The sequence below is a fragment of the Lygodium microphyllum genome, chromosome 8 (genome assembly GCF_053477565.2).
Source record: "Lygodium microphyllum isolate KBCC chromosome 8, Lygodium_microphyllum_v1.1.10, whole genome shotgun sequence".
In the NCBI taxonomy this organism is placed as follows: Eukaryota; Viridiplantae; Streptophyta; class Polypodiopsida; order Schizaeales; family Lygodiaceae; genus Lygodium; species Lygodium microphyllum.
Genome location: NC_141142.1, coordinates 101,511,984 through 101,572,931, shown reverse-complemented (window position 1 = coordinate 101,572,931; position 60,948 = coordinate 101,511,984). Strand labels below are relative to the sequence as shown.

General features: G+C 40.8%; 2 protein-coding genes across 2 annotated transcripts; both read right to left on the bottom strand.

Annotated features, from left to right (window-relative positions):
- Positions 1-453: 453 nt before the first annotated feature.
- LOC148032670 (uncharacterized) lies at positions 454-17,493 on the bottom strand. The gene is made up of 3 exons (XM_087684148.1): positions 17,302-17,493; positions 1,837-1,911; positions 454-1,145 (listed from the first exon to the last, which is right to left on the bottom strand). The coding sequence occupies exons 2-3, from the start codon at positions 1,856-1,858 to the stop codon at positions 946-948; spliced, it is 222 nt and encodes a 73-aa protein (XP_087540274.1). The 5' UTR covers positions 1,859-1,911; positions 17,302-17,493; the 3' UTR covers positions 454-945.
- A 39,237-nt stretch (positions 17,494-56,730) lies between these two features.
- LOC148032669 (carbonic anhydrase 2-like) lies at positions 56,731-59,233 on the bottom strand. Its single transcript, XM_087683288.1, has 8 exons — positions 58,899-59,233; positions 58,460-58,540; positions 58,065-58,113; positions 57,831-57,947; positions 57,642-57,695; positions 57,469-57,557; positions 57,279-57,384; positions 56,731-57,147 (listed from the first exon to the last, which is right to left on the bottom strand). Exons 1-8 carry the CDS (start codon positions 59,072-59,074, stop codon positions 56,977-56,979), a joined length of 843 nt encoding a protein of 280 aa, XP_087539414.1. The 5' UTR covers positions 59,075-59,233; the 3' UTR covers positions 56,731-56,976.
- Positions 59,234-60,948: the final 1,715 nt, after the last annotated feature.

The window sequence follows — 60,948 nt, the reverse complement described above, 5'->3', positions numbered from 1 at the left end:
ACACTTGATATGCAGATCTCGTGAATACTATGGGATACAAGGCCACTGACATTTCCTCGCCATTGTGGAATTTTGTACCTTGTGTTGGGTTATGATATTTTCTGACCAAAGATGGATGGGGATCTACCTTCTGAAGTGAAGATGAGGTATTAAGTGTATTGGCAACCATTTGAGAGTAACAATAGGTGATAAGAAAATCTCTATTGCAAAATCCAAACATGTATGGCATGACATTACATGTGCAAGGACACTGTCTCCATACAACTTTGCTAACCAGCTTTATGATTAGGAGCATTGAAACCTTGGTTAACTACTTGAAACAAAAATATTTAACCTGATTATGAAGCCTCCAGGGATAAATGTGCCATGATAACCTAGCTAAAACAGAGCTAGCTGCCTATGTAGTGACACGAGAAGAATGAAAACAAAGCACAATGTAGTAACAAAGCACCAAAACACTTACATCACTGGGTTGGGTTGGAGATGCAAGCTTCAGAGACTGATAAATTTCCATGCACTCTTTGGGAAGCAAGGAGAACATTTATTAGAAGTACAGCAGTTTCTCACACCACATCTATGTAAGCATTTGCTCTGGTGGATGGTCATCCCTAAAACTGCAACTTAATTGATTCATCCTAATCTAGGGTAATAAGTCAAAAGGACAAAGCTTTAGCTCATCCATGCTCTCAGTTTGTTCATAGACTTCCCTAAACATTACAACTTTGAGGAACATATCCTAGTCCAGAGTTACAAGTCAAAAGAAACAAAGGTTCATCTCCGTTTTTCCAAAATTTCCTCTCCATTTGATAGTTGCACATACGGAACAGTGCATGAATGCCAAGTAAAGAATTATGCCAGGATTGAGCACATTAGTGGATAGAAAGAGGTGCAATGTATTGCAAAGTCGCCCAACAAGGATAATGACGGAAACCCTAGGACTGTTTCTCAATCACCATCTCTAATCTTTTTCAGCAGTCTTGTAGCTGTTCTCTTGATGGTTTTATTCAGTTTGTAACCCACAATAACTCCAATACCAAAGCTTATCAGAGCAATTTTCACGCATGCTGTCCCTGTAACATAATATCTTGCCATCGTATCTGCCAAATCAAGGACTGCAAGATCAGGGCTGCTGCTGGTTATGCAACCTATCAATAAGAGGACAAAAGATCAGAATTTTCTCCTGACATAAATACATATCTATACACTGACAACAGATTGGAAGATAAACTTCCAACGACACACAGATTGTGGTAATGTTGCTTGGGCATTGCAGATATGAGCAATGGTAGGTGCACAATGCAGCGTAAAGCATATTTTCAGCACTATGATGGAAATAAGTCGTGCAAACTGTTTATGGCCACCAAACTAAAAGGGTTCATCAATCATCAATGGAAAAACACCAGAATGTAATACACACTGAAAACCTCAATCCACCTCCATTGTACTTCTTCATCCTGGCACAATCAACATATGAACAGTACAAAGTTTGGTGCAATTTTCACATAATTCTGGCAGCAAGTCAAAGTTGCAGAACAATATGCCTTCTTGCATGAGTAGCAGCTGCATCTTGGTTTCCCAGAGGGGGAACCCAATGCTAGAAATTTTTTGAATGGAGATTTTGAATTTGGAGATGCCGATAGATGGAATTCCTTTTGACAAATAGGGATTCCAGATAGTGGCTGTGGCAGATGCCAGTGTGGGGCTTGAAGCCAGATGCATGTAGATTATGAGGAAGAAGAGTACGCCGACCTGAGCAGATGATGAACTGGCAGACCTCTGACTTACTACAAGATTAATGGAGCAGCAGTGGACAATATTAAACAAGTCATCACCGACGTTTGCGAATGGAGCAGTCCATTTAATGCGAGGTAGTGAGTGGTGGTATTTGTTTGAGAGACTGCCAGCAGCATGCTGCCAATGACAAAGTGATGTCAGAGGAGAGTGGAGGTGGGGGGGAAATTAGATTAACTAATAGTACTGATGAATCAGTTAGAACCTCTGCTGCTGCAAAACAAGAAACACACCTATCCTGGTAGACCAATCACAAGCAGAAGATTGACCAGATGTTAATGAAGTTGAAGCACAGTGGAATGCCTGTGATATGACAGAGGGATAACTTTCAGATAAAGCAAGTGATGGGTGGCTCTAATAACATTGTAGAATATAGATGTACTACTAGCTCACACCCTTGAAAGTGCACACCCAAACCTTTGATCCTTAAATGCAAAGAGGTGGAAGGGGTGTTCACATCCACAGCCACGTGCATACACACTTATGTCAGCGATGAATATTCACACGAAGCAGATTGAGGTGAATTATCCTTATAACAAGGAAAGACTCCATGCAGGGGAGATTGGCTTGGTCTATGTGCCTACACATGACAATAGATCAGACATATTCACAAAAGCTCTATGTAGCAAAGGTTATTGCGAGGCTTTCGGCGAGCACTCCTTGGGAAGGAGACAAGTGCACTCCATAGCCTTGCAAGGAAAAGAATCAAATACATCCAAGACATTCTCATCACAAGAGAAGAACAAAGCCAAAGAGATTCAAGCTTGAATCTCTTTGCCAAAAAACTCCATTAAGGAGATGGCTCAAAAGCTCACCACCATGGCGGACATAAAAACTAGATGGATGCTCCTATAAAGACACTCCAAGATCAAGTCAAAGCCCTTAAGCAAGAAGTGGACCCCACAACTGAAGTCCTCAACAAAGTCATATTGGAAGAAAGTAAGTTGCATCGCATAGAGAAACTAGCTGGAGACATAGAAGCCAAGATTGAAGCTACCAAGTAAGAATGAACAAGGTTGTCATTAAAGGGTCAATGCAAGTATCCAAGAGGAGAAACTAAGGCAAGCAAGAAGACTTCATGTAAGGGTGACTGGCATTAAGGAGAAGGAGAGCACCTTACCCAAAGAAGATGGAAAGCATCTATATGCAAAATGAGGATACCACAAAGAAAAGCCCCTCCAATTTTGAAACCAACCTTCCTCCTTGGAGAGGGTGGTAATAACTTGATTAATCAATAATTACAATGAGTATAGAAATCACATAAATTAAAATACACACTTTACCACTTTAATCTTGGATAATGGACAGCTTGTTGGCCCCAAAACTAGCGCCCCTCGTGGTATCTTTTATCTTTAATTGCAAATGGATGGAGTACAACTGTCATATATGATCAATAAGCCTTCAAACCAATTTGCCCCTTGGTTCGCTCATAGATTGGCCTTTACCTTGCTCCTTGAGAAACAAATTTAGCCCAAATTTCAAAACTCGCTAGCTAGTCTCTTGAATCTCCCTAAAATTCGTTAATTTCAGTTGTTGGAATTCAAGTACTAGGTCCTTAATTCTGAGCATGCTTAGCAAGGTGGCTATCAAACCCTAATTTCTACTGTAAATTAGGGTTTACAATAGAGATTAGTGTTGGCCAAGGGCGAAGTAATTGTGTGATTAATTGATAGACAATGAAAGATAATGAATGAATTAATCGATCCACAATAACTAAATCACAAAATTGGAGAAGATGTATTAATGAGCAAGAGAGAATACAACGCTCAAGGTGATCAAAATGAATAATGCCACACTCATGTGCTAATCACGAACAAAGTATCTTTTTATAATAAAATAAAATCCTAATGGCTTAACCATCATAGGAAACCCTAAAAGAAAACCTAACCCTAATGGCATTTAGTACCTAGGACACACTAGGGACAATAACTACATTTAATGATAGTATAAATGTCTAGAGAGCCTGGATCATGGATCAAAGTGCATCAACGTGTAGCTCGTGAGATGGCTATCATTAATCAAACTCTCTACCTCTAATGGCTGAAATTTGTTGAGCAAACTTGAGAAATGACTAAAGGATGAGAGAAAACGATGTAGAGAGAAAAATTTCGAAGTTTCATCGCAAAAATTCGAACAACTACTACCCTCTCCTAAAAAGTTTTGTAGTGATGAAGCCTGAAGGAGCTCAGAGTGAACGCGACAAATAACACACACAAAGATTAGAGAACAGTAGAAAGGAAAGTGAGCACGACACAATGGGTATTCGGTACAAAGACTAGTGTACCTCTTTAGGTTTTAGATAGATATATATGAAAGTACAAATGTGCTAAGGGTGTGTTCACACCCGTACACATATAAAAGGCACGATGGCCCTTTATTCCCAACAACCTCCCATCTAAAGGCAATGTGCCTTAAGAGGAGAAGAGAATCGGCTTAGTCTAGGTATATACAAAGGCATATTTGCTTGATCATGGCATTGCGCATCAAGCCACTTTTAGAATGACTCCTCAACAAAATGGAGTCGTTGAAATAAAAAATCATGCTCTTATGGAAATGACTCATTATATGTTGAAAAGCAAGGAGCTACCTCATAAATTTTGGCTAGAAGGCCTTCAATGTGGAAATCATGTGTTGAATCATGCACCCACTAAGGCATTGAAAACAATCACACCGTTTGAAGCTTGGCATGGCAAGAAACCCAATGTTGACAACTTTTGGGTTTTTGGCTGTATAGCCTACGGCAGAGCTTCATGGAAAGCTTGATAATAAGGCTCAAAATGTATTTTTATTAGCTATAGTTCGAAAAGCAAAGGCTATCGCATGTATGATCCACGCACGAAGAAAATGTTTGTCAATAGGGATGCCATATCTATTGCAAATGCAGCATTTTCACATGACCAGTTTCAAATGCTAGCTATACATGACATTGGTGATTTTTTTGAGGCCTTTTCTCACTTTCTTTAGACTCCATGCCTATTGTAAATGGTAGAATAGACCTATTACAGCAAGTTGTTGCTGCTACATATGCTCCCAAACAACAGGCCATTAATGAGGACTTGCCACATGTTGTGGAGGCAGCAGTTCAGCATGAAAGGGCTGCTACAAATGTAGTAAAAATGATCCTAAGATGGCTGTTACAAACTCTTCAAGAGAGTAAAATGGATGTTGTCATCTATACCAAAAGGATCTTGGGCTGTTGTCACCTGTCCTAGAGAGCCCCAAACTGCTATCACATGCTATAAGACTAAACCCTAGTGGCTACAAATCACATCAACAGCCTCTCCTTGCTCTCTAACAACCTCCTTTTCTCCCACAATGATTGGAATAGACTTCCACCAACCCCTAAAAACGTTTTTTCTACTTGCATAGGCAAGTTTTGCCAAGTGGCAACCTTCTAATCCATTTTTCAACATTATCCAACTTATTAAATTAATTTTTAAAATATTAATTCTAAAAATTAATTTAGTAATTATTCTAGTGCTCAAAAAATTAATTTCACCAACCAATAATTAAATTGGCTAGGCCAATTCGCCTTCTGAGTATCCTTGAGCAGTTATTAGCCCTTAGACCAACATTAATTAATTAATCAATGCCTAATCTCTAATATCACCACCAACATTAGTGGCCAACAAATTAATCTAAGTCAAAATCTGACATCATGTACCACCTAATACCTATTAGGCATAACCTATTATAATTTTTGCCTTTGATACCAACTGATATCTCGAGGTCCTACGTCCCATATTGTGAAATAATTGATTTGCACCCTCACATATACAAGTCACATTAACACATTTGATTAACTTTTAATCAAATGTATGAGAATGGCATATGAGAGTCATGTTCTCTTTGGTGTAGAAAGAAATTTGCAAGTCTACAAGAAAGAGTTGCTTGCTATAATTCATATGCTTTCGATATGGAAACACTATCTTTTAAGGGCTGATTTCATAATGCAGACGGCGGACCATTAGACATTGCATTACTTCTTAACTTAAACTAAGTTGTTTGAGAAGCACATGAGATGGATCCACTTCTTATCTATGTTTCACTTTCAATTTGTACACAGATAGAAAAAAGAATGTGGTGATTGATGCATTGTTATATAAGTCTCAGATTCGAGTGCCACTATGAATTGGATGCCATAAAGAATCAATACGTTGCTGATTTAAGTTTTACAAATGGATATGATTAGCTTTGCAATGGCCAAAGGTATAAATACTTAGTGCTTAGAGATAGTTTTCTGATGATGTATGGATGACTATGTGTCACAAAGCACTTGAGGCCTAAGTTTATTACAAAGAGTCATGCTCCTTCTTATACAGGGCATAGAGATATTGATACTACAATTAAAGCAGTGGAGCATTTCTTTTATTGACCTTTGAAACATGATGTTGAGCAGTTTATCAAGACATGTGTTGTATGTCAAAAAGTGAAGAATGATGGATAAAAGATACTGAGTTTATTACAATCCTTGCCTATTCTAGCTATACCTTGGTAGAGCATTGCTATGAACTTTATCTTTGAGCTTTCTAAGATACCTATAGGGAATGATGGGATATGATCCATTATTTGCAGATTCAATAAGCAAGCCCATTTCATTTAGGTGAGGAAGAAGATAAAGATTGATCATGTGGCATGTTTATTTTCCAACATATGTTTAAGTATCATGGCATGCCAAAGTCGAGCATTAGTGATCAAGATTCTTGGATAACCAATTTGTTTTGAAAGGGACTATTTGAAAATATGGATACTATGCTGAAATTTTATTTATCCTTCCATCCGCAAGCAAATGGTCTGTCAAAAGAGGTAAATTCTACAATCCTTGATCTCTTGAGATGCTATATATTTCAGCATACATCACAATGGGAGCAATATTTACCTTTGATAGAATCAGCATACAATAATGCAATGCACAGTTCCACTATCAAGCTCCATGTGAGGTTGTGGAAGATAGCAAGAAAATGCCCCATATTTTGCACACAAAGAATAAGATCTTTGGGACTGATCAATATGTAGAAAACATGAAAATAACCTAAGCAAAGGTCTCGAAAAGCAAAAGAAAGCAACTAATCACCATAGATGTGCTTTGTAGTTTATAGAGGGTAATTATGTATTGCTGTGTTTTGAAAAGGCAAGGTTAAAAAAGATAAAAGGTAGAGAGAAGTTGCATCCAAAGCTGAGTATGAGATACTATGGGCCCTTTCAGGTGTTGGAGAGAACCAGTAATGTTGTTCACACACTGAAATTGCCTCTACATTGGCAAATACACAATCCCTTTCATGTGAGCTTGTTGAGGCCTTTGCATGGTGATGTGTCTAAGGATATATCTCTTGGAATTCATCCAAAGGTTAAGGAGCTAGATGAGATTTTGGTACTTTAGTAGATTTTGACAAATAAAGAGAGAAAGATTAGAGATAAAAATTCCAAAAGATATTTGATGAAGTTTCAAAACTATTCATCAATGGATGTTAAGTGAATGGAAGAGGATAACTTAGTTGACCATCCTCAATTGTTGCAACTTTACCTCAAGGCTTTGCAGTTAGAGCCGAGAATCGGGCGCAATCAAGTTCAGCAAAGCAGGAGTCTAAAGCATTGCCTAATGCTCAAGGGAAAGGTAGCACTTTCACTCCTTCAATGATGAACCGCTCTTGTGTATAGTAGATCTCAGATGTATTCAATATGCATCTAGGATACTATGCTCACAATATGTTTGCCATGAGGTCACTATTTAATGTACTAGTCACTACAATTCGGTATGCAAATGGTATGGTTTTTTACCTTCAACTCTCAAACTATACATGCACATCAGTTTACATCAATATATAAATATGCATCAATTTGCATCAGTGTATGATTATCAAAGACCAATTATCATTTTGCTAGTTTTCAGTTAAATGATCATCAATTCTCAATGGTATTCAACTAGTTTTAAGCACATCAGCTTGTTTCATGAATGCCATTGAAAGTTCAACCATGGTTTATGCTCAATTTATACTTTGCCATGGTTGTTTGGCCAAAACATTTAAGATATACTGATACAAAATGCATTCAGTGAATTTTTTACAACAATTTTGAATTCTTTATGATTCTTATGTTATATTTATGCTGGCAAGAAATTTTTAGTGAGTATTTGACATTACCATAGTTAAGCAACAATGGCCAATGTTATTTTTATTATGATGCCTTTAGAAAAATTCCAATACAATACGTTTTGCTTTGGTACATTGCAAAGCAATCGAGAAACGATTGCAAGGATTTCAAGCAAGAGATTTGTCACAAGGATGTAAAATTTTAATGCTTTGCTTAGCATTTAATTGAAAGTTAATCAAATGTGCAAAGATGACTTACACATGTGAGGTACAAGCTAATTATTTCATCATGTGGGACCTAGGATAAAAGATGGCTTCGGGAAAGACAAAGAAAAACGATGAAAACCCTGAGCACGAGTGATTCTTCTCCCCCCAACCACGCCTAGATAAGTGCTGGCACCTCTCACCCGTATTCCTCTACCAGCCGTCCACTTTTCTTGAGTCCTACTATTCTTGGACTCTCTTACTCTCTAGGCTCCCCTTAACCCCGTTCGGGCGTCCAAGAGCCCGGACGGTCATTCTCGTGCATGTTCCCCTAGATTTACCTTAATGTCACATTAAATGTCACTTTAATGTCACATTCCATATTTATGACCTTAACGTGACATTAAATGTCACTTTTAATGTCACATTTCCTTCCCCTTAAGAATCGGTTTTGTCCTCGAAAACGATACTTGGAAGGTCTAACTGTAAATCGGGAAACCTTTTCTTTAAAGTACTTACTCGCTCCCATGTTGAGCTTTCTTCTGAACAATCTTTCCACTTAACCAAACATTCCTGATAAATAGTATTCCTTGTTCGTCTATTACGAACATTTAATATTTTTTCTGGTTCATGTGGATTAGATTATAGATTGGTCATTGAATAGCTCCTCAATCTCATCATTTAAGATTAGATTATCCAAATCACCCACCTTCTTCCTTAATTTACTTACATGAAAAACTGGATGTATTTTACTACCAGCAGGTAGTTGGAGCTTGTAAGCCAATTCTCTCACCCTTTTAAGTATTATGAAAGGACCACAATACCTTGGTGAAAGCTTAGGACATTGTCCCTTTTTCATAGTTTTAGTTTGTTCAGGCACCTTAAGATAGACCAATTCTCCTTCTTCAAAGGAGATGTCTCTTTGGTGAGGATCTGCATATGCTCTAGCGCAATTTTGAGCTTTTCTAATATTTTCTTGAGCAAATTTTAACATACTATTCATATCCTCCAAAAAATCTTTAGCTGCCTGAACCTTTTCCTTATGCAGTCCTACTGCAAAAGGAGCTCTTGGCTGAAACCCATACATTAACATAAATGGACTATATCCAGTGGAAGAGTGCTTGGCACTGTTATATGCAAACTCTGCTATCGGTAAATACTCTCCCCAATTAGTTTGCCTTTTACTTACATATGCCCTAAGCATATCTTCAAGAATTTGGTTAACCCTTTCAGTTTGCCCATCTGTTTGCGGATGATCCGCCGTACTCATGCTAAGTTTAGTATCCAATTTCCTAAATACCGCACGCCAAAAATGGCTATCAAATTTTCTATCCCGATCAGAAACTATATTTGCCGGAAGGCCATATAATCGGTATATGTTCTCTACGAACAATCTAGCCAATTCTGGTGTTTTAACATCAGTTGAAGTTGGAATGAACCTAGCCATTTTGGCTAACCTATCCACAATCACCCACACAGAGTCGTGCCCCCTCTGTGTTCTAGGTAAAGCAACATTAAAGTCCATGGAGATACTCTCCCATTTTCCCGAAGGAATTTCTAATGGATGGAGAAGTCCTCCCATTTTTAATCTTTCAGCTTTATTAACCTGGCATTTATTACATTTGACCACATAGTCAAGGATGTCCTTATTCATCCCAGGCCAATAGAACTGCCTTTTAATAAGACTATAAGTCTTATTAACTCCTGGATGTCCCGCACTAGGGGTATCATGACACTCAAAGAGTATCTGGCGACTTATTTCTGTATCTTTCGGGACACATACCCTACCCTTGTAGAGTAAATAACCATTATCAATGGTAAAATTCTTCCACTTGAATCCAGTATGAGCAACCCCTGATGCTCCATTTCCTTGTTGAACATCCTCAGATATTCCTTCCTCAGTAGAAGCACTTTCATTTGGATCCCCATTTTTTATTGCTTCCCATATGTTGGAATATGCCGGATCAACCTGGCATTTCCCTTTTAAAGATTCAAGCAAATTGGAAGTGAACTGAGTAAAACTCAATTCATTAATGATGGGCATTCTGCTGAGTGCATCAGCTACTATATTATATTTTCCTTTTCTATATCTTATCTCATAGTCGAACTCTTGGAGGAGTTTGGTCCATCTGGCTTTACGCCCGTGTAAATCCGGTTGATCATTAAGCCACTTAATGCTTTCATGATCCGATAAAATCAAAAGTTTGGCACCATACAAATAGTGCCTCCATTTCTTCATTGCATGTACTATTGCATACAGCTCCCTCTCATAAACAGAATAATTCTGATTTGCACAATCTAATTTCTTGCTTTCAAAAGCAACTGGTCGACCTTCTTGTAATAAGACCGCGCCTATCGCCTTATCACTGGCATCAGCTTCAACCACAAATGGTTTATTGGGATCCACTATTAATAATACTAGAGCTGTAGCAATAGCTACCTTAAGTTTTTGAAAACTTTCATTTTGATCTGTTCCCCAATTAAAACTTTTCCCTTTCCCTTTAAGTTGGTCTGTCATTGGAACAGCTATTTCGGCATAATCTCGAATGAATCTACGATAAAATCCAGATAAACCTAGGAAGATCTACAGCTCTTCCAGGTTCCTTGGAGGTGGCCATTCAATAATTGCCCTTACTTTTTCTAGATCCATGTTGATTCCCTCTTTCGAGATAATATGCCCCAAATATTTGACCTCTTGTGCAAAGAATTCACATTTAGTTTTCTTCGCATAAAGGGAATGTGTTCTTAATAGTTGGAATACTAATTGTAAGTGTTCCAAATGTTCTTCTCTTGATTTACTAAAGATCAAGATATCATCCAAGAAGACTACTACAAAATGTCCTAGATAGGGCCGTAAAACACTATTCATCAGCTTCATAAAGGTAGCTGGTGCATTAGTGAGGCCAAAAGGCATCACTAAAAAATCATAATGCCCGTATCTAGTACGAAATGCTGTCTTGGAAACATCTTGTGCCTCAATTCTTACTTGGTGATAACCTGATCTTAAATCTATCTTTGTGAAGAATTTTGCCCCTTGTAATTGATCAAAAAGATCTTCCATTCTGGGCATAGGAAATTTATTCTTCACCGTTATTTTATTAAGTGCTCTATAGTCAACACAAAGTCGCATAGAACCATCTTTTTTCTTTACCAATAAAATTGGTGAAGCCCAAGGTGAATTACTGGGTTGAATAAACCCTTTATCCAGGTAATCCTTAATTTGTCTTTCAACTTCTTGATGCTGTGTTTCACTTAACCTATACGGTGGTTTTGAAATAGGGTGTGTATCCTTATTTATATCAATTGGGTGATTTATATCACCCCTATCTGGTGGAAGACCACTTGGTAAATCAAAAGGAAACACATCTTTAAATTTATCTAACAAACTACTCAATTCATTATTAACATTCAACTCACAAACATAAGAAAATTGTTGCTTTATATTACAGAAAGTAAAAGTATTCTGTACAGGAAGAGACCATAGCATATATACCTCACAAACTTCCTTCTTTATTAGCTTCTGAACTTCAGTAGAACACAGCAAAGGATTATCAGATACTTCATGTTCACCTTGAATAACAAAAATCTTACCATCCCTTTCAAATTCCAGTGTATTATGGTGATAACTACGTTTTAAGGATGGTTCCAATCCCCATAGCCACTCCCTCCCTAGAGCAATATCAGCTCTTTCCATGTTCATTATTTGGAAATCAAGTTTATCTTTATATCCTTGAATCTCAATTTCCAAATTGGATACCATTGTATCCCATATTTTATTGTCTTGGCCTTGCATCATACGAACAACATATTGATCCCCACTGTTTTGTTGGGGAAGTTTCAATTTTTTGACGAGTGCATAATTTATAAAATTATGTGTGGCAGAGTCATCAATCATGACTCTAACCCTTTTTCCAGCTATCAATCCATGTACTCTAAGTAAATCATGTGGCCCAAAAGTAGGCTGCCACATAGAAGTTGACATACAATACTTATGTTGTACATCCATGTGCAAGACCTCTAAAGATTTGTACTTTTCATGGCCCTTTAATTCTAAGGTCTGCACTACATGGATTTGTTTTTCTTTTCCCTTGCCTTTGTCCTTATCCTTTCCTTTGTCTTCCCCCTTTTTCTTTTGAGGGCAATTCCAAGCAGCATGGTTAGGGGATAGGCAATTGAAACACAACTTTTCTTTTTGGCCTTATCAAAGTCATCAGGACTTAACTTTGGTCTCATATATGGTTTCTTTTCAAAAGGTTGTTTTTTACCCTTTAAAAATGGCATTTTCCTTTTAAATTTGCCCACAAATTTTGAGGTTTCCAATTCCTTAGACTTGGGCTCCGTATCAATGAGACTAGTGAGTGTACCTGGACGCATACTATCATCATGAATTAATGCAAATTTAATTGCCTCTTCCAGCGTCTTAGGTAAACTCCGTTTTACTTCCTTTTTACAGGCTTTATCTAGTCCCCTAATGAATCCTCTTGTTTTTTGGAATTCATCTATTCCTTCCAATTTGAGGATTATCTCACGATATTCCTCCAGATATGTCAGCAGGGGTCGTCCCTTTTGTCTGACATAATCCCAATCTTCCCAATTTCTTTCCATTTCATTTTCAGGAAGAAATTCTTTCAAAAAGACAGATTCAAATTGAGCCCGGGTTTCAGGTGTTTTATTTGCCTCCTTTAAAGTTCGCCACCACTTATATGCTTTGGGCCCCAAAGTTAAACTAGCCTCCAGTGCTTGGAGATGTGGTGGGGTATTTTTTAATTTATGTAAATCTTCCCATTTTTGGAGGAAATTAAAGATTGTGTCTTTATTCCTATCTTTTTCCTCCCCGTAAAATTAAGGTAGTTTCATATCCTTTAGAACTGGATTATCCCTCGATTTATAGTAAGATTGGGGTTCCTTAGGATCTCGCATAGTCACATCTAAATCTTTCGATGAAGATGGGACATCCGAGGTTTCTATCTTATTTTTATCTCTTTCCAACAATAAAGTTAATTGAGATTTTATTTCAATGAGTGTTTGAGTTAAAAATTCCATTTGAACCCCCTGAGCTTGCACACGAGCAGTAAGATCATCAAATTGCTCTCGTGTAGCAAAAAATTCTTCCCATTGTTCTTCTTGTATTTCTGGTTCATGGGGATCTACCATAGGTTGGTCCCCAGAACTAGAGCTTTCCATTACCCTTTCTCTCCCTTTTTCTGCCATTAATACACTGGAATTGGAAAGCAAATATAAGAAATTTGCATACAAAGTAAAGTACTTCCCTGATTTTAATAGCAGGCAGTGGTTGCTGGTTTGGAAAGAAATCCGAAGAGTAAGGAACAAATTTTATCGCCCGAACAAAGTCGGTCACGCAGAAAATGGAGCTTCTTTGCAGAACGACTAGTATTCAGCCCCCTTCTTTAATAATCACGCTGGTCATCAATGTCGCTTTCCTGAATTTGCTTCCTGCTGAACCTGTACTTGTGATATAAATACAGTCGAGGCTGAAAAGAAGAAGTCCGAACACGCAGTCGACTGATCAAACACGTATCAGAAAAGAACTTCAACTTCAGCCCGTGAAAAGGAGAAGAATGCGTGTTTTGTTGGTGTGTTCATGGAGGGCATTCACAAACAGGCGTAGCCAGGATTCGGTGGCCCACGATCAGCTTACGCGTTTTTTAAACAGGCGTAAAAAAAATGGCTGCCCTTTCGATACGTTTCGTGACCACAATTACACGTCACGTTAAGTTTTTCGTGACGTGTCACGTCACGTCTGACCAGTGGCTTACGGGTCCGTCGACTGTTGTCGACTAAATGAATAGCGGGCACTTGACGTTTGACCAACGACTTTACGGTCCGTCGACTGTCGACTGAACAGATTGCGGGCACTTGAGAATCCGTCACTGCCCTTTCGTTGAAGATCTCCAGGAATCTTCACGGCTCTGATACCAATGAAAGATGGCTTCAGGAAAAAGAAAAACGATGAAAACCCTGAGCACGAGTGATTCTTCTCTCCCCAACTACGCCTAGATAAGTGCTGGCACCTCTCACCCGTATTCCTCTGCCAGCCGTCCACTTTTCTTGAGTCCTACTATTCTTGGACTCTCTTACTCTCTAGGCTCCCCTTAACCCCGTTCGGGCGCCCAAGAGCCCGGACGGTCATTCTCGTGCATGTTCCCCTAGATTTACCTTAATGTCACATTAAATGTCACTTTAATGTCACATTCCATATTTATGACCTTAACGTGACATTAAATGTCACATTAATGTCACATAGGACCTCAAGATATCAGTTAGTGCCAAAGGCAAAAATTATAATAAGTTATGCCTGAGGAGTACTAGGTGGTACTTGATGTCAGATTTGGGCCTAGACTAATTTATGATAGCAAGAGGCACTTGGATTAGCAGAGGAGATTAGAGAATCTCAATTGTACTCCATCCGTTTGCAATTAAAGATAAAGAAACACCATAAGGGATGCAAGTTTTGGGGCCAACAAGCTATCCATTGTCCAAGATTTAAGTGGTAAAGTTTGCATTTCAGTTTATGTGATTTATTCACTTCTTGTAATTATTGTTAAATCAAGTCATTACCACCCTCTCTAAGAAGAAAGGCCAGTTACCTCTCATCTCACATGTATAATCTTTTACCATCTCCCCATGCCCCATTACAGTAGCCATAGATCATGATAAAAAACTACTGCTGAAACAAAGAAAATCTGATCAAACACGGCAAACACAGCTTGAAAAATCAATCGCCCAGCCTGCACAAAGAGGAAGAACTGAGAACATAGATGCTGGAAGGCAAAACATAGTTAGTAACAGCATCAAATGCACATTGTACAATAATAATAATGCAGAAAATGAAAACACAAGCAGCTGATGTCAAAATGCAGGCAGCAAGGGCTTGAAAACAGGCCACTTTGTGGTAGATAAGAGTCACATGGACAGCAGCAATTAGAAGGTAATCAGCACTACAGTAGTGTGAGAGCAGACCTGCAACAACAGAAAACAGCACCATGATCCCAAACATGGATGTATGATACCATGTCAAAGGTGTGTGCAACGATGGAAGCATATGAAACTGCTGTCATAGACTGCACAACACGAGAGAAGAGAGACTGCAAAGATAGAGAAGAGCACTTGAATGAAAGAACCTAGAAGAATGCTTGGGAAATGGAATCCATATACCAAGACATAAGATAGTCAAATACAGCAGTGAGTCACGGTTCACCAGCTGAGTGGGCACTAGCACCAACTCCCCCTCTCCAACAGAACCTACAAGTAACGAAGTATACTAACAATGTGTCTAAGGAGGAGGGAGCTTGGCAATAAATAGACCAAAATAGGCTAATAATCTGGATCACGTCATAAAAGAGGCTTTTATTGCTATTCATAATTTTAAAATAGGGCTGAACCCATGTAATTAGGCCCATACAGGGATTCCTTGGGATTCGGAGCTTATTGTCAATTGGTATCATGCCCAATTGATGGTAGCAAAACTATCTACTACATGTTTTCTTGGATTAGAGATGATACATTGGTTACATCAGCACTCTTGCATGGAGCGCCTATTGGGGATTGAGCCTCTTACCATAGGAGAGCTATAGCAGAGCAATCACTACTAGATGGAGGGGAGGTTTACAATGAATGGGAGAAAATGGAGAGACCTCTAGTGATAATGATCTCCCACATGATCAAGAGTAAGTCCTTAGTGCCCCATAAGATAGTCAAAGTAGAGACCAATCCACCACCTATTGTGGCTGAGGCCCTTTTCCAAACAATGATTTTTATGCACAAGCTTTGGAGTCCCCCCACAACAAAGATACCCTAGACTTGCTCTAGAATCATCTAGATAGCTAGCACTACATGGTGACACTAAGTGTTGGTATGCTTAGACAAGCACATCATTGTAGCCACATGGGCTACATATGTATCGTCTTCCACCTCTACAATACAACTTGGAATTCCCTTTCTTAGAGCTCACTTGAGAGCAACTTAACAAGATCATCAAGATGGACACTATTCAACTACATATAGCCAAGACTTGGTCGTTGTCTATCCAAAATTTGATACCGAAGATGGCTTTCTATCAAAAACATCTTCTACATGTATCTTCCAATGGTTTTGTGATCCAGTTGAGATACATGGACACACACTTGTCCTATGGAGTATGTTGTGCCATTGCCTAGCTCCGCACATGCTCATACCAATTATGGATAGAGACCGGTCACTATGGAGCATATTCCCTTTCCCAAGAGAGCTAGATTTGCCAGCTTGACCTAAAGATTGAGGAGTCCTATATATACAAGCACCCAATGTACTATGAGATCGATGTGCACTTCGATTATCTATTTCAAAAGGCATTTGAACCACTATCCAAGGTGATGGACTTGTCAGATCAACGTTGCCTTGCATTCTTCCTTTTGGAGTGCTAACAATCTCAAGGGAGGCATATTGGAGATTCATGATAACACACACCAAACTGACTTTTTCAAAGCTGTAGCTATACCTAATACTTCAAAGGACATCCCACACCAACTTGTGGTTCCACCACAGAGTCACCCTAGACAAAACCATCAAGAGCTACAAAGCACACCACCCATAGCTTGCCAATCCACGTCCCCATTGAAGGCACCATAGAAGGATACAAATGATATTGGCACATCATCGAGTGGCTCTACCTCAATGCTCAGCATTTCCATGTTGGATAGAGTCATGAGAGATAGCTCGATACCCATCTGACTTCCACATTATATTAGATCCCTAGTGCTTTTTAGTGTTCTCAATTATTTGTTATTTCCTAGCTAGATGTTTCTTTGAGATTACAGCTTCTTTATTTTACTAGGGAAATATGATAGGTCGTTGAACTTTAGATGTATCTATTTTTTGCCTCAGAGGGCGATTGGGCCTTTCGTAGACATTAATGCTGCTCTCTCTCTCTCTCTCTCTCTCTCTCTCTCTCTCTCTCTCTCTCTACCAAGAAAGATAAAAATAGAACCATCAGACTACAGAGGCTATATTCAAACTTGGTACCCACACGAAGACATAATAGCAGAACTCTCGCCGCTTGATTGTCACATTAGGGAACTACAGCTCAGTCAAGAGAGTGCTAAATCCATCTCCTAGGGTTTAACAAAGTTGCTAGATCGTTTTGATTCCAACATTTTGGAAAAAAAATGCAGACGATTGAAATACAGAAGAATCCATGGATGGGAAAGATGGTACTTACAGTGCCACTGATCCGAAGATCCTTCGTTCACCTAAGCAGTGCTCGCGCTTTTGATAACTATTGCTAAACACGCGTAAAGTCAAGTCTCGATTAAGAGTTTCGTAGCAGGCATTTGTGTGTGTGACTGTATGTTCGCGCACGCACGTGCATGTGCGTGTGTGTAGCTTGAGAAGCCAGGTTCTATGCCTAGGTTTGAATTGAGGTCCTATTCTTAGGGACAAATACGTGGATTTCTAGCCCTACTCGTACTAAAAATGGCATCATATTAAAGTTGTTTTTTTTTTTAACTCAATCCAAAGTCTACTCATCATTTTAAACCAAACAAATAAATAAATCTCCAATATCAATTGCCATTGAGGCTGTTGCATGCGAAGCCGAGTTCAATTCCTAAGGATGGATTAGTGGATCTCTTGCTTTTCCCATATAGAACCTTGTAAGCTATCTTGATACAAATTGCTAGAAAGGCATCAAATTACAAACAAATTACAAATGACTTGACTTTCTTACTTTGAAAACATAATATGTGAAGCTACTGAAGCATACATGCTTAAGAGAATGGATTTAAAAATAGTAGCATATTTAAGATGTAAATATGATCTAAGCAAGATGAGATAATTGTAGCTAATGAGTGCAACATGGGTGTAACTTAATGTGCATACCAATGGGTACAACCACATTCAAATATATTGAAGACAAGGGATGTATGCTGTGGAGTAAATGATCTATCCACATTGAAATGAGCAAGCACCATGTATTGTTTTTGTGTTTGTCTAGTAGTTCATAATGTTTTATTTTGTGTTTTTGCACCGGTCTTGTAATTGACCAGCAATGCAACTATGAGCCACATGGTTCATGCCCTTTTTGAATGCAAATGCTTATGAAGCTCAAACCTTGTAACTATTTGCCAATGCATTGAGATACAAAATACAAAATTAAGCATCTTACTACTATATTATTTTCGTTGTAGATTAAAAAAGTCTCAAACCTCTATAGGGCTTCCTAAACCTACTCCCTTTTCCAAACTTGCCTTTTTCAATCAAAACCCCCTCCCCTCCCCTTTTCTCACCTGTAATCTCTTCTTTTCTCTTCGCCTCTCTTTTTTCGATTAAAAAGAAGAAGAAGAAGAAAGAGAAAAAGGTGGAGAGAGGGAGGAAAAAGAAAATAGAATAGTCTTTCTTAAATTAAACTTTTTTTATATAGTTTTTGACTTAGAGAGAAAGACAGAGAGGAAATATATAATTTGAAAGAGAGAGAAAATAGGCGGAGAAATAAAGAGAGAAAAGAGAGCGAAAGAAAAAAACTTGAAAGAGAAAGAGAGATGAAAACAAAAATAAGGAGAGAGAGAGAGAAATAAATATACAAAGAGCAAAAAAGAAAGAAGAGCAAAAAATAAATATACAAAGAGCAAAAAAGAAAGAAGAGGAGAGAGAGGGGGAACAGAGAGAGGATTATAAAGAGGGGAAATATAAAATTAGAGAGAGAGAGAGAGAGAGGAAAAGAAAAAAGGAAAAGAGAGGAGAGAGGAGAGAGGGGAGAGAGAGACGTAGAGAAGAAAAGGAGAGAGAGAAAGAGAGAGAAAAGAAGAAGAAGAAGAAGAAGAAAGAATTTGAACATAGAGAGAGAGAGAGAGAGGAAAGATAAATTTTAAAAGAAAGAGAAAATAAAAAAATTAAAGAGAGAAGAAGAAAAAAAAGGAAAAAGAGGAGAGAGAAGGAAAAGAGTAAAGAGGGGGGAGTGAGAAGAAAAGCGAGGGGAGAAAGAGAGAGAGAGAGAGGAAGAAGAAAAAGAAGAAGAAATAGAAAAAGAGGAAGAGAGATTGGAAAAAAGATAAAAGAGAAAAGTCATTTTTAAATTTAAATATTTTCTAGTGAGAGAGGAAGGGAGAGAGAAGGAGAGAGAGAGAGAGAGAGAGAAGGTAAAATTTAAAAGAGAGAGGGAGAGAAGAGAAAAAGGAAAATTAGGAGAAAGGGGAGAAGAAAAGGGGATAGAGAGAGAGAGAGAGAGAATAAAAGTAGAGAGAGAGGAGAAGAAGAAAGAGAATATAAACATAAAGAGAGAGAATTATATATAGGAAAATAATAAAATTTGCATACTTTAAGAGAGACTATGGGGGGGAAAGAAAAAGAAGAAGAAGAAGAAGAAGAAAGAGAAGGAACATGTAGAGAGAATTATAGAAAGAGGAAAGATAAAATCTAAAAAGAGAGAATAAAAAACAGAGGAGAAAGAACAAGGAAAAGAGAGGAGAGAGAGAGAGAGAGAGAGAGAAAAGAAATTTTAAAAAGAGAATGAAGAGAGAGAGAGAAGAAGAAGAAAAAAGGAAAAAAGAGGAGAGGGAGAGATAAGGAAAAGAGAGAAGAGAAGAGGGGAAGAGAGAGAGAAGAAAATCAGGGAGAGAAAAAAAGGAGAGAGAGAGAGAGAGAGAGAGAGAGAGAGAAAATTAAACATAGGGAATTTGGGGGGAGGGAGAGAGAGAGAGAGAGAAATAAAAAATTAGAAACAGAGAGGAAAAAGAGAAGAGAGAAAAATAAGAAATGGATTGTTCAGCGAAGTTCGCATGGCAATTTCGCTTACTGCTTTGGAGCTACGAAGCGACCTAGCGTTCCCGTGCGTGCAAAATGCTAGTATAGAACTAGAAAGTCAGTATCCACATAAATGTCATTTTCAAAAATACATGAAAATTGACCAAAATAGTACTCCTTAATATTAGTTTGTAGTTAAGGAGTGAGTTGACAATGTTATTGCTTGGTAGACAACTAGTGGCTGCACTATTTAAGTAAATTGTCTTATTTGTAATGTTGTTGTTCAACTTGATATGTGTATATATTATCTAGTGTTTCAAGCAAGTATAGATTGGATGGACCTTCAACTCTAAAGAGTGTAGCATAGACTACCCCATGTGTTCTTATATACTTAGGGCTAAATGCCACATTTTTCATAGTGGGGTCTTATGATGTATGTAGTTTTGTGTATGTAGTGGTAAGTTACAAAGAGAACTCTGTTAGGGTGAAATTTTGATTTAGATTTGACCAAGCCTTGAAACTCTCATATTATTTAAAAGATTGCAATCCATATTAGATTGATATCATATTAATGGAAAGCTTCATTGTCATGCATACACCTTATTACTTATAAATGGATGCACCTAGATATTAGTTTTGAGCTTTGGCCTTTGGATGAAGCATATGCCCTATTAACAAGGTCATCAAGTACACTTACGATGGAAGAAAACACTCCATAAGAGATGATAAGAGAGAGCATAAGCATGAAGATAGAATACATGACATTTAAGATTTCTATTATTAGTTTTTACAAAGACAAAATAGGAGAGATTTAAGATTTCCATTGTTATCAAACTAATACAACTAATGGATGAAGGCTCTACCCACCCACACACTCGTACAAACTTCAATGGTGATTTGAATTGATATTGGATGGAGGTTAGTGAGTATTGGATATGTAAGTGATCAAGGCATAATGTGTTGGAGGATATCATTGCATATACATGCATGATATTGGAGATTAGTCTATCATAGATGCACTTGGGTAGCTCACCTTAGTGGTCCAAAAGACCCACCAACCACACTGTTATCCGTAGGTGCACTTGATAATTGCCAATTGGTGCTAAAGTGCCTTAAATGTAGACTCCACTAACTTCATTAACTCTTTCCCACTTGAACCAATGGTAAAGTTTATATCAAGTTGTTATGATATTTAACTTTATGAAAATAACATGTTATTTATTGGATTTATTTAAGAGCTATTATTATTATTTCTATTCATCCATAATAGTGAGTTGTTGCACACATGTTCTTGTGTAGCACTAGTCACATTTTGCTAGGCATATAAGTAGTAAATTAATGTCTTTTGTGTTTTTGGTGAGCAAATTATTAATAGTAAAAAAAATGTGGATACAATGATTTTTTTATTTTCCAATCGAGCACCTTAGGTGTTCATATTCTTATTTTAAGTACCATTGGTACGTAGTTTTATTAGTCATCAATGTGCTTATTTGCATGAATGGGCCTTATGGACTTATGGCAATACAAAATTTTTGTAGGTTTAGAATTCTTATTTAGGCCTTAGTAATTATTAGCAAAAGCAAATCATTCAAGCAAGAGAAGTAAAAAATCCAAAAGGATGCTTTCCATAAATTTTGAGGATAAAAAGCAACAAAATACACATCATAAAATATATGCATGAGTAAGGTGCTCATTCATGCATGGAGGGAGATTATAACCATTCTCTTGCCATGCACTCTTGTGTCAACATGCATCATCAATTAAAAGAAATGCTTCAGCCCATCCATAAAAGGCTCCATCATTATCATCAACAGGCATCATCCTTTTTGTGTAGTGGATCTCAGCATGACTACAAGGGTTTATGCCCCAAGAATTCCCTTCTTTTAAGTATTATAGTGTGGGAACTCCCTTTTTCAAAGTCCAAACACATTTATCTTCTCAAAAACAATTATGATTTATGCCCAAAACCAAATTCATTGGTGGTTTTCTACTTGTTTGGCGATTTTTCCCATTGTTAATATCTAGCGGTTTCCACTTGCATAGGTGCAAGGGTGTTGCGTGACGCCTCTAAAACCACTATTTGTGGCTTGCCTTACCAACATCCTTCAACTCCCCATTAACAAATGGCATGAATTCAATTGTAGATTGATGACACAAGCTTCTCCCCCTCACCCTTTTACTAAGGCCTTTTATTAAACTACGCTCGAGGCTTACTTAAGGCCTTTAATCAAATCATCTTCAATGTGAGTGTTTGGAAAATTTGTAGATCCCTTTTTTCATAGTGGATGTGTAGATTCACTACATGAGGCAACACATACTAGCTGCCCTTTATATTTGTATATTGGTGTTTATATTTTTACTTTCTCCTTGTTGATTTCGTGTTGATTCGCTTCATGAGGTAACACTAGCATGTGATCACCCCATCCTTTTTTTGTTTTGTTTTTAATCAACTAAGGATAGTTGCTTTCTAACCCCTAACTCTTCATCTCATAATGGTAATGTTACACATGTATAGATGTAGCATTGGCCGCATTGTGCTAGGTGGATAGGTAGGAAATTAATGTGTTTTGTGTTTCTAGCTGGAGTACTATAGATGCAATGATTTTCATATTTACCAATGGAATTATTAGTGAGAGTAGATTATCTATATTTGGAGTACTATAAGTGCAATGATTTTCATATTTACCAATGGAGCATTAGGTATACCAATTATTATTTTAGGCACTATTGGTGCGAGGCTTATTATTTATCAATGTGCTTATTTGCATGCATGAGATTATTTATAAATCTTGTAACCTTTATGGCCTTAGGACAACAATTATTTTGTAGGGTTTGAAATATGATTTAGGTCTTAGAAATTAGTTGCAAAAGCTAGTCATTCAAGAAAGAAAAGCAAAAAGCCCAAAATGATGCTTTTCATGATTTTTGAACTTAAAAGGCAAAAAATACAAACCATTAAATACATGCACAAGGGAGGTGCTAACTCATGCATGGAGGAGATTGTACCCATTCTCTTGTGGTGCTCTCTTATACCCTTGTTTTCTTATGATTTCTCCATTTGAGGTTAATTTTTTATAGAGTATAGTGAAAGTGAATAACACAATTATAACATAACTAGCTATTTCACATGGTTACCTCTCTTCCAAAAAATTTCAATGTTAGATGTTGATCATGGATTCTCCTCATTTGGGAGGCTCACAACATTGCACACTTGGAGCATAGGCATGCAAATGAGAGGTGGGCACTTGGGTGACCTCCAACACCCCAATCTCAACCCAAAGTTGAATTACTTATTTGTCCCAATGCATCAATGAAGCCACCAAACTAGGCAATCACTCCCAAAGTATTGCATTAAATGTCAATGCAATTGTCTTGTACATAACAATACTCTAGCTCCACAATTAGCTCTTGCACATAGTCATATAGAAAACTTGTACATTTTGTGCAAGTGTAGAATACAAGGTTCCTTACAATCGTGATGCAACTTTGATTGTCACACTTTTTCTTTGATTGGAACTCCCATGTCTCCTAAAGCCCTTAGCCAAACTTTTTTACAAACCATTAAGCATGCTACCTTGTAGTTGGCATTTATCAAAAGTAATGCAATTGTGGGTTGCTTCATTGATTTAAGAGAATATTTGTGATTCAAGTGAGAAGCAATATCCATTCATTGTATTCCTAGGATTAATACCCCTTGCCCAATCTAGATCACAATGTCTTCTTAAGGACTTGCCCAATTTCTAGGCGATGCCATAGTCCATTGTATCATGCTTATACTTTACAACTCACATTCCTATTGTCCAATGGTTCTCACGAGGCTTATGTGAGAACACTTCTTCTTGAAGAAGTTGGATGTAGAAGGGGGCATGCTTTCAATGTACATTTTTCTTGGAGATGGATTGGATTTAGTTGATGAGCCTTGCTTCATGATAATACATTGTCATGATGGATGGACTTTCCCACTCATAGCTTGGATTAAGGATTGAAACAACCATTACATATTTTCTCTATTATCGTTTAGGAGTCTCCAAATCATATTTGATTGTTGCTAATGTTCATAAGCCATGATGCATCCTTTGATGATAATGTTCTCTTTAGTTACACTTGGAGAGACCCTCATAAGACCACAAACTTAGACAATCATTCAAAATGCCTTTAAGATTTGGGCTAGACACATCAAAACCCAAGAAAAAAAATAGGCAAGCCCCAATCCCATCATTCAAAGCCAAAGCTTAGCATTTCCTTATCAATCACAACATATGATCATGATTGCATGTCATATTATCAAGTAATTTACATACAATATCACCATCATGTGTTTTCCCTCCTACCTAAACACACACAAGTAAGCATCAAAATCACTTATGGGGTAAACTTAATGTTTTGTAAGAATCATCTATTCTTTGATATTATCAAGCCAAATATAATAGTTTAACAATGCAAACTAAGATGGATGCCTATCAATCCATGCATTCTCTACTCTCTAATGAGTTGTCTATCTCTCAAAATAGATTTCTCAAACTCTAGCTCTATATGTAGCCTATGATGCAAAGAAAGCAAAACATCCACAAGCTATTAGGAGAACTCAACATTGCTTTTAGTTCACTCATGGTTGTTTGATCATTGTTAAAATGATGCCTTGGTAGTCCAACAATCCTCATGTGCAAGCCGAGAGTGCTATTCAAATGCTTGCTCAGCTCATATTCCCCACTATGAAAGAAGAAAATGTGAAAAATATAGAAGGCATAAGGAAAGAGGTTTGGGAGGGTAGAAAGGAATAGATGCCTCTCACTCTCTCAATCTCTTAAGCTCTCTCTCACTAACTCTCCCAATCTCTCAAGCTTCCTTACTATGGAGAAGAAGAAGATAGGACTAAAGCATACAAAAAATTGCACACATAAGACTTTCATTGATTAATAGCTTAGGGTGCACAAATGGGTGTCACTGTGCCTTTTTTATAAAATCTAACTAATATGGCAATGCATGTTGGCCTTCCTGGCTTGTCCATGGGATTTCTACTTTGTATGCATGACTGTGACAAGCTTCCAATATCTACATGTAGTTTTAAGTAAAATATATTTAAAAAATCATTCATAGATGAGACTATATTTTAAACCCGTGGATGATTACTATTTGCATATGAGTGAGTTTGATGCTTTGATTTTTTTCTTTCCTATTTGAATTCAGTTGAGCACTTTCACCCTTTACACCTCTTGCTACATCACTTGGTTCGTCACTTGGTTGTCACTTCTCTTTCCCCCCCCCTTTTTCCTAAGTGTTACGGGAATCCTTTTTAGGATTTGTGGGGGAAGGAGGAGGGCTCGCATGGGCTATGTGGGGCGAGCTACTTGGCCAACAGCCAAGTATAAAGGTTAGGGTTGTACTCAAACTGGGCATGACGATCAAGTTCGCGTGGTTGTAGGGAAGCTTGAGTGATGTAGGTCAAGACGTCATGAAAGATGTCCCCTGAGTTGAGGCGACTAGCAACGTGCAACTCCTCTTCCGTGAGGAACTGGTCAATGTACGGGTGGGCCAATACCTGATCATCTAAGTGTAAGTTGCGTGTAATGGCCAGAACTCTGAATGAAAGAGGTGCCACATAAGTAGGATCGCGTTCAATTGTTTTGGTTGCCCTCCTTTGCTCAGCATTGGTCATGATCCGGTGGCCTTTTTTCTCCCATTGAAGTTGTAAGGCATACCATAGTTGTAAGAATGGAGAAGTAGAGCTCGCAAGCTGCATGAGCTCCTCCAATTCTCGTTCAGGAGTAGAGCGAGCAGGTTTGCGGTACAAGGTGACTAATCGTCTGAGAACAGCTTGCTCCTTTGAGATTTCTCCATTAGCGATTAGCTCGGCCACAACTTTGGGAAATTTGATGGTCATAAACTCGTAGTCTTCCCAAGTGCATGGCAACGCGCGAACATCAGAAGCGAGGGGTTCGTCAAGAAGTCCTAGGTCAAGCCTCTCATAGCTTCTAGCGAATGTAGTGAAGGTGTCATCCAACTCCTTGATGCATGTCACTACGTCATTCCCCGAGGTCTCAGTGAGATCCTTGGCCGCTGAAAGGAAAGATCGTCTTTTGTACGAAGGCTTAAGACCTACTGGTGGTGATGGCGCAGTTGGGCTGGACAGTGGTGATTCCCTTGCTGGCGTCACCAATGGGACTTTGCACTCTGGAGCATTTGGAAATGTTGCAATGGGCTTCCGTGCCATAGGAGGCATGCTACATTCTATTCAAGCCGGCATGGGGGTGTACACCTCCTCTGACCTGGATGGTGCTGGGACATCCGGTTTGGGACAATGAATGTGTTGGGGGTCCTTAATCATCACCGGTGCTAGTTCGACGTCCTTTGCGACTTGTGCTTTGCCTGTGCCAGCCTGTCCAGCTGGAGTGGGGTTGCTCAGAGTTGAGCTTCTTGGGTGTCTACCCTTAGGCACCCATATCCAGGGGTTGCCCTCATAGTATCCTTGTGCTCGCAGGAGATCTTTTGATATCCATCGTAGCATGGCAGTGCGCCTATGTTGATAGTGTCTGGGCTGCCTCTTAGGCTGCGATTGATAGTTTTTGCATTTAGGAGCGTGTTTCTGCGGTCTACCAGAAGGCGGCCCTCGCCGTTTTGGCACCCATATGCACATGGACTCTTTGGCTATGTGAATGGCTTGGGTGGGTTTGCATCTGGCAGTTGGAGCATGGGGTAAGATATCCATGCTCTTCTCATTAGGCTTGGTCGTGGGGGTCTCTATCGGTGGCTCTGCAGTTGTAGAAGGCGCAATATGGTCCTTGCTGAAAGTAATTACTATGCACACATTGCCTACGGCCAGATGGATGCGATCTAGGTTGTAGTCCACATTGTAGTTTGTCTGCTTTTTGAAAGTGCGGCCTAGTAGTGATTTATCACCGGCCTCCTTAGTGTTTGGTAGTACATAAAAGACGACTGGGACACTTTCAGACTTGACGGAGACAACCACTTGGCATTTCCCTAAGAGAGGGTAAGTGTTGCCCCCGAATGGGCTAAGTTTCGCGTTTGTGGGCTGTAACTTAGGCTGACCAATGCGTGTCCAATGGTCATGTGTCAAGATATTACGGTCGGCACCTTCGTCGATTAGGGCATCAAAAGAATATGTCCATTCTGTAGTGACCATGATTTGTAAGTAGGCAGGTGCTACTGCTTCTTCATCTTGATCTGTTAGTTCGGTAATTGTGGCCACGCAGACGTTGATAAGAGCTTCGCGCATCGGTGGCTCATGCAATGGATGGGAAGGAGGATAGTACTTTTTCATGTGACTGCCATTGAAGAAGCCTATTCCTTCCCCTTCGAGTGTCTCCAACTCGACATTGCCCATTCTACTAATTGCACACACTCAGAAAGGTCCTAGTCCTTGAAATTTCATTTTCTGTTTGTGACCTTTCACCAAGTAGAGTAGGGCAAGGTCTCCTTGATCAAAGTTGCGCTGGCTGACATGCTTGTTAAACCACAGCTTTCGTCATGCTTTCTCACAGATCAGAGCATGGGTGGCTAAAAGTTGAGTCTCTGTGAGACGCTCTAGCTTCATTAAGCGGTTAGTCCAAGCCTCTCTTCCCTCCCAATGCTCCTGCGCTGCTATTCTTAAGCTAGGGACAAAGAACTCTAAAGGTAGAATGGCCTCCGTTCCGTAGGTCAGTCTAAAGGGTGTTTGTCTGACAGCCGTCTTATAAGCTGTCCTATAGGCCCACAAGGCCGCCATCAGTTTATTATCCCAGTCTCTCTGTGATGTGGATACTACCTTAGTAAGCACGTTGACTAGGATTTTATTTGTGGACTCCACTTGGCCATTTGCTTGAGGGTAGTAGGGAGAGGACCTTCTATGAATGATTAGGAAGGTTGAGAGTAGGTGGGATATTACTTCATTAACAAAGTGCGTGCCTTGATCACTCACTAGTTCGATTGGACAACCAAACCGTGAAAAGACCTGTTCCCACAGGAACTTCGTAGTGGTCCTAGTGTCGTTCTTTCCCGTGGCTCTTGCCTCCGCCCACTTCGTCAGGTAATCCGTTGCCACGATGATGTAGCATGCCTGGGAGTATTGCGCCGCAAGACTGATAGGTCCAATGAAGTCAATGCCCCATTTTTCGAAGGGCTATCATGCTATTACAGGGGTCAACTCCATCTTATCTTTGTGCATGGGCACCTTAGTCCTTTGGCACTCATCGCAGTGTTTGACGAACTTAGCGACGTCATGGAATAGGGTGGGCCACCATAGTTGGGATTCTAGCACCTTACGGGCGGTCGTATCCCCACTGCCCGCCAGCTATCCCGCCATGTGCCTCTCTCAATACATTGTGCATCTCGTGCTCACACACACATTTATGCAACAACCCGTCATGTCCCAGCCTATAGAGTTGGCCAATGATCAGTTGGTATGGCTGGATTTTTAAGATAAGTCTCCTTAACCTGGCTTTCTCAATAGGCCTCTCAGGCAGACCATTTTCTAGCACTTGGACAACATCATCGGCCCAATATGGCATCAAATCAGCCCTAAACAAGTCCCCTTTGCTAGACAGGCCAAAGAGATGTGCGTCCGGTAAGTCGTCACGTATGCCTTGTCCAGCAGCTTCCCTTGTGGGTATGCAGGACATGTGATCCACCATGTAGTGGTACTTTCCCTTACGTACAACCACCGAGAAATCAAACTCCAACAGGAGAAATAACCATCTCGCTATGCTACCTGTAGCGCACGGCTTGTTCACAATATACAGCAAGGCTTGATGGTCAATGAAAACGACGAAGGGTGTGGCCAAGAGATAATGCCTAAATTTCTTTAAGGCAAACACCATGGCTAGCCCTTCCCTTTCTATAGTGGAATAGTTCATCTCCGTTTCGGTGAGCTGCCTGCTGGCAAAGCTCACAGGGTAATCAAGATTATGTTCACCAAGCTGGCATAGAACGGCTCCGATAGCAAACTTGGAGGCATTTATGTGTACATGGAATGTTACACTCCAGTCTGAGGCTCGCAAGATTGGTGCAGTGGTGAGAGCCTTCTTTAATTGTTCATACGCGCGTTGGCATTCCTCAGTCCACTCGAATACAATCAACAGCTTGTACAATGGTCTAGCAATCAGTGCATAGCTCAGTACAAAGCGTCGGTAGTGTCCCATGTGGCCTAAGAAACACTGAACGCCCTTGTAGTTGATGGGTGGTGGGAGGTCGACAATGGCCCTAACTTTTGAGAAGTCGGTGGCAATGCCATTCCTTGACACTACGTGCCCTAGGATGCATCCGTGCTTCACCCAGAACTGGCACTTCAAGGGGTTCAACGAGAGTTTGTATAATCGACACCGTTCGAAGATAGCTCTCAACCTCTCTAAGTGTTTGGTCCAATTAGAGTGTATGCACAAGTCGTCTACAAACACCTCTAACTCACGTCGTAGCATATCCTTGAAGATGGTGTACATTAATCGTTGGAAGGTTGCAAGTGCATTCATTAGCCCAAAGGGCATAAGGTGTAGGCAAAGACACCCCACTCCGTGGCAAAGGCAGTCTTGTGCCTGTCGGTGCACTTGCACTTGATTATAGCCAGATAAACCATCCAGGAAGCTGTAAGCTTCTTTGCCTACCACCCTCTCCAGCATGTGCTCGGTATATGGCAAGGAGTAGTTATCCCTCTTCATAGCGGCATTCACCTTCTTGTAATTCACGCACACCCGAATTTTACCGTTCTTTTTCATAACGATCACTATGGGTGATACCCAATCTATGTGCTCGATCTCATATATAAATCCAGCCTTCATGAGCTTATCGATTTCTTCCTTCACTGCATGGGCATGTTTGGGATTCATAAGGTAAGGTAGCTACTTCGTTGACACCGCTTCTAGAACCATTGGAATATTATGGGCCACAACCCTAGGATCGACTCCTCTTAGTTCCTCCAAGGACCAGGCAAACACATCGACATACTCTCGCAGGAGAGCAACCGATCTAACCTCCTCCTCCTTGGTCAGGTCGTTAGCAATGAACACAGGTCGAGGCTTCTTGCCTTCCCCTACCAGGTCGACTTCCTTGACCCTAGCGGGTCCCGCAATTGGTTCACTGGCTTGCCCTTACCTCTTTGCTCCTAGCAAAACCACCACTCTATCACCCTTTTTAAACTTTGTGAAGCATTTGGGAAGGTCCTACGGCTTCTTTTGCCTCTTTGCTTCTGAGTCTTTAGTTTGCTTCCTGGCCTCCTCCTTTATCCGTCTGTGCCTTAAGTGGACTGGCAAGTCCCCTTTGGTGCGTCTGACCTTAGAGGGTTGGGGTATTTCGGGATCACTCTCTGTACTGACTTCCGACTCCGAGTTAAACTCACATTCCTTGCTTGAGGAAGGAGTTTTGCTAGGGGGTCGTAGTTCAGTAGGTGAATTTGTCTTCAGTATTGGAGCTACCAGTGAGACTGCGCCACCCCTACCTGCCCATAATCCATGGCTCCCATGTGCTCCAACTAAGAACTATCGCACTCCGTAAGCATGACTCCTTTTTCATTCTGGCCTGCCCTTTCCCTTCTAGGCCTAGAGTCTACCTTGATCTGCTCGATTGTTCTCCCTTCAGTGTCATATTCTATTGTGTCCAACTCCTCTTCGCTCTCGTCCACCACAGAGCAACAATGCTCGTACCCCTCATCATTGGAATCTTGCCCCTCTGACCGCTCGTCATCCCCCAGTTTTTTCTCTCCTCTTTGCCAGCAACTAAAGCCCAATTGTATAATAGGTTTTTCTCTCCTCTTTGCCAGCGACTAAAGCCCAATCGTATAATAGGTTAAGATTGTGAATTTTAGTCCATTTCCACTCAGGCCGAGCCAAGAGAGCACTTAGGGATTTTAGATTAGCCGCCTTGTTGCCTTTCAGTTTATTGGTCAAGCACTCTACGATTTCCTAAAGCTCGAGCTTGTTGGTTGGGATATGGAACGAGACCGGTCTCCCTGGATCACATGAGCCTCCTGTCATCATGCAGAGTGGCACAATGGGCTCCTTTGCTAGCATGCTTGGTGATTTAGCAGCTTGCTTATACATCTCTTCCTCATCTGAGAATGGTAGGTCAACGGTTGCCAAGACATGCATCCAATCCCTCTCGTCCTTAGGGCAGGGGATGTACTTGGTCAATGACCCATAGGGCTTGCTTGCCTGGGCATCACCTTTTAGCATGGTCGAGATAGCATCGAGGTCGGCTGGGGTAGTCTTCTAGGTGTCCATCTCAACCCGTACTGCTTCCGTCCTATTCCCCAAGAAGATGAGGTTGTTTCCCCAATCTTCAATAACTCGCGCATTCCTCATCCAGGGCGGCCTAGCAATATGTCATAGTCCACACCCTTCATGACAATGAAGTTCACAGAAAACTGCACTCTTGCGACCTTCACTAGCCAGTTTTTTAAGACCCCGAATGGTCTGACCTTCATTCCATTGGCCAATGTAACATTAAACCTAGCCGCTTCCACAGGTGGGTTTCCCCAGGCCTGTAGAACTGTGTGGCTCAAGACACTGACCCTGGCGCTGGTGTCTACAATTTCCTTTCGTGTTGTGTCCCCCAAGGCTAAGATAGGTAGGACTGCATGCATCTCTGTGCCTTCCCAGAAAGCATTGATGCGCAGTGACCTTGGAGCTAAGTGTAGCGTTAGGCTTGGAATTTGTGTGACTGCGCCCTGCTCTTGCAAGTCAGCGACGACAGCATGCTCCTCCTTTCCCTCCACCCAGTGCCTTAATTCTTGCCATAATGGAGGGTGCTACCTAAGCAAATCTCTCAGGCTCACGGTCACTGGGGTGGTTACTAAGGTGGTGAGGAGGTTGCTGGGTAGTTGGCTTCCTCCTTGGTCACCATTCTTTGCCCATATGTCATGGTTAGCCTATTGACAAGCTTCTCCCTAGTCTTGCCTCTGTGGCATCTCTCGTGGTGTGGGCGTGTTTCCCGATTGAGGTCGTGATGGCGAAGCGGGTGTGCTCACACTAGAAATGTCTTCCATTTGATTCTCCAGTATGGGTTCTACATCTTTAAGGTGTTCTTGGGCGTCCTTGACCCACTCCTTAACTTTGGCTATAGCCTCGAGTTGCCGTCTGGGATGGGGGTATTCCCTTACCTTGGCACTCCCTAGTTCTACCGTCTTAGGAGCTGAGGTCTCTGCCTTGGCATCAGTGACCCCCTTTCCTACCACTAAGGTTGTAGCTTCCTCAGTCTTAAGGGTAATCCTTGCATCTGTTCTCTTTCTCCTTCTCCTTTGGCTTTTCTTTCCCAACGAGGCTGCATCCAGGTTACTTGGCCTAGGCGACAAGATGCCTGTTCATTTTGTTTGCGCTTGCGTCATGACATGCAGTGGGATGGGCGTATCCTCCCCGCCAAAGGTCTCCACACCACGGATGGCACGTTGACCGAATTGGCTGATGGTTTCCGTTTAGGGCAGTTAGGAAACAGGTGTGTGATCCCACACTTAGCACATCAAAGGTCAGCCTTGTCCTGGTTTGCCTGTTCCCTTCCGGGCAGCGTGATGAAATATGGCCTCAATGACCGCAAGTCCAACATGAGATTGGATCCTGGCTTGGTCCTCCAAAGCCTCTACCTCTTCCTCTCCCTAGCGCCATCATCGGTATCGGTCGATAGTCCATCAGGACTAGATTGCCTTCCTCGTCATAGGAGATGTATGGGTTCACGTAGCTTTCTTCTTCACTAGGTTCTTCCACATAGTGAACAGGAGCCTAGATCTAGGATCTTGACACTCGGCTGGGAGGTGGTTTCCACCACAGTGTGTACACTACTGCACGTGAGTCCACATAGGCTTCCTTATTTGTTCTTGCAATCGTGCAAGGTCCATTCTTACCTCATCCAGGTCCTGGCCTTGGTCAACACCCTTTCCCTTATCATGTAAGCTAGAGTTCTCTCTCTCTCCCAACGTCGTTGCTTGCTTTGAAGCTCTGGCTTGTACCGTCTCGATTGGAGTTCCTCATGCTTCACTCCCTAAGCCGGTCATCCACCCTTATTGCCTCTTCAAAAACCCTAGCTAACACATCTCTGTGTAGGGTGGAGTTACTAGCCAAGGCCTTGTAGAGCTCCTCACTTCAGATTCCATTTATAAACACTGTAGACATAGCCTTCTCATTAGGTTGCTCATTGGCCGGGATCCCCTTGAAGAGACTACGCACATGAGTGACATAGTCCCTTACGTACTCCTTTTCCCTCTGATTGACATTCATCAACCAGACGATGAGGTTGTCAGAGTATCCTGCCTCAGAGAACCTCTTGATAAAATGGTCTTTAAGACGGGAAAAGTTCATGCGCTCGGCTGCATCTAGACTAGTGTTCCAAATTCTCCCCTTATCACCTAAACACAGCCCAAAAGCTTGAGAGCATTGTGCAAGGTTTGTGAGACCGTTTGCTTCGCAAACTTGCTCGAACTGCTCCACAAAGCTATATGGGTCGTTGCTAGGTTCATACTTGTCTAGTTGCTTTGCCACCACGGGGATCCTAGATTGCCCCTTTGCCCCTTGTGTGACACCTAATCCCGAGAGTAATGCTGTGGATAAGGCTGCTGCGCTCTGCTCGGCGGATGTGTTGTCCATGAGCCACCTGGCTACACGTTCACTTAATGATAAGTCAGCCTCCACTGCTCGCTCTCTCTCTGCATTTGGTCCTACCTTGGCTGCTCCAGCCAAGGCTAGCACGTGCCAGGCCTCGTACATATCTATGTCTTGTTGGAGTTTCCTAGCCTTTTGCGCATGGTTATAGGTGATCATGCTCTCTAGTGCCCTTATGATCGCCTTTCTTTCCTCTTCTAGGGTTGCTACCACTTCCTCTACTGGCCTACCTTGAATTACCGTCCTAGCCAACAAGTCATACTCGTTGACTAACTCCTGCACCATGACTGGGAATTCTCCCAAGTCCAGTCGGTCCTCTCCTTGTCTGCCTTGTGATCCTGACATTGCTCCCACTTCTAGCTCCATAAGGTCATCGATCAACTTGAGTAACTCCGACAGCGTTCGATCCTCTATGTTGTTGCCTTCTAGATCTTCATGTCCTCTTAGGGCCCTACTGATGGGGTTCTCTAGTAGCTAGCTATGTTTTGGGATCTTCTCCTAGTAGTGGGTTCCTTGATGTTATTATGTTTCCTGATGAGCTCCTTGTTATTGGAAACCATTGTCAATCTTATCCACAACTTGTGCTTCGTGCTTTCTAGTGCTCAGTGCAAAAACAGGATTTTCCTTTCCTTGTAGTGCACCCTAGGTGATGAAATCAAAAGGTGAGGTGAGGATGCACGAAATGCTCAATGCAGACTCCACCCTACCCCTTATGTTCGTAGCCTGATGTGGCTCTAAGCATAGGTTCTGGCCGATCTAAAGTTTTACTGAAAGACCCTGCTGCATTCTCTATTCTGCTTCAGGGTTGGTTAGTTGGTTGGCTAGTCGCTGAACGTCACGTCCAATTCCAAATTTGGTCTGCCCAGTGTCTAGCTGTTCGGGGTGAATCTTCGGTCACCTTGTCTGGCCTCTAGCTTCTAAGGTTAAACTAGGTTCCATGGGGCATTAGAGATGTGACCAAGGTGCCATGGACTGTGGGACAGGTTTAAAAACCTTCTATTCAAACTCTGGTGAACTAGTCCGATTCTGGGAATCGGACAGGATGGTCCAATTCTAGCGATCGGACAGGCGGGTCCAATTTTACTTAGGTCTGACCTCCCCAGTCAAACGGGGGTGGTTCGACTACTGCAATGGGTCGAGTTGTCCAAGTCCGAGACTAGGACACGTGGCCTAACTTTGACACTGGATCCGATTCTGGGAATTGGATCGGACAAGTGGTCCGATTTTCAGCTGGTCCGATTCTGGAGATTGGATCGGACAAGTGGTTCGATTTTCGGAGTTCGATAGTCCAACAGTTGAAATCCGACAGTCCTATTCTGGGACTTGGACACATTGGTCCGACGGCGCGGACAATGGCCCATGAGTTGCGCGTGGTGCCTCTAGGTCAACGTCTACTCTACCGAACCATCCCGTGCCTTCCAAATAGATCAAAGCAATAGAGGGAACCGCCTGGCATACCTCAAAGCGATGTGGCACTTGAATCGATCAACACTTCACGATATCCCGCAGCTCTCTCTCAATCTTGCTCTCTCCTGGCTCTCAAGCTCACTCTCTTCTCAGAAGTCAGAATGTCAAATGTGGCATTCCCTGGCTCCCTGGGCCCCTTATTACCTAATCCCAGCCTGCTGTAGGCTCAGAGATTAATCTCGCACACTCTTCCAGCCAGATGTCTGAATCTGTGCCCCTACTTCCTTGTCTCTAGCAGTAGCAAAACCCTTCTATTTCCTTCTTTTTCCTATCCTACACTTAACCTAATGCAATATAAATAAAAAACAGAGATAGAGATGGATCGTCCTACTCTAACATTCAACAGCAAATCAAAATACTTACTTGCTCTAGGGATTAAAACCTCCTAAATCTCCTAACAATCTCGAGCACCAGTTCAGGCTGCAAAACCCTATTTCTATGCTTGATTCGATGCTTGTGGCGCTCAAGGCTCGATTCCGTCAGTCCCAGCAATGGAACCAAAATGTAGGGGAGCTACGGAGCTCTATCCCGAGACCTACGAACCGCTTATTGATCAAGCGTTTCAAGCCGAGCGGCCATGGCTACCTCTCACATAGCCGATGCACAATGCCTACCTTGCGGGTGTAGTGAGCTTACCTTGATGCTTGATCGAGTTCCCTCCTCTCTCTTGCACTCCGGTAACTCCATGATCTTTGTGGCAAGCTCAAGCAACCTCAAGTCCCCCTCCGTCAAGCTCCATCCTCCATAGCCGCGCGAGACAAGAGAAGAGAAGAAGAGAAGGGAAGATGAAGAGAGAAGATGGGGAGCTTATTCTCCATGATCCCTCACTCTCACACACTCACTCCCTCACTCCCTCACACCCTCACACTCCCTCAATCCCTCACTCAAGCACAAGCATGAAGGTAAGAAACAAGAGAAGAAGAAGAAGAAGCTTTAGCCACACCCAAGAATGAGCTTCTCATTCACTTTTGAACTTTATATACATGCCCTACTTTTTGGGCGGTCATCCCCACTTTTTACATGGCCGGCCATTAACCTAGGTCCTCTTTTCCTATTTCCCACTGTTCTAACTTATACCGTTCCCACTAATGCATACAATTTGCACAGGAGTGAGCCCGGAGCTCTTTTTACAAGGATTCGGGAGCGCCTTCATATTTAATGGCGCGCTTTTACTCTTTTCTTTTCTCGAGGCGACACGTCATTCAAATCATTCAAATTTTCAGGGTCTGACCTCCATCTAGGATGCCTTTTCCTTCCTTTGTCATGTGCCTTCTTGGTTGTCTCCTTCTTCCATTTTTCCCACACTTCTGCTCCATTTTCCATTCCTCTGTGCTGCAGTAAACACAATGAAAGCCATATACTTTTTGATCCAAGCATATTATGCTTACCTTCAAAGGAAAATGGGCTAGAATGGTAATGCTAAAAAAGATTGGTGCGCATAATTTTCACTTTCTCTTGACTACTAAATGAAGAAAAGCAGAAAAACACTAAGCAATGTCTATAACAACAACTTCAGAAGCATGCAAAAGAAGTAAACCAAATTAAATCCTAGCTTTAGCAATATATGTCTCAAGATCCCCTCAAATTTAGAGAAAAGAAGACAAAATTTTCCTATCACTTTGCCTTTGAAAGAAGATGCTAAATTGGCCATAGCTATGTACAAGGGCATGAGAGATGAAAATTTAGAAATCTAAAAAAGGAAGGTAGATGAACTACTCAGGCAAGGCCTTATTGAACCAACCATATCCCCAATTGCCAAGCTTTTAATGTGAATAAACATTTGGAGAAAAAGACAATGAAAATTAGGTTAGGAACAAATTAAAAACCTCTTAATAGATTCCTCATTGGTCATGGACACCTTATCCCATTAAAAGATCTACTATTCAAAATGATTCAGAAAGCGTAAATTTCTAGCAAATCTAATTTGAAATTTGGATTTTGGAACTTACGTATCAAAGAGAAAGATAGGTATAAGACAATGTTTTGTGTCCCTCAAGGATGCTACCAATGGACAATCTTACTATTTGGCATCAAGACAACACCTACCTATTTCCAAGGATGGATAGACACAATATTTGGCAAATTTCACTTTTTTCTTGTCTATATAGATGATATCTTGGTACTCTCTAAAGCTATAGAAGAAGACTCATCACATCTCAAACAGTTTATGGAGCAAGTCAAAGAAGTAGGAATGGTTTTGTCATCAACAAATTCTATTATGTTTCAATAATGTGTTATTAAAGAAATTTGGAATTCCCAAACACATTGCTAAATGTTAGTATGTTTCAATAATTTCTTGGTTGTCTCAATTGGATTAACTCCTCTAACTCCAAATTTGGCCCTTTGTACCGAGACATCTCTATCCTCCCCTTTTCCAAATCATTTTCCATTAGATGGCTCTACATACAAAATCTTTGAAGCAAATTAAAAATCTTGTGTCTAATTTACCTCCTTTATATTTACCCTCTAGTTACGATCTTGTAAATTTTTTTGATGCCTCTAATATACTTAGGGTGGAGTGTTATGTGAAGGAACTTCAAAAAACATATAAAGCAAAAGCTTCAATTATGTAGATATGCCTTTGGCACATTTAATTCCACGTAGGACAATTACCCTTCTTACCACTAGCACGAGATATTGTTAATACTATCAAATGTATAAAAAAGCCTTTGGAATTTTTGTAAATATTTGTTCCTTTGAACCTATTGTGCCACCAAATGATGCTTCATTGTAAGCCCTGCTAGCTCAACCCCAAAACAAAAGCAAGTGCTCCAACTACAAGTGGTAGCCACAAAGAAATCAAATCCACAATAACCTATGGTTGTTGATAAAGCCCTAACTATATGACACAAGGCACCTCCATAGCCACTGGTCATTGCCTCTTTTGTGTATATCACCACCCATCACTGTTGACAACAACACATGGCAATAACTGAAAAAGATAACAACCACCTCCAAAAAGGAAGAATCAACCAAACATCCACAATCATCTCCTTCGAAGGTGTCACATAATTGTAACCATCAAGTGCATGTTACTAAATTCAACCCATTTCTAAGTTTGTGTCCATCATATAAAAGACCCTTGATATTGGAGCTAGCCACCAACATGGTTGTCGATACAAGTGAAACTATAGTTAGCAGCATCAAAGTCCTTGATAATACTTTCACATTGTTTACTTACAATTATGACTAGATGGAGCTAGGTCTTTTAGACATCAAGGCAATTGAAGCTATTAGAGCCCTTTCATACTCATGGGTAGAAGTACAAATTCATATTTACAAGTGTGCCACCATAATGACAGAACATATAGGAATACAGATATCAAGGAAATAATCTCTTTATGGATGCTTGATCACTTCTTTTAAGCCTAGCTCTCTAAACACCACACAAGAAGACTTAGAGGATTTGTACCACCTAACAAAATCAAAATCGCTATTTTTGTAGAATTGGGTTAGTCAGTGAGTACAATGGAAAAGGATCGACTCCCAGAGCATGAACAACCTTGAATAATGATGAGCAATCACAAGACAAACAAGTATGATCCAACCTATATGGCTCCTACATCATATAGGGTGCTTTTGTGAACACATCATAGACCTCTAGAATATACCATCATGCACCATCCCTCCTTAGATAGAATGCTAAGTGAGGAAGAGCTTCATGTGACCAGTAGATTAAGTTTAGGAGGCTTCTTAATGGACACCTTGGCCTATACCACCGATGTTGGCATAAGATCATATGACATGGATCATTATGCATCACACAAATAAGTACAACCCTAGGATTGTCAATTGTAAATAAATAGCCTTTTAATTTTTAGTACATAAATAAATTTTCATTTATTGTACTTTTAGTTCAAAAGTTACAAAAAAAGCACCATGTAAATGTCCCACTACACCGACTCTTAGTCACCCCATAATGCTAGGAAGCATTTTAAATTTTCATGCTAGGCGAGGGAACTGAAAGGAGGGAAATTCAAAAAAAGGAGGGAATTTAATGAATTGAAATAGCACATTCTAGGCTTGCTATAACAAAAAGAAAGTTTTGACCATTTAACTAGGCACCCTTGGGTATTAGTACTTTCATTATGATGGCTCAAAAAATTGAATGAATTATATCTTTAAAAACAATTGGATCTTTCATCATCTTTTCTTGTATGTAGATTCTTTAAGAAGAAATGGTTGAAGCTAGTGATAAGATTATACATGAGAGACTTGCCCAAAGCCAATCACCCCTTTAGGGACAAGCTAAGTATAACTTAAATATGGAGATCTAGAAATACCACAACCTATGATTTTGTCAAATCCAAAACCTTGGCAAGGGTGCAACCATGGACCCAAAGGCAATAGAGTTGTGGAATGTTATGCCCAACAAAAGCATGTGGAAAATTTTGAAGGGGAAGTGGATCACTCCAAGTGCGTGGAATTCCTAATAAGTCATGATCACAATGAGCAAGTAGGAAAAGTAACTATAAAGATAGATGGAGGGTTGTGCTAAATGGAAATACCACTAAGATTGGATGTAGTGCAAAGAGCCCTAAAATTGCATGAGAGGTTGGAAAAAGTATGGACTCAAAAGATGGATGTTCAAAACAAGAGGTGAACAATAATGATAGGATGAAGATTGAAGCTATTCCCAAACCCACACTAAGAGTATAGACCAAGCTAGCTCGCATGATGCTTTCTAGCATGAAGGTCTGTAAGAATAGGATGAGCCCTAAAATTGCCTGAGAGATTGGAAAAAGTATCTACTCAAAAGGAAGATGTCTTTGATAGAATTGGACTATCAAAAGGGAGGTGAGCAGTAATGATAGGATGAAGATTGAGAAGTTATTCCCAACCCCACACTAAGAGTATAGACCAAGCTAGTTCACACAATGTTCTTTAGCATGAAGTATAACACTACAAGATTGGGATACACATAGGATTGTAGGAATCTAATGCCTATACTAGAGGGAGACCATCCATTCAGCTACAAAAGCCTTAATCTTGAAAGCACAAGGAGTAGATGATTTAGATGATATCCTATTGGCAAGCAAAAGGGTGACAAGATAAAGAGAAACCAAAAGGGCACCCACGGTAGGATTTGGAGACATCTTAGTGGCCATCATTGAGGAGGCCATTGAAAATCTTGGAACACTCAAAGATCTAGATGAAGGAGAAATAACTTCGTTAGTCGAGGAAGTGTCCTCAATAGTTAAGGGGGAAACAACCATTGAATAAGAATCCTTAAGCCCTACAATCACTAATGATCAAGACTTGTGGCTCCAAGGGGAAGTAGATGCAATATCCAGAATGTGAAAGGAATACCAAAGGAAGTTGGTAGCTCATCAAAAGGCCAATAAGAAGATATCCAACCTATCCACTAAATAAAGCCAACCAATAGGGAGTAAAGTCAATCAACCCTTAGAGACCAAAAAGGGGATATTATAGACCTAAAGACAAAAAAAAGCTAGAAGAAAACAAGAAGAAAAGAGGAAAAGAGACCCCAAAAACCAAGCTCAAAGCTATCTAGAAGGAAATGCCTAGGATGCTAAACCCGAAGAGACTCCACAAACTATGAATTAAGGAAATGGTCCAAGACCACACCAAGGACAAGCAAAGAAAATATTTCTTTAGAAAAGATAGTGGGTTAAAAAAGACAAATTCAATAAAAGAAGAGGTATTAGAAAGATCTAAAGAGGATTCCAAAAAAGTAGAAGAAGAGTAGCAAGCTAGGCTTTGAAAAGAAGGAAAAGAGCTTTAAAGGAAGGATGAAGAAGACATGACACTAGTGGAGCAACCCATTAGAGCTGAAGAACTAGCTACTTTTTGGATCTAAAGCCATCATGTTAAAATAAAGATTGGGTTTAGTAAGAGTTCTAAGAAGGGAAAGAGCATGATCGATGAGGACTCTCCCAAGTGAAGGGAAAGAAACCATCCACACTGTATCATGCCTTCCACCTCAATCATTGAAATCGGTCCTAACCAATGTTCCACCTCCAACTCAATTAGCCCAAACTTGAAACCCCATCATATATGAGTTGAAGACTAGAGTGAAGAAAATAGAGAATGAGCTTGTGGAATTGTCCCAAGGAATATCAAAGGAAGTGATAATGAGGTGGTCCAAAATAGTACTTGTCTTGATGAAGTTGAATCAAAACAAAGAGTATCTAAGGTTGTGAAAGTTAAAGGATCTTCTTCCTCATTGAAGGGGATGCAATGGCAGTGGAGAAGGAGAAGAGGAAGATGCGGGAGAGAAGAGCACACACAATGTAGGTGCTGTCCAACTGAATTGACAGCCTTATTGTACTATCATATTATATATGAATAAAGAATGGGCGGTCACAATGTACACAGGCAAGCCCAGAGGCCTTTTACCCTAACAACCTCCCACTAAAAGGCCAATGTGGATGGAGAGTGAAAACAAAGCAAAGAAAAGAAAAGAAGAAGACAAGGTGAGGAATCATGACATCTCACCCAACGCCCAATCGGAAAGCGATTTGTGCAAGAAGTGTTGGGAGCCTCTGTAGAAGAAGAGTCAAGCATCCCCAAGTCCATGACATCCAGGAGATAAGTGATCCTGTAGCTCCATACAATGGAGCAATCCAAGAATGCTTCTCATGAAGCAAGCATAACTCATTAGTGCACGACTGTAAAGCATCAAAGTCGCGTATAGCATCACCGTAGCTCATACAAGACATCGGAGAGTAGTCAAACTCTCCAAAGTCAATCACTGAAAGAGAGTCAACATCCCAGACACTCGTCCAACGGGGTCTCAAGACTACATGTGGCCTCAGCGAAGCGAAAGACTGACATATGGTTGGCTGCCCAGCCTACAAAACTACAAGAAAATGGCTCTCATGAGAGTGCAACTGACCACCAACATCATGACCCTGACTGCTATGCACAGATATGTCATGTAGGCCAATAAGTGCCTCATTTTCAGCATAAACAGCTTGCTTTAATGGCACTATAGCTATTGTAAAATCAGCCATAAAGCGTACTGAATGCTCATCAAGAGGCCTGAGAGGTGTCTACGTCTCATAGAAGACAGCATGACGCTGTGTATGACCTGCTGGGCATTCAAATCCCATAATCTGTAGGCCTTAAAGTCACCATCTCCATAACCAAGGAGGATACATCTATGTGACATAGGCTCATGTGGCATGCGTACAGATGCCTGGCAACCAAACATCCTCAAGTAATCATAGGAGGGATGCATGCCACTCCAGGCCTCATGGGGTGTAATACCATCCAAGGTCAAGCACGGCGTTGTGTTAACCAAATAGATTGTCGTCATAAGGGCCTCAGCCCAAAAGCCATAAGACAACCCATCTGTGGTAAGCATAGAAGCCATCTTTGCCGGTGAGGTCAGGCACATGCCATGAGCAATCCCATAATACCATGAGCATAAGAAATCAATGCCATACTGTTGACAAGAGGTCCAAAATCTAGGAGAGAGAGCATGACTCTCATAATCCATCTGCAAGCACCTAGGCCTGCTACCAAAGAATCCATAAACCTGTCAAGCATAACTACAGCATCCTCAATCTGCACCAAGGGAAAAGCCCAAACACGGTGGGTAGCATGATCAACAAAGGTCACAAAGTACGACGCTCCACCAAGTGACTGGGAAGGCATAGGTCCATATACTGCACAATGGACAAGATCTAGAGGAGCATACCGCATACGATTGCCATAAGCCAAGGGGGCTCTGCAAGGACCAAGAGTACAATCAAGGAAAGCATCAAGATCTGTAAGTGACGTAGGAGGCAACAATGAGTCTAAACGAGACAAGATCTCCATCTCTCTGTGGTGCATAGGGCCTAAGCGATAATGCCATAACAATGCATGTGGTATCCAGATAACTGCAACCATAGAATCTCCCACATGAGAGACATGCACTGGGTAATGAGAACCAACTCTAGAGCCTCTGGCCAAGACCAAGCAACCACGACAGATCTTCCATGACCTATCCTAAAGAGAAATAGTATATTCTCCATTATGCAATTGACTGACAGAAATCAAGCTCTTACTGAGCATGGGAACATGTAAAACATCCCTGAGTATAAGAGAAGTCTCATTAGGCAAAGCTAGCCGTATATCCCCTATACCAACAATAGCATAAGATTGCTCAAGGCCCAAATCAATACATCCATCAAACTTCGTGTAAGAAGAGAACCATGCTTTATGAGGGGGTAACATGACAAGATGCCATAGAGTCCAAAAGCCAATCAAATGCATAGGCCTGATCATTGAGCAAGTAAGTGTAGGGAAACAAGATGATAGAAGTACATGCTCAATTGCATCATCATGGGTAATTGCACGTACATCATTACTAGTAAGAGTGGTAACACCTACTGCATCTGCTATATCTCTGACTCTCTGCTCATGTCGAGTCCGTCTCTGTCTCTACTACTCTCTAATCCATCTAAAGCATTTTCTTTGAACATGCCCAAGCTTCCCACAATGGAAGCAAACAACATCTAAAGTAGAAGAACCTGTAGAAGATGACAAGGAATCCAAGTCATCATGAATAGGGCTATCCATAGCATCCACGAAGCTCAAGCAGTCAAGGGCTATCCCAATGGAGGGAACTTGCTCATAAAGACAATCATCTGCAAGTACATCAGTGGTAGAAGCATGCTGCAAAGGCTCATGAAACCTCAATAGATGGGAGGACATAAAGGCATCAACCAAGGATGCAAAAACTCCCGCATGAAGAAGAGTCGTAGCCAACTGCATGACATAACCAACCACAGTACGGTAAAGCATAAGACATCTATCATAAGAGCATATGGTATTCAGCCATGAAATCAACCCATAACCATAATGGCAAACATGACTCTACAGTACATCAAACCACATAGTAGCATCCAAGTCAATGCAAGACTGGCAAGTGGCATAAGATCCTGCAATGGTCAAGCTCCAGGAGAAGCCCAAGTATCTGTACAACAACATCTAAATAAGTGGCTCTGTAAAGTACATGATAGTAGACAAAGTGCATAGCCGGGTAAGCATTAAGAGCAACTGCTCTCAGACATGTATGGGCAAAAGCAACCCAACTAGCATAGAAGCTAGACAACAACACAGAAGCAACAAAGCCATAAATTGCTAAACCCAAGCACTATCAAGAAGTCCACTAATCAAGGAGTAACCCGCAAAGAACCAAGCATCAATGAGCAATGAAAGCTCAATAACCAACTGCCAAGACAATGGAGCAAGCATTGCTCAAACATGTATCTGCATCCAAGTAAATCCAAGATCCATAATCGAGGCATTAAGGGCCAAATAGCATCCAAGCTCCATAAGTGATAATTCGACCAAATGCAAACTACTCCAAAAAATTCTCAAATGCAAGTCGATTCAAGCCCAAACATCTGCCATACTGCAGTCGAACCCAAAAGTATCCACATCAGACATTAGTCCCATAATGAGTAGCACGGGGCATAAACCTTGTCAAGTGAAATGCCAGCTACAAAGAAAATGACAGTGAACCAAGAATTGAGCTCTACTCTTTGCTCAAGAAGCATCCGGGAGCATAAACATCAAAGTGGCATCATCCAAATACATTAGCATATCATTCCAAGTAGTCGGGAGCACCCGTAGACCATAGGCATAACCAAAATGGAGGTAAAATAACATGTCAACCAAGGTAGCATAAATCCCAACCAACAAGTGTCCGCACCCAAATCAAGGCTTAATAGCTCTCAAATAGCATATCCGGGCATAAACCATGATGAACAAGCATCAATACATCCGACAGGACACCCGAATGTCAACAAAGAGCATTATGCAGCATAAGCCGTCCCTAATAAAACCTTGCTACCTAAACAATATGCAGTAGTAAATCCCTGCATAAATCAAGCTATGGAAGCTCAAACCAAGTCCCAAAGCATCTCAAAACATTGGGCAAATATCCCCAAAGTATCTGGGCATCAAATACCAAGCCTCGGGAGCATCACATAAGCTAAGAGCATGACATTTTCTTGCTGTAAATCAGCTCAGATCACTTACAAACAATTCTATAATTAAAATTTGGTAGATCTGACATTGCCATTGCGTCCGAAGCATGCCAAAACCCCAAGTTAGACTCTTATCTTGCGGAAATCGGGTTCTGGATGTTTGAGATATGAAAAAAAATGGGAATTTTGAGCCAGATTTTGAAACAGGCGCAAAAAAAGGTGAGCTGCTACCGTGGGGCCTATTGGTTATGCTGAGGATAAGGGGGAAAATGGGGGCATACAAGGTGCCCAATGAAGCCAAGGAACACATGCAAAGAGCCTATGAGGGCCGGGGAGAGGCGGAATATGAAATCTTACCTCGGGGGGAAGAAGCCATAGCTGGCATTGAAGCTCCAAGCTCTAGGTCTTCAATCCGGGCTGAAGTAATGCCGGGCCAAGCTCCACAATCAAGGGCTGATACCAGTTGAAGGGGATGCAATGGCAGTGGAGAAGGAGAAGAGGAAGATGTGGGAGAGAAGAGCACACACAATGTAGGTGCTGTCCAACTGAACTGACAGCCTTATTGCACTATCATATTATATATGAATAACGAATGGGTGGTCACAGTTGTACATGGGCAGGCCTAGAGGCCTTTTACTCCAACACTCACTACCGCTCCTCACCTAAGGACCACCTCAAGAATGGAAGGACATGCTAAAAGGGTTGGAGGAAAAAAGGAGGAAAAAGGAGTGTTAGCCTTGGAAAAGGAAAAGGAAGTCTTTCCGACCTACCAAAATCAAACTTTTAGGGAGATATAGGAGAGATTTGATTAGCTTGAAGCAAAAGGAATTTCATGATAAGAAGTATGAAGAAGCCCAATAATAGTACAATATAAAGTGTTGATCATGAAGTCCCATTGTAGGCAATTTTAGAGTCACCTCTTGGGAAGTGAGACCATCAGAAAAGAAAGTGTAGTTCTAGGGATGATGAGGCTATGGGGGACACCATATAGAAAGTTAGTAGCCACATATTCACAAGGAGCACTAGTGAAAATATGACCACCACTAAAGGTGGTCAAACAATTGAAGAGTTATCATTGGATTTGCAAATTTTTCCACAAGAGGAAGAATTAGTTGTTGATTATGACATTAAAGACAAGAAGTAGTCTATAGACATGGCACATCATGCGAGACACCTTGGTGAGTAAGTAAAATTTAGTATCATGTTCGATGTTCTTGATTCTTTTTTGTGAGGAGAGCAACAAATTCTAATGTTGTCCTATGTGTAGACTTAATATATATAAGGCTATCAAGCTTGAAGTAGAAGTGCTTGTGAAATATAATTAGAGAGAGCCTAGATCATTGGTGGAAGTAAAGAAACAAATCCTAGAATATCGGAAGGGTTATTGTTGGAAAAGGCTTATGCAAATGTGATTCTCGAAACTTGTAATTCCATGTAAAGAAATATATGAATGAAAATCCGTGAGCACAAAAATCATGATAAGTGATGAGATCTAGTGGCAAATGTGATACTAGGGGAAATTGTTGTAAGACAAATGAATATTATGTTTGTTAGAATGAACAAAAGATGATGTAGACCAAATCAAGAAGGCATGTAGCCTAAAATAGCAAGATAAAGAACAATGGAAGCAAGCAAAATTTTTAAGTTGCTATTACGAAAATTTTTATTTAAGTTGGAAAGTGAAATGAAGGGAGAGTGATGATGTTCTGAAGAGGAAATTCTTTTCCTCACTCTGTTTGGTCTTGTGTAGATGAGGTGCTTTGATTTTGTGAATTATTTCTTGTAGTCTATCACATGAGATCATAGTGTAGCTTTACCTAGAGAGAGGAGATATTTCACATGATGGAGCTAACTTTTGAGTAATTAGTTAAAAAACCATAAGTGTGAACAAAGTTTATGAAGCAAGGGGTTTAGAACCTTAATTTTCAAGGCTTAATAAGAAGAAAAATAAAATGAAGAAAGAAAAATAGCCTATAGTGAATGAAAAAGATCCATGCATCTAAGAGAGAGAGAGTGTGTGTGTGTGTTACCACATCTGGGTAAAAGAGCACATATTTAAGCCACAATTGGTTGATTCCAAGTCTCAAAATGCTAATTAACAAGCCACAAGCATAAAAAAGTGCGGGGTTCCTGTGAGGCTGGGCAGGGAACATGTCGATCGGGACATGAATGGTGTAGTCCCGGGCTGCTACCGTGTCCAGAATGTCTTTAAACAACTCATTAAATTCTACCCTATCCCGGGCCGCCTTGTCACTTCGTGAGCACCTAGTACCCAAGCGTGTGTTGGGGGTCTGTGCAACTAGCATTGCCACATGCTGCACATTTCTTTGAGTCTCAACTTTCTTGGCCCGAGGATTCTTTGGCCTTCGTCCGGGATGGTGTCGCTTAGGGCCTCGCTTCTTTGCGTACCTCTTGAGGGTGGGCACGTAGAGCACCGGTGGAGGGGCACGTGCCGCATGTTCTTGGCGTGTGCGAAGAGCGTCCTTGCACGCTAGCTGACTGTGGTTCTCCATGTTTTTCTTCTGGAAACCTGCAAAATGCAATCCAAGAGTTAGGCTTTGATACAGGATAAGAGCGTTCCCATAGGAGGGACTTGGTGTGGGTTGTCAAAAGTATGTGATTAGAAGAGGAAGTGCGGAACATTCTGGACTCTTGTAGTGGTGTCCCTCTGGATGCCGACTACGAGCAGGTCTTGACTCACGCCGAGTTGGATCGATTGGTGGTTCTGTGTTTGGAAGGCTCCTCCTCGGAAGGATAGGCCAGGGAGGGGATCGTGTACAGAGAGAGAGAGAGAGAGAGAGAGAGAGAGAGAGAGAGAGAGAGAGAGAGAGAGAGAGAGAGAGAGAGAGAGAGAGAGAGAGAGAGAGAGAGAGAGAGTGCGCCCTGCTTATGTCCTTAGGGATGTTGGACAGAGCTAACATGGTGGTAATGCGGAGCACATGCTCTTTGCCCAGAGGCGGGCATGATCTGGTGAACATGGAACTGGCCTAGCATAGCTTGGCAGCCCTAATTTGTCTATCTGCGCTTGACTTGTTATGGCTTGTGTGTGTTGATAATGTCTATACAAGGTGATATGAAAATCATTAGATATATATGTGCACATACATTTGTCCGAGCCCTTGTCGCTTCACTAGGATAGAAACCAATGGTAGAACTCGGGATTGTACTGAAGCGTGGCACATGCATCTAGCACACGTGGTAGCTTACTTAATACTGATAAATATTTCGCCACATCGAGTAGCATGGAACCTTGTCCGAGTCTACTGGTGACATGTAACTCCTCCTCAGCAATAACTTTATCAAACAGAGGGTTTTCTTGGCCTGGTTCGGCCAAGTCTTTGCCCCGAATGGCAGTCAGCACCCAAAGAGAAGTTGGTGCCACATAAGTTGGGTCTCTTTGGGATCGCCATTTGGCCAATCACTCCTCAGAGACTGTCATGATCTGAGCCCCTAGTTTCGGCCATTGCAACGCGGCCTTCGCACCAACGCTGCTCAAATTGACTCTGGCCTGCTGACAGTCGCTTTAGTTGCTCTATGTCTACGAGACTTGGTCGACAGAGCACTTCATTGAACGTGACGGTTAAGCGCACTTCGTTAGATTCCTCGCCCGAGATGAGTCACAAGCATTCATGTAGGAGCCTGCTATAGTGCTCATCAAGGTGTTCCTGCTCTTCCCAAGATGAAGGGAAGGGCAAGTAATCTCCAAGCTGCTCCTTGGGGATTGTGCCCATGTCCGCAAGGACGTAGACCCATGCGAACACCTTGAGCTTAGCATCCAGCTCAATTAAGCATTCCGCAACACTTCTATGTTCAACGAGGGCTTGCTCGGTTGCTATCCCATGCAAGGTTCTAAGAGTTTGCCTAGGTTTTAGCATAGCTGGGGATTCAGGCCTATACGAGCAAGATTGGTCAACGCTAGGATTGCTCATGCTCTTGGGGTTTCCATGTTTCTCTTGAGGCTTCATTATTGCATCATGGTTTTCCTTGGGTGTGATTGGTGTGAATTCGTCACCCCGTCGTGACAGTGTTGTATCCACTCTTGATTTGTCAATGCGAGTTCTATTGTCAGTGGATAGAGTGTTGCGAGCAGCCACCATTGATGGTGACGACTGCTTTGATTTTTTGGAGCTCACAGATGTGTTTGAGGTTTCACCGCTATTAGGAGAGGCATCAGTGGGCTCATTGGTGGATGGACTCGATGCTTTATTCATCAGCTCTCCAGCACTCTTCGTCCCAATGTCCTTGGGGTCCACAAACCACCTGCAACTGTTGTTGTTTTCGCTGTTTTCTCTGTTTTCTCCTCTTTTTCTTGGTCAGTGCAGGTGCATCTAACGTCTTAGGACCTTGGGCTATATCGACCGTTGATGTGCTTGGTTTGGCCTCAGCATTTCCCTTCTCTAGTGGGTCCTCATGGGACCTAGTCGTGGCCTGCGGAGTAGCCTTGTCAGGTTGCATGGGTACAACTGTCTCCCTTTTGGGAGAGTCTAGCTCTTCCGCCCGTTCCCCCGTGCTTAACTCCTCTAGCCTAGGTTGTAGGCGCTTTTGAAGTGCTGGAGTTGTTAAGGAGGTAGGTCACGACACCTCCTTCACAGGTAAACTACTAAGGACACGTTCCGCAAGGGGCGTTGCCACAGCCAAAGGCTGTGACTGTTGTGGTCCCTGATTGGAAGTAGTGGTGGCCAGTACAGTAGAATCGCTAGCATTGGTAGACTGCAGTGTCAAGTCCTTAGGCAGATCAGAAGTGGTAGTGTCTTTTGTTGCCCTTTGCACATTCACTTGTGCAGGTTGAGCAGCGGCACGAGGCTGTTGCTACCGTGCTTCCCGCGTCCATTTAGGTGAAGATGATGTACTTACATGTTTTGAATATCAAAACACCCAAACTTCCTACCTATCTCAAGCTCCGTTTCGGGGATGAATCCCCTACTATGATGCTCGATATGAGGCGCGCAAGTGCTTAAGCTTGAATCCGTTGGTCCCGGCAATGGAACCAAAATGTGGGAGCTTTCGCTCAACTGCCAAGACCCACGGACCGCTTATTGTTTCAAGCGTTCCAAGTGAGCTCTAATGGCTATCTCTCACCTAGCCGACGCGCCGTCGATCCTACGAGTGTAGTGAGCTTACCTTGATGCCAATGCGAGTAGCCTCCTCTCTTGCACACCTCGGTAGCTCCACGATTCTCGATGCTAGCTCAAGCATCCTCAAGCCTCCTCCATCTCCAAGCTCCATCCTCCATAGCCGTGCGCGCAAGAGAAGATAAGAGAAGAAGAGAAGAGGAGATGGTGAAGAGCTTCACCCTCTTGATCCCTCACTCCCACACACTCACTCCCTCACACTCTCACACTCCCTCTCTCAAGAGTACACAGAAGCAAGAAGGAGAGAAGAAGATGAAGACTCCTTTTGCCACACACCAAAGAATGAGCTTCTCATTCACTTTTGAACTTTATATACAAAACCCTAAATCCCTTTTGGGTGGTGATCCCCTTTTCCCCTTTTTTACATGGCCGGCCGTAGCCTAGGCCCTTTTTCCCATTGTCCTTCTATCTTCCTAGCTTCCTTTCCACCACCCATCTACATTTACAAATTGCACGGGTGAGAGCCCGGCGCTCCTTGAATTAAACCATGATGCGCTTGCGCTCTTTTACAATAGTTTGACTTGCGCTTTTCCTTGTGCGCCTTTGTCTTCTGTTTCTTTTGCCTTGGTCTTTGTCTTTGTCTTCTGTTTTAGCTTTTCGGATTTTCCACCGCCTGGCACTCTTTTACAAGATTTCAGGGTGCACCTTTGTATTTTAAAATGCACCTTTCCCCTTTTGCATTTGCCTTGGACTTGCACTTTTGGCCTTTCCTCCTCTTCTTTCTTCAGTCGAGCTACCTTTTTTCCGCCTTTGCCCTGCGTCTTTTTTATTTCCTTTTGCTTTCTTCGTGTTGGGGTTAACAGACACATAAACTCTCTAGAACCACTTCCTATTTAATGGAACTTTTGGTAATTCTCTATTTTGGGGCTACTTTAAAAAGAGATAATGAATGGGTAATGGATTTTTAGCTCAACAGCCCCTCTCAGGCTCAAAACTGGAAACAAAAAGAGATTGGAAGAAAAGCTCAAGCCCATTTTTTTACCACAAGGCATTCCACCCCAAAGCAACTAGGGCATCAGACAAAGGGTGCATGTCGACTAAGATTGAAAAGGCAATGACTTCTTGCCAAGGGAGCCCAACTAGTCACTCCAAAGAGGACATGGCATCGGACAAAGGGTGCTCCTAGGCATTGCCTAGTGGCCTACCAAGTCCCACAAAGGCAAATGGAATCACATTGAATTGCTTCTCTCTCTCTCTCTCATTGATAAATATGGTTTATGGCCTTTCTAGTAACTGTGCCATATGGGGAGAATGACAAGGATGATTAGATACATCACAAAACAAACAAGCTAACCCAACCACTCGAGAGTGTCAATGACAAGGGAAAGGGTGATGAAGGAAGGTGAGGTGGTTGTAAGGTGGTGAAGAGCTGTTTGTGGAGACAACTTAGGATCTACCTAAGTGTATTGTGCACAATGAGATGCATAGAGTAATGTTACATGATGAGAATGCCCATATAATAGGTGCTTGGACATTGTCCCTTGTAAGGAAAATTTTCACTTGCCCAAGCATCCTTTACAAAGATGATGAAACCATGTAATGCAAAGGAGAAGGTACAACAGGGTGGGGAGGTCGATGTTGAAGATAAGTGCTAAAAGCCAAAACCTATAGAATACCATGAGATGGTAGGAACCCCCTCTCAACCCTAGATGTCAATGTCAAAGGAGGAAGAGGAGCCTGATGTCAATGTTTGTGAGGTGCCAAGAACCATGAAGATGAGGATGAAGCACCACGATTGAAGGAGCAAGGTAGAGGTCAATGCCATGATATCATCAAGAGAGATGTTTTCGCCATTCCGGTAGAAGAGCAAATCTCCTAGGAAGATGAAACCGTGAAAGGAATGTTGCACATGCCATGTCCCTAGCCCAATAAGGACCAATGCAAACCTACATATTTGCCCTACACTAAAATACAAAAACCTGTAAGAGCGATCAGAATCTACAAAACAAAGGTCAATATTGAGATGCTCCAAAGCATAACAATACAAAAAAGTAAAGCTAAATGAAGAAACAATGCAATGAGTGTATATATATGAGTGAATGCAGTAGAAGACTAAAGTAAAAACAACTAAGGACGTGGCCCACATTGCATACATTCATCAAAGTAGGTCACTGCCAATGAAACACTTGACAAGGTGGAGAAATGATACTAGATGGAGGTGCAAAGGATGATCTAAATGGATGCAAAGAGTGCAATGGGTGAGGAACTAGCAAACAAATCATCAAATTCTTTAGGGGTATGGAAAGATATAGACTTATGGGATTGTTTGCACACCACATGTTTAATAGATGGGGTAGTAGTAGGAGGCGTAGCCCCATTGGACTGTCCAATAAGATTGGAGGCAATCATGACAGTTTGTTGATGTTACTTAGGAGGAAGATCTTGGGCATTGATGTGATGCTCCTTCTCCACATGGCATGATATCTATGAGTGTGTGCAAATCCTATTTTTCTTAGGGATTTGTTGCTAGATGGATTTTGTTTCTTTGTTTGTGCTAGAGAAAGGGGTGTCATCCTTGTTTTGGCTTGCCTTCACATCTTGTGAGTTCTTGCTAGTGCTAGTTTTCCTTGCAAAGAAGAGGCAACCAGACTCCTCTCTAAAAAAGAGTAAGTGGAGAACTTCCTATGGATGATCATGCAGTCTCACATAATGCACAAAGTGACACTCGAACTCATAGAAGCTCAGCAATTAGGGCAATGAGATAATGTATTGAATGAAGTGGAAATACTTTTCAAGAAGCTTATTAAAAAAGAATGTAACTTGATCATCAGCTAAATTTGGTGAGGCAATAGTGGCAAACTCAACACTTGACCTTATTTCATTTTTTATTACATTAGCTGAGAAATTTGTGTATATCCACTTCAACTGATACCAATACTATCCAAAGTCTTTTGCACATACTCATTATCTAAAGAATGATGCTTAAATAAGGAATTCAAGCATTCACTCTTTACATTTTTTAAATTTCCTCCCCTTAACAATATCCTTGGAAACCGATGAAGGGAAAAGATCATAATCAAACAAAGACGCTTTAGAACCATCCCTCTCACAAATATTTGGTTGAGGAGGAAACCTGAACAACATCAATGTTACAAATCATATATCATTGTAAAAGCCATTTGAAAATTTCTCATGTAGAAATTAATATGTTGTTGCTTAGATTCTTTTAGGGTAGCCTCCTTTTCCTTGTTTGAGATTTTCAATGTTTTTGAGAGTTTTTTGGTCAATTTCAAAGACCTAAAATAGTTTGTTTCAATTGATATGCTTTGATGCATTTCTCCAGTGAATGGATTTTCTATTCGCAAACATGTAGTTTTTGCAACAAAATGTCTGTATTTTTGTTAATAAATGATTCTCCAATCTTGGAACATCTTTATCTATAGCAAGATTGAATGATGAGTGGTTGTAAAAAGGAGGTGTGATTTTTTTAATAGGATCTTTGTAGTATAACCTTCCATCCAACCAAAGGTCAAGTTGTTTCTTTCCATGGAATCTCAACACATGCTTCATAAAGTCCAAAATAATGTTGGCTTTTGTTCTTTTTCTTAGCAATTTATGATCACTTTCTAATATGAATATGATAAGGATCTCTTTTACCACTAATACATAGATTATTCAATGATTGATCCATAGCTAGGAAGTTCTTTGAAGATAACTCTCAGAAAATTGTGTAAACTCAATAAAGGAGGAGATAAGAAAGAGGCTAGCAAGAAAGAGGAAAAAGGAAAAAGAACAATAAGTATGTAGGGAAGCAATCAAAAGTAAAAAACTTCAAATTCAATATTGATATGTGGCTAACATATAATGAAGAAGTAGAATCTTTAGCTCCCAAACATTAACACTACCATGGAGGCCTAGATTTGTAGGCTTCATTGAACTCCCCATAAGTATCTTATCATTATAACTTCTCACTCTTTTATAAATCCTTATGTGTCAAAGTATAAACTTCTTCAAAAACCACAAAATGGTTTTTCTATTTGGCAAGAAGTTTCTCTCTAGGATTTCTCATGGAACTATTTCGAAGACCTCAAACTTCCCCTCATGCCTAAAAGTTGCGACTTCATAAATTTAATGTGTGACAAGGACAAATGTGAAGACCAACCTAGGCCATGAGATGTTCATGTGTCAAGCATTTGTTGGGATTGGAAACAAAGAAAGCATATTAGAGAGGTTGACCCACCAACAAAGATGGTGAGGAATGATACAAGAGAAGACAACATCATGGGCATGTTGTGATATTGTCACACACACACACACACACACAATGCAAGGCTTTCTTGTTACATTACATTGATATAAAGCTATATATGTACATGGAGATATGAGGGAAAGTAGTTGTGATAGGTGAGCCACTTGTGGGTACAATGATCTAGTTGAGATATCTCTCCTATGTCATTGAAAAAATATCTTAACTATTATGTCATTATGGATGAGCTTTTATATCCTTATTACAACCCCACCTATAAGAATCCATAATGACCAAATAAATTTTGTACATAGGATATATCAATGGATTACATTAAAAGCCAATCATAGTTATCTTAGAGGGGATATACTACATTCACCCCCTTTGGAGCTCAAGAAATGGGCACATCTTCTTGGGTATATAATGTTTTGCAATCATTATTCTTCTTGAATGGGTGAACCTTGAGAATTTGCCATGGAATGATAGATATAGTTGTGGTACTTACATAATTTGACATTTTTTCCTTGAATAGCTTACATCCAAGTAGAGTATGTGTAATACATTGGTATACTTCATTGAGGTAGAGGTAAATTAGATAGATAAGGGATTTCATGATGAGGACAAGGTTCTTGATGCTTGTGATATTTTAATGTGTAACAAAAATAATGTTCGCGGGAACATTCAAGGGGTTGAATTATAAGCACAAGAATTCTATCATGATTAGAGAGAACCTTGGAAACAATTGTGAGATAGGAATTTTGCATCAATAAATGAGTGGAGAAGAGTGACTGCTATTGCATAATGACTTCAAGATCTAGATCAATGAAATATACATGTATGCACAATGAGGAGAAAATTCTAGCACAAGATCCAAGTAGGTGATTGTTGAATAATTATTGTTTCTACACCAAAAATATGTTCATGAATACCATAGGCCATGTGGTTGCAAGAAGAATCCAAAAATTACCTCCCCTCAAAGATTTCATGAGAGAAAAGTGTCAAGTTATAAGGAAGAGGGCAAAATATCTTCATGTTGGATATATTTTATGGCAAGTTTTCTTTGCTAATGTACAAACTTTAGAACAACCTAAATCTAAGAAGTATCAATAACAATCATGTGTTGTTCACCCCTTTAAAGTGATAAAGGGGTAAAGATGTCAAGTCAAGCAAGAGTGACATTTCAAGGTGATAGGATACAATATGCAAAGAGTGAGAAGCCTTTTGGAGATGATGTTGTAGTCCACACATGAGAATAGACAGATCAATAAGGCTTGAGGGAAAGAAGAAATGACCGAGAGGGTTTGTGGTGATGCTTGAACTAAGAACCGTAAAAGTTGTGGTGATAAAAAGAAGTGTAGGATTAAGAAGGTTGTGAAGAGCCCAAGATGTGAGAGAAGGGCAAGAATTGACTTAATGGCATCACACGGATATAGAGGCATGAGATTTGCTTGAGATTTGAAGTAGAGCCATGAGGGATTGATGTAGATTAGTGGGCTCCAATTGAGTTACTCAACAAAATGCTAAATGCCTTCAGTTCATTGCATTAAAGTTTCAATCAATGCCATGTGAAACCCATGAGTTGTGTGATTTGAGGCATTCTCCTTCTACGAAAATTTTCTTTATTTTTGGAGGTATTTTTAAACTTAAAGTATCAATTATTCTACTAAGTGCATCTTCTTTACTCGCATACGTGAATTGGTGATTTTGGTTAGCAAGAATCATGCTCTTTTATTGAGGCATTTCAAGTTCTACTAAGGGTATCATCTTCTTTTCTCACATGCGTTGAGTAGGCAATTTTGGTGGCAAGAATCATGCTCTTTTGTTGAGGCATTTCAAGAGGATATCAAACAATTCAGTGAAATTGTGTTTCCTCCCTTTATGGTAGCCAAGGTGTGTGACCAGCATAAATTACCAGCACTGTGTGAGAAAACATAGCTCATGTCATCCGAAGAGAGAGACTCAAATCACATGATTATAGGCCATGATTATGTTCTAAATGTATATTGAGGAGACTTAGTAGAAGAATGCTGCTTGTAAAAAGCTCCAAGGATGTGGATGGATGAACAAAGTATATTGTCAATGCAAGTAGTATAGAAGGAAAAGACATGGATGGATTTAAGAAAGTTAGAAGAATAGAAATGGAAAATACATGAGAAAAAGTGAACGTTTGGTGGAGAGGTAAGATGATGATAGATAAGATAGAGACAATAGTGGTGTGGAAGTAATGAGACATGATAGTACTGTTGATTGGTGATGGCCTACCAAGGGTCATGGCAACTAGTGGACAAGTCATAATCAAGCTTTCTCACTAAATGGCCAAGGATAAACAATGCCTGTCTCAAACAATTGTTCAAAGTTCTCCAATATTACTTATGTCCAATTTCCAATTTCGTTTGTGACTTGTGAAGAAGCTTATTAAGAAAACTCTCTATCTATTGGTTTGAATTCTGACTATCAATTTCACATTTTATTAATATAATTTTTGCACAAACAATGGACTAGCAAACTAAAAAGCAATTATCCTCCAATTGGCAATGCTAGATCTTGCCATTCCATGGGGATGGGCAAGCTTAGGCATGCATGTCCTCTGAAACTTCAAGCCACATGTCAAATCCGAATGTTGCCTAATACAATACATACACAAGGTATATTTCATGCAAGCGTTACATAGCACAATCTATGTACTCATGTCGAAGGGGAGCTGAGTTTTCAACCATCCCCATGCTCACATACCTCTGATACAAAGTTCTAGGGCTGCAGATGCCTCACAAAGATTGCATTGTCTGATCCCAGAGGGGAGTCGCAGATGTTACAAGTAGGCCTGCCAACTTGGTTACAGACCTGTGAGATGCTTTACTCATATTTCTCTAATTTAGAGGTTTCTGAAAAGTCCACAGTCCACCGTTCAAAACTGCCATTTACAAAGTCATAGTAGCCTCCATGTAGTGCCAACTCTCCTGATGATACCTTGTCCCTCACAAAAGGAAATGACAAACAATTCCACAGGGAATGGTTCACAGCTTCCTGCAAAATGCACACATAAGACACACTTACATACTCTGCATGCTCACTATTGGAGTGTCACATACACGTCCATATTGTACCGGTGTTGTTGATTATGACATGCATACATTTAGTAAAGATCATTGTCTCACCTTCTCGCAACTAGCACACTGATCTTCAAACGTCTTGTGGCCCAACTTGGCTTTCACTTTGGTAGATGCGGTTTTTCCAATGGTAACCCAATCCTCAATAAACTCGCTGCAAACATGTGCACATTTTTAACATCAATTTCTAAACAAGTAGATAAGGAGTAAAACCTCTTAAATGGACACTAATACAAACCTGAACCGGTTCGAGTTGTCTTCTTTCATGCCCATCAAAGCCTTGATGCCACCACAACGGCTGTGCCCAATAACTATGAGGTGCTTTACCTACACAGCCAACATGAAGTTAGATGGATCAAATAAACTTCAAAGGACCAATTCATGGAAGGCTTCATTCAATCTGTTCCCAACCTTCAGATGCAAGACAGCGTATTCAATGGCAGAAGCTGTTGAAGAACATCCATCCTGGATTGCATTCAGGATTAGGTAAAATGGCATCAGTATTGAAGAGTACTTTGAGTGACAACTTCAACTCTTAGATGTTCTGATCACTCCACAAATGGTAGCACATAGTGGGTGGGGCCCAACTGCAAACCTAACCTGTTTGTAAGGGGGAACAATGTTGGCAACATTCCGTACGACAAATGCATCACCAAGATCCAAGCCCAAAATCTTGCATGGATCCACTCTAGAGTCTGCACAAGCAATGATCATAAACTGCAGACAAAGTCATGTTGAAGATCAGCAATTAGATTTTCAAGAAGCTACAAAGCCCAGCCGAGATGATAGAGCTGAAAACCCAGCAAGGAAGAAAGCAAGAAAGATTCAGTTTACCGGTGGGTGCTGTGACTCGGCAAGCTGCTTGAACAAAGACTCTTCTTTCCTGTAAAAGCGACGAGAAACCTCAGATCAATGCTGTTCAAGTTTTGTTAGCAATGCCATATTCTTGAACTATGTACTACGAAAAACTAGAGAGGTGTAAGCGGTACAAGGCATGTACTGTTCATTGTTTAAGCAAGACCTGTTGGTAAACATTCAGGTTCAGTCATCTATTATTCAATCACAAACAACATCTATTATTCAGTCATCTATAGTTCTAGTTCTAGGAGAACTACAGCACTCAGCCAAAATAAAACCTGCGGAATGATTGAACGATACTGGATCCTCCATGTCAGGTGCTGAAAGTCACTACATGAAGCACTTATGAGAGACCGATTAGAAGAACTTACTTGTAGTACTCCTTGAACTTGAGAAATCCTGTCTTGATCTTCTCCAAAGGCGGAGCCTCTGTAACTACAGCAGTCGCATGGCTACAAAACACGCCATAACAGCAAAATCAAGGTTATGCGTGATCGTAGTTTGCAGAAAATTCTCTTCTCCAATCAAAATGTTTACAACCAGGACCTTCATTATGGGTCATGATCACAATTTTTGGATAACTGAAAGATGGATTACGCGCAGGGCTCAAATATTAGCTGATCGTGGAGATCTCAATTTCACAATTAGGGCCCCCATTATGCAGTCATGATCACAATGTTGGATGACTAAAAGATGTATAACAGGCAGTGCACACAGGTTAATCGATCAGGAGATCAAGTACACAAAACCTCCGATGAAAATTTGGACCAAACGAGATCGGGAAACTGAAGATACATTGAATGCACTTACACGGAGGACGGATTGACGGCTTCGACGGCGACGGAGTGTTTGCGGGAGGGGAGAGGGAGGCTGACAGAGGGGAAAGGAGAAGGCGAAGAAGAGGAAGGGGAAGGGGAAGGGGCAGAGGAGCAGCACACTTGAAGGCGGGGACGAGAGAGGAGAGATGTGCAGGAAAAGGCTTCCATTGCTTCTCTAGTACTGACAGAGGAAGGGGATGTGGCTACCAGGAGGAGTGGTTCCTCTCTCTTCCGCACAGATCATGGGATGCGGGTGGATAGAGGGGCTTTATAGGATGCACGCAGGCCCGGCCCCATCGTCATTCAATGGAAGGGGGAAGGAAGGCTTCGATTCTTCCGAACCAGTGGTCCTAATGGCAAGCCCTCTTTTGTCCACACACCATCGGCTATCGTTATGGATTGCCCCTTCCTCTCCTTCTCCCAATTCCTCTTCCTGCTCCACCATCGCTCCTCTCTCGCATCTTTCCTTATTAGCCTAATGTTTTTTCATAAGCAAGTTTAGATACCTTAATCTTACAAAAAGGCATTACCAATTAATGAAAAACAATCATTTCTTTCAATCTCTTAGAAAAAAAAAAATTAGGGTATAGGGGTCAACAAAGTCGCACCCTCCAAAAGAAAAACACACCCCACCCCAATTGAGTGACAATTTTACAAGAAAGATGTGGTTTTTTTAGCCACTTAACGATATAATATGAATTTTTTAAAATTACAAATGAGCTTAACTTAAGTTAAACATTTGAGCCACGTAAATTTTTTCTATATTTTAGATTTTGTGAAACCCTAAAGCAATGCATCCTCGAGTGTCACTCTATTAGCCCCTCACTATCCCTCTTTTATGAACCTTTCACTTGTAACTAAGGCTACTTGATAAAAATATCAAAATATTGTAATATTTTTCCTTTGAGTTCTATATAATATAAATAGTTTGACCATTAAAAAATATTTATGCAATTTACTTGGAAAAGAAAATATAATGAAAGATTGTTAGATGACAATCTATTGGCCCCTTTACCCTACCCATGAGCATTTAGAGCAGTCGTTAAGGCATTAGTGTAGCCTGTGTGAGAAGTGAGGTCCAATTCCTAGGGAGGGATAGACTGGTGGATTCAAGCTCTATCCATACAAGGCACTGTAGGGTTATCTAATAACCTGCCAGAAACAACATTGCATTTATTTAAAAATCCTCATTAAAAAATATCACTTCCAACCCTTAATCATTTTTCATATAACAAAAGGAGCTATGATTAAAATAGACTATGATTTTTTAGCTTTACTTTAACAAGAGTAGCTATTATTTTAAGAGCAATTATGATTATTTTGCTCCAACTTAGCAAAATTAGCTATGATTTTTTCATACCACATGTTTTTGTTTTGTGAGTCGAGTATGTGCAACAAGTTGTGCAAGCGCTATCACCTAGTGAAACCCTTACACCCTTGGTTTTGTTAGACAAGTTCACTTATTTCCACTTTCATTGATCCATGTCCAGGAAGACTAGCAATGCACTAGTGGAGGTAGGCATTAAGCACCCCACCAAAGGGCCCAAGTAGTTCGAGACTTGGGAAAGGATGATCCTCATCCTCGCTCAGTAAAACGCCTTATCTCGATGAGTTTCTACAAAAGCAGTACCATGTCCATTTATATTAATGTAAGTATTTGCATCACACCATTTTGGTGCGAGTGAGACAAAATAGTCTCTCGAAGGCTAAAAAAGCTTTGCTAGAGTCTTCTCAAGCTTTTCATGAACTAGTGAATAAGTAGTAGATGACTTTCTAACATTAAAAAAGGCTATTAGAACTTGTTTTTGAGCTTGGGGCAAAAAATTTCTCAACATAAGATTCAACTTATTTCTATCAAAAATCTTGTCTTAATGGAGTGGATATGGAGGATGAAAACTCTGTGATGAACATACTCCAAACTAGGAATTGGCTCTTCCAAATTTACAACATGGTATAGATTCACTATTCTTCAAGTTAAATAAGAGTAGCTATTGACTAGCTATTGTTCAAAATGATATATCTCGCATTGCTCATCTCATTTT

Bases quoted from the DNA above. Each gene is read 5' to 3' on its own strand.
- LOC148032670 (XM_087684148.1), bottom strand. From the start codon at position 1,858: ATGGACTGCTCCATTCGCAAAC. The intron at 1,146-1,836 runs GTCGGTGATGAC...TCTTATTGATAG, and splicing joins GGACTGCTCCATTCGCAAAC to GTTGCATAACCAGCAGCAGC.
- LOC148032669 (XM_087683288.1), bottom strand. From the start codon at position 59,074: ATGGAAGCCTTTTCCTGCACATCTCTCCTCTCTCGTCCCCGCCTTCAA. The intron at 58,541-58,898 runs GTAAGTGCATTC...CGTGTTTTGTAG, and splicing joins GCCGTCAATCCGTCCTCCGT to CCATGCGACTGCTGTAGTTA. The intron at 58,114-58,459 runs GTAAGTTCTTCT...TCGCTTTTACAG, and splicing joins AAGTTCAAGGAGTACTACAA to GAAAGAAGAGTCTTTGTTCA.